Below are 62,951 nucleotides of genomic sequence, written 5' to 3' on the forward strand. Positions count from 1 at the left end.
GTAATTTAAAAAATGTATAACTGATATTGTGTAACAGGAAGAAAAGGTCTAAAAGAGCAGGGGAATTGGGAGGGGTAGGGGAAGGGAAAAAGGAGAAATGAAAAAATATGAGAAGAGGAAAAAAAGTGGAAACAAGGTCTTTGCAAATAGGGAAGGGTGGAGGGGGTGAAGGGAGGGCAAGGGAAGGGGGAAAAAAATAAGAACCAAGAGACTCATGTAATGGTACAAGATCCCAATGATGAATATAACTGTATTGTATACTGAAAATGTACCAATAAACTTAATGGGGGGGGAGAACGCAATGGCCATAGAACAATTTTTTTGAAAATGATGCTGGAACAACTGGACATCCATGTGCAAAATGTTAACCTCATCACATCCTACAGAAAAATTAACTCAGTGGATCATAGACCTACACAATATAAAACTATAGCATGGCTAGAATACAGCATAGCAGTGAATTTATATGAACTTCCATTTAGCAATTAATTTTTCAATATAATAATAAAATTATAATCCATAAAAGAAAAAATGATCAATTTGATTTTATCAAAACTTAAATCTTTGTCTTGGCAAACATTCAGTTAAGAAAATGAGAGGGGAAAAGGATACAGAATGGGAAAAATAGTAAATGACATATTTGATTTAAAAAGTCAAGGATATGAAAACATTTTAAATTAATCAATAATTAAAAGAAAATTAAGATTTTAAAAAATCAACAATTAAAAGAGACAACCTATTCTAAAAAATGGGCAAAAGGCTTGGACAGATCTGTCACCAAAGAAGATACCAATGGAAAAAAATTTTTAAAAAGATACTCTAAGCTAGGAGTGGTGGTACATGCCTGTAATCCCAGCTGCTCAGGAGTCTGACACAGAAGGAACACAAGTTGAAGTGCAGCCTGAACAACTTAGTGAGACCCTGACTCAAAATAAAAAAGGATCAGGATACAATTCAGTGGAGGAGCACTTGGCTAGTGCATACAATTCCCTGGGTTCAAATCACCAAGTACTACAAAAGTAAATAAATAAGAATAAAATAAAAACACACCCAACATCATTACCAGGAAAACACAAATGAAAACCAAAATGTACTATGTACATATCAGGATGGCTAAAGTAAAAAATTCTAATGGTATGAAATTCTGGTGAGGATGTAAAGTAACAGACTCTCATTCACTGCTACTGAGCATGAAAAATACAATGTTGGAAGACAATCTGGTGATTTCTTATGAAGTTACATATATTCTGTACTTATCGCTTAACCCAAGAAACCCCACCCCAGGGTATTTACCCAAAAAAGTTGAAAAGCTATGTTCATACAAAAACCCATAACAGAATGTCTATGACAACTTATATTGCTTTATTCTCAAATTGAATCAACCAAAACATCCTTCAGTGTGCTAATGGCAGTGAATCAGTGTGCTAATGACAGTGAATGAGCTATTACTCAGCAATAAAGAGGAATGTGCTATTGATTCTGTCTTAGTCACCTTCTTCATTGCTGGGACAAAATACCCAACACCTGCAATTTAAAGGATGAGAGGTTTATTCGGACTTACAGTTTCAGAAGTTTCAGTCCATGTTTGGCAGGCTTGATCACAGAACCAATATGCAGGAAAGGCTTGGTTAGAGGAAAACTGCTCATGTAATGGAGGCCAGGAAACAGAGAGAGAAGGGAGGATCTGGGGAGGGAGTTATATCCTAAGTAACACCCCCAGTGATCCACTTCTTCTGACCAGACCCAGCCTCCCAACAGCAAGTCAATTATATTGCCCTCACAATTCACTCACCTTTAGCCTCACCTATGAGTACATGAGGACTTTGCGGGACAGCACGGATGGATCTTGTCTTGGTCAGCTTTCTCATCACTGGAACACAATGCCTAACAACCACAACTTAAAAGAAAAGAGGGAGGAGGGGTTTAATTTGGCTCAGGGCTTCAGGGGATTCAGTCCATGGTTGGCTGGCTCCAAGGCTGGCAGTGGCTGAGCAAAGCCGCCTAGTTCACGTGGTCTAGAAATTACAGCAGGGGAATAGCACAAGAGAGAAAGGAGCAAAGAAAGGACCAGAAAAAGCCCTAAGACCATATCTCCATGACCCACCCAGACATACCTAGAAATGTGCTTTAATAATCCCCTATGTAGCTCCCAAGCCAATGAATTTGACAATCCAGCTTCACTGTTACAGATCTTAAACACATTCCATCAGTGAAAGAAGCCAGACCCCAAAGGTTATATACTATATGTTTATATCTTCATGTTATTCTGCAGCAGGGACATCTATCAAGATAGAAAGTAGGCCATTGGAAAGGAGAGGTTTTCTAAAAAGAGTCTAGATAGGGTAATTATTCTTAGGATGATGAAATGATTTATGTGGTACTTGGATGGTAGGCACACGGCTCTATGTGTTTATCAAACTGCATAGAACTGTGAATTACAAAGATCAAATTTTACTGTATGCTCATTAAAAAATTAACTAGATGCTAATTTTTCCTGCATCTCAGCAGGGAACCAGAAAAAAAATTTTGTTTTGGTGAGCAGCAACTTTCAAGAAGTGTTCATGAGTAGAAAAAACAAACAGTACTAAATGTAGTATTATGCCTTCCACAAAGTTCTTGCACAATTTCTTCACTTGTGTCCACTGCAGTGAATTCTGTGTTAATGTCAGCTCCTGGAAAGCAAGGCCTGTGTCTGTCTCCCTCTGTAGGCCTGTGGGCTGCAGTACAGTGCTTCTCAGTCGTGTGCAGTCCTCCCTTATAAGCAGAAAAACTTCTCATGGATTTCAAAGCTTATATCCCTTGTCACCTTGTTTTAAAAATGTATTTGAACATGAAAATATTACAAAACCATAACAAAATTATAAATCTATAAAGCTCAGTGTCATGATGTTGAATTAGTGGAACCCAATCATCATTCATGTGACTGTTCCTGAGATGGGCAGGTGATTACTGTCGGCACTCAGCATTCCTGATATCATTCTCTGGCCTATCGACTACCCCAAAGTCATTTTTACAGCATATCTTGATGTCATATAGAATGCCATAAAGAAATAAGGACTCCTGTAAGTACTACAAAACTCAGTCATACTTCTATTCCATCTGCACCTAACCTGTGGTAAGCAAAATTTAAGGGAAATTTGGTCCTTGTCCTCTGAGGTGCCTATGCAGGCATTGCAATGAGGCAGATGGAGACAGTCTTGGAGGTGAGGAGAAGGCCCTGTGTGTGACTGAGGGAAGGCTCTGCTATCTTTGTCCTGACTCTTTGACTGCTTTAGAGAATTGTGAAAAGAGGAAGGTGCAAACACCCTCCTCAGGTGGAATTTCAAAATTTTGCTACACTACGCTGATCTGTTTTGAACTGTTTGGAACTCACTACAGTTGGGGCAATTGTTTTTGACTGAGCTTTCAAGACTTAAAAGAAAAACAGCAACAGCAACAAAAAAACTTAGTGAGCAGTACAATAGGTAATTCAAATAGAGATTATTTGAAAAAGAAAAAAAAAGCTTGATACCTAATTTTGTGATTTGGAGAAATTCAAGCCTGAACAACGGATAGTCCAATGTCAATGCCGAAGTAGTCCAAACCTTTGCAAGATTGCATATGAAAATAAAACATGCCTCTCAGCTAATACAACAGTGCAGCCAGCCTTTGCTGAAGTGTATGAGAGAACAAGATGAGACCTGGGAGGAGGCTAAAAATATTAAAAGATAGGTAAAAAGGAAACAAGGAAATCATAACTAAAAATTGTACTTTTAAGAAGATGGCAACTTCCAGGACCCGGCCGAAGTTCCCTGAGGTGATCCATACCGGCATTCCCTTGGTTCAAGTTAGCCTCCCTCCCTAGCAGACCCCAAATTCCTCAGGAATACTGAAAGTACATAAATTCGCTTAACTGAAAAAGTGAAGAGCAGGAACCTGATCCTGAGATAAAAGAGCAGGTTGAAAATCGAAAAAATGCTTAACTTTCCTATTTGAGATTTGTTTTTGTTTTTGGTACTGGGGATCAAACGGGACCTTGCGCTTGCAAGGCCACAGAACCACTGAGCTAAATCCCACTCCTTTAAGTTACCTATTTGAAAAAAGAAAAAAAGAAGAACTGTGCCCATACCTGTAAAATGGGGTCGCACCCTTCTGGGGGGTGGGCTGCCTTTTCCCAAGTCTTCACTCCCTTTAGAGAACATAAATGTTCCCTGTTCCAGGAAATGATCCATGTCATTCCTCTGAGTGCTCACACTCCACTCTTGAGTGCCTCCTAAAACCTCTGTCTAACAACGGCTTCCCTAACTCTTTCTGACCTCCATGGGAGGCAGCAAACCTGCAAACTTTCTCTACATAGGGTTGGGTTAGGTTTCTTATCTCAGCCCTAGGGCCTCCTCAGACCCTGCCCAGTGACTGGAGGAGAGGCTGACAAGGGTATTTTCCCCCTAGTGCTGAGTGCTGCTGCCTCCTGGGCTGCCGTACAGACAAGGAGCTCAAAAATGTCCCCAAGGCTTCAGTGCCCCACAGGGGCTTCTGGCTCCAGCCCTGAGCAATGGACACTGGAGAGCCAATGCCTGGCAGCTCTGTAGCCCTCGGCCCATCACCAGCCTCTCTGCTGCCATCTCCTCCTCAGTAATGTAAGAATGATGGTGATGAGTTTCAAATGAAGAGAAGCAGCGGGAGGAATCAGAAAATACTGCCCCCAAATATGATGGTTCTTTCAAACTGAGGATGCTTGCCCAAGGAGGATGCAGACAGAGGCTTTCTCTGAGCTCCACTCATCTTCCCGAAACAACCTCCAGAGGGAACTCAGTTGCCACAAATTCCCTCCCAGGAATCTTATCAACCAGGACAGATTAGCTGGCATAGCTGGAAAGTGGGCTGGAGGTTGACACCACACCCAGGCAGACGCCCAGACCGACGCCCAGACAGTCTGCCACCTACTCTTCTAGGGCTGCTCCAGACGACTTTTATTCCTTGAGAGACTGTATCTGCCTAACAAGCAGCCCTTAGTCACCACCCACTCCCTCCCCGCACCTTCTATCTCTCCTGCCTCCACAAGCCCCAGGCCCCTGCTTCTTTCTGTATCTCAGGATACAAACTTCAGTCATCTGATGGGTCTTGGGTTTAGTTTTGTGGGACTTTATAGCCCAGCCAGAGAAGCTAGAAGGATGGAAAGAAGCCATTTTTTTGTTCCCCTATACAGGTAACCTGAGGAGAGAAATGATTCACATGTGGGACATGATCTGTGGTGTGAAAAGTTCTGATTGTCACATTTAACCCTGTAGGTTATAGTCACCTATTTCCTATTTTTGCTTTAAACTCAACTGGTCTGTGAGTTCTTGGAAGGCAGGGACCATAACTTAGTCATCTCTGCATCCACAGTCCTGAGCCCATAACATTCATTTGATGTATTTTGAACAAAGAGAGGGAATAAAATTGGAAAATTGTTCAGGAGGGAGCCAAGTGAAGAAGACAACCAAACACAGGAACAAGAATGAGTAATTTGCTCTTTGGAGTGGAGGATAGTCATATCTGAGTGCCACCTTAGAGTCAACCTCTGTACCCAACACTTTTTCATCTCAATGCATTTAACAAATTATTCCTCACTGTTCCTCGGGTGGACTCCTGGAAGCAATTCTGTAACTACGGGTTGTTTTCATTGCTACAAAACAGACCTGAGTGCTAAAAAGCAAACTATTTTTTAAAACATCTTATCTTGAGGTGCTGGATATACTTTCGATCTGGGTGTTGAATATATGTTATGTATCTGTAATCTTACCACGTGCATACTTTGTATACCTCTATATGACATTTTAAAAAATCCTTCCCCCATCAGTAGGGGTTCCGTCAAAAATCCTTCCCTCATCAGTAGGGGTTCCATCTGACACGTTTACAATTTCACCACTGCCACCCTGACAGTCCCTTCCTCAGTACCTCCAATCCTACTGCTCCCAAAGGCCACCCATGTCTACTTGGCATATAATCACAAGAATCTCCTGTTACTCACTTTGAAAAGACAAAGTCCTCCAGGCTTCAAAATACTGAAGCTTTTTGTCAAAGAGCACCCAAAATTAATATTCTCATAATCTATCCACCAGAGGGAGCCAACAAAGCAAGAATAATAGGAACATACTGACCTTAGCCAGACTCAAATCAAGATTTCCAGACACCAAAAAAAAAGTAGGTGATTAAAAGCTAATGTTTTCGTATTGCTGTTTATGTCTCTCTTCAAATCTATTAATATTTTTTCATGTATTTAGGTGCTCCAATCTTGAGTGAGTGTATATATGTATTTGCATGTTTTATGTTTTCTTAATAAATCGACTCATTTACCATTATCCAATGAATTTGACTCAGAGCAGAAAAAACTTTTAAAGTTCCTTTTGCCGGATAGAAGTAGATGAAGTTGCTGACTTACAAACAAGTTCATTCTCAGAGAACGTTTGTAAGTCAGATTCATTGCTAAGTCTGACAAAGTGAGTCTTATACAATACACCTGGGAAAGTTTGCAATTTGAATGTTTGTAATTTGGAGACTTACTGTATACCTAGGTCTGCTGTTTTTTGGTTTCTATTTGCATAAAATATCTACTTCCATCCATTGACTTCCCATGTCTGAGTGTCCTTAAAGCTTTTGCAATCTATTTTTTTTTTTTTTTTTTTTGGTACCAGGGATCAAACTTGGGTCCTTGTGCTTGTGCAGCAGGCGGTGAAACCACTGTGCTAAATCTCCGGCCCCTTAAAGCTTTTGTATCTTGAAGGTAGCAGCACTTTGTTTTGTTTTGTTTTGTTTTATTTTGCACTCAGCCTTTGTGTGTCTTAGAATTGAAGGATTTAATAAATTTACATTCCCGTTAATTATGGATATGTGTGGGTTTATTATGGTCATTCTCTTAATTGTGTTATTTATTTATTTTATTTTTTGCTGATTTATAGTTCCTTTGTTTCTGTATTGGTCGTTTGCTGTGTTTGTGATTTGTTTGTTTTTCTTTTTAAAAAAATTTTATTGGGCCGGGCATTTAGCTCAGTGGTTCCACCACCTGCCTCGAAAGCGCAAGGGCCTGAGTTTGATCCCTGGTACCAAAAAACAAAGTTGATTGGTACATTTTAGATATGTGTAATGATGACATCCAACATAGGGAATTTGTACCTGTACACGATATAGCTTTCTTCTTTTTTCCCCATTCCTTTCCCCTCCCTTCCTCCCCTCTTCCTCTCATTTTTTTTTTTTTTTTTTTTTTTTTTTTTTTTTTTTTTGTGGTACCAGGGATCAAACTCTGGTTCTTGCAGTTGTGAGGCAGGCGGGGGAAACCACTGAACTAAATCCCCGGCCCTTCCCCTTCTTATTTACAAAAGCTTTTGTTTCCATTCTTTCTTTCTATTCTTTTTTTCTTGTCCCTTTTTTTCCTTTTCTGCTCCCTGTCCCTTGTTCCTCTTCTCACTTGAACACTTTCTTCCCATTTCCCTATATCTATTACACATTTATTTACAGTTTTGGTTTCTCATGCCAGAGAAACAATGCAATGTTTAAACACATGTGTCTGATGGATTTCACTTAAGAGTATGGTTTCAAGATACATCCTTTTATCTAGAAATGTCTCAAGCTCATCCTTCTTTTTTTTTTTAATATAAAACTATTTATTGACCACTGCTCACCATTATTTACAATAAAGTAAACAATATACAGTAGGATAACATTTTGACTACTACAAAGTTATTTTTCTGGCTTCTGATGAAACAGTAACCCAAATACTGAAGATTGAGCCTACATGTAAGGAACAAGTTGGGGTCAAGAAAAACATGCAGGTCAATAATTTAGATTATAAGTTTGTTTACTCATTCATTCTAGCAGGTCCTAAATTGTGACCACCTCTAGCCACTCAGTAGGTTTCCATGAGCCAAGTCTTAGACATTCACGAATCCTGACTTTGTGTACAGATTTCAACTTGTTGTAAGGGAATGGGTCATGAGTAGCCTTTAATGTTACCTTAACAAGTCTTCCTTAGCTAATTCAAACAAACCAGGTTGACTAGTTACCTTATTCGGGTGGGGAAGTTGTTGGTAGTGATACAATTTTTCAGGAATTTTGCAAGCAAACTGCTATATTTTTGTAACAAAACACACAGATAATGGACTCTGGTATGGCTGCTTTGAAAATACCTACTTTAAGCTGACCAATTAACCACAGAATCATCTATTTAACTTGAAAAAGTTAGGACTTCAGGAAAACTTTCAATTTAACTGTGATTTATTTCTTAGGTTGCTCAGAATGATATCATCTCAAACATGAGCTTATCACCCAGTTTTTGTTTTGGTAAATGTTTAACAACAAAACAAAAACCATTTACATAAGTATTTTATTTATACACACACAAACAAAAAACTCAGAATGGTCCTTAAGCACGTGAACTAAAAATGAGTCCTGTTTTTGAGTTTGACTATGGATAATTTTCCCAATATTTAGAAAAGCAGAGGAAATATATCAGGCTATTAAATTCTGTTTTCTGATAAAGGAAGCAACTACAGAAAGCTTTTTATTTGTTCAAAGTAACCAGTGCTATTGATGCAAAACAAAACCCAACAACTTCCCCAAATACTTTCAAAACCAACATATTAAACTTGATTTTCATTAGAATGCTGTTTTTTTCACACTAGTGAATCAAACACCAAGACCCATTATATATATATATATATATATATATATATATATATATATATATATAAATATATAAATATATATATAAATGATGTAAGTTACTGAGCTTCATCTTCTGGACAGGAATGCCAAGTTGGTCTCTCTTCATAAAAAGCAATTACAATCTGAGGACATTTCATATTTGCCTCTTTTGCCAACACCAAGTCAGCCTCATCTGAATCTTTCCATTTCATGAGAAACATCAATTCGCCACTACTGTCTGTGGCACCAATTATTCGTTCAGGATCAAGACCTCTAGCAAATCCTCTAGGTTTGTCAGCAGCATCTCTTCTTTTCTTTGATTTGCTATCATCGGATTCACTGTCAGATAAAGGTTTTCTTTTTGTACCGTCTTTTTCTTTACCAGCTTTTTGAGAATTAAGAAATGCTTCGATTAATTCTGGACAATCTAAATTTTCTTCAGGTTCCCATGTATTGTCAGCATCTGTAAATACCTTCCACTTCAGAAAACACTCCACCTTCCCATTCACTACACGACAGTCCAGTACTTTTTCTACCACAAATTCTTCAGGCTCTGCTTCCTCAACTTTTTTACTTTTTCCATTTTGTTTCTTTCCCATTTTTTGCAATGTAGTTTTATTGGAGGCCATTTTTTATTGCAGACTTGCAGAGCTATTATTCACCGCCCGGGATGCTCGCGTCGTGGGTCCACAGCGTCTCGGCCTGCGTGCCTGCAGCCGCACTCACATCCGAGGAAAGGGGGCGGGGCGCAGCGCGGGCTGGGGGTGGGGGGTGGGGGTGACACCGCCCACGCCAGGCGGCCGCGAGGGGCGGGGCGCGGCCCAAGCTCATCCTTCTTTATTGCACAGTATCATCCCATTGTATAAAAAAAACCCACATCTTTTTTTATCCACTCATCAGTTGATGGGCATGTGGGCTGTTCCCAAGATTTAGCTATTACGAACTGTTCTGCTATAAACATGTGTGCATATATCACTGTGGTGTGATGCTTTTAATTCTTTAAGGAAGATACCAGGAAGGGGGCTAGGTGGCTAAATGGAACCTCTAGTTTTATTTTGGGGGGGAATCTCCACACTGATTTCCATAGTGGTTGTACCAGTCTGCACTCCCACCAACAGTGGATAAGGGTTCCTTTTTCCCCACAGCTCCACCAGCATTTCTTATTGGTTGATTTCTTGATAACAGCCATTTTTTCTGGAGTGAGATGGAATCTCAGTATTGTTTTAATTTGCATCTCTTGAATGAGCAGTGATGTTGAGCATTTTTCCATATATTTATTTACCATTTCTACTTGTTCATCTGAGAAGTGTCTATTCATTTTAGGTGATCTTTTTTGGATTGGGTCTTTAATTTAGGGGGGTCTGATTTTTTTAAGTTCTTTATATATTCTAGATATTAGTCCTTTGAGGAACAGCTGGCAAAATTTTTTTTTAATCACAGTGTGGGTTGTCTCTTCATGCTGTTGGTGGTTTCTTTTGCACAGCAAAAGCTTTTTAATAATATGAGATCTTGGTTGTTGATTCTTTGTCATATTTCCTGTGCAATCAGGGTTTTGTTCATAAAGTTTTTGCCTACACCAATGTCTTCAAGAGTTCTACCTACTCTATCTTCCAGTAGATTTAGTGTTTCTATTTTAATATTAAGATGTTTGATCCAATTAGATTTTAGTTTAGTGATGGTGAAAGATACAGGTCTAGTTTTAATCTTTGGCATGTGGAAAGGCAGTTTTTCTGCACCATTTATTAAAGAGGTTATCATTCTTCCAGTGAAAGTGTATGACTCCTTTGTCAAAGATAGGGTGGCTGAGTGTGTTTGGAGTTGTTTCTGGATTGTCTAATCTGTTCCATTGATCCTTTGGTCTGCTTTTTTGGCCAGTACCATGCTGTTTTTAATCACAGTAGCTTTGTAGTATAATTTCAAGTCAGGGTTTGTGATGCCCCTGCCTTGCCTTAATTGCCCAGAAATGCTTTTGCTACTCTAGGTATCTTCTGGTTCCAAGCAAATTTTAGGATTGTTCCTCTAATTCTTTGAAATGTGCTATTGGTATTTTATTTTACTTTTGGTACTGGGGATCGAACTCAGGACCTTGTGCTTGCAAGACAGGTGCTGTGCCACTGAGCTAAATCCCTGGCCAGCTATTGGTATTTTGATTGGGATTGCATTATATCTGTATAACAGTTGTGGAAGTATGGCTGTTTTCACTATATTGGTTCTTCCTACCCAAGAACAAGGGATATCTTTCCATTTTCTGTTATCCTCTTTGATCTCCTTTTTCAGAGTACTGTAGTTTTCAATATAAAGGTCTTTCACTTCCTTTGTTAGATTGATACTTATGTATTTCACTTTTCTGGATGTATTGTGAAAGGTGTGATTTCCACAATTTCTCTCTCAGTGAGTTTGTTATTTGTGTAAGGAATGGTATTGATTTTTAAGTGTTGACCTTCTATCCAGCTATGTTACTGGTTATTAAATCTAGAAATCTTTTGGTGGCGTTTTTGGGGTCTTCTATGTAGAGTATCATGTCATGTGCAAACAATGACAGTTTAAGTTCTTCCTTTCCTTTCTTTATTCCTTTTATTTCTCTTGTCTAATTGCTCTGGCTAATGTTTCCAGAAGTATATTGAATAAGAGTGGTGTGACATGCCGGGGATTTAGCTCAGTGGTTCTGCTGCCTGCCTTGCAGGCACAAGGACCCGAGTTTGATCCCCGGTACCACAAAAAAGAAAAGAAAAGAAAAGAAAAAAGAGTGGTGACAGTGGACATCCTTGTCTTGTTCCTGATTTTAGAGTGAAAGTTTTCAGTTTTTGTCCATTTAGTATGATGTTGGCTGTTGGTTTGTCATAGATGGCTTTTATCAGATTGAGATAAAGACTATCTATTCCAGTTTTCTGTAGGGTGTTGGACTTTGTCAAATGCTTTTTCTGCATCTATTGAGATGATCATATGGTGTTTCTTCTTGGCTGTGTTTTATATGGGCTATTACAGTTACCGATTTGTGCATGTTGAACCATCCCTGCATCTTTGGGATGAATCCTGCTTGGTCATGTTGTCTAATTTTCTTGATGATTTGGAGCATTCTGTTTGCCTGTATCTTATTAAGGATTTTTGTGTCTATGGTCATTCGGGAGATTGGCCGGTAGTTCTCTTTTTGTTGGTTGAATCCTTCTCTGGTTTTGGAATTAAGGTAATGCTTGCTTCCAGGAATGACTTGGAAGCATTGCTTCCTTCTCAATTTCATTGAAGAGTTTCAGAAGTAGCGGCATTAGGTCTTCTCTACATTTCTTGAAGAATTCAGCAGTGAATCTTTCAGGACCTGGACTTTTCTTTGTGGGTAGATTTTAGTATATGTGCTGCCGAAGTGAGCACTGTTGGTAGATTTTAAATTATATCTTCAGTTTCATTGGCTGATATTGGATTATTTAAAATTTTTATATCATCTTGGCAATTCATACAAATCTAGGATTATGTCCATTTTTTCTGAATTTTCCATCTTATTAGAGTACAGGTTCTCGAAGTAGGTACTGATGATCCTCTGGATTTCTGTGGGATTTGTTGTGATTTCAGCCTTTTCATTTCTAGTTGCATGGATTTGAGTCTTTTTTCCTTTTCTTTTATAAGGTTGGCTAAGGGTTTGTGTATTTTGTTTTATCCTTCAAAGAACCAACTCTTTGATTCATGGATGCTTTGTATTTTTTTAGTCACAATTTCAGTAATTTCTGCTCTGATATTTATAATTTCCTACCTTTGGGTTTGGATTGCTTTTCTCGGACCTTGGGGAGCATCATTAGCTCATTTATTTGAGTTCACTCGGTTTTCCTGATGTGGCAATTCACCTCTATACACTTCCCTCTTCAGACTGCTTTCATTATGTTCCATAGGTTCCAATATGTCATACTATCATCATTGTTCGATTATAGTAACTACTTTCTTCATTAATTTCATCTGTGACCCTTTGAGCACTCAAGATCATTATTTAGTTTCCATATGTGTGCATAATTTCTGTTGTCTTTTGCCATTGCTTTCTAGTTTCATTATGATCTGCTAATATAGATGGGATAATTTTGATTCTTTTGCATTTATTTCTGCATGCTTTATGGGCTAGTATGTGGGCTGTTTTGGAGAAAGTCTCATGTGCTGCTGAGAAGAATGTGCATTTTGTTGGTTTTGGAAGGAATACCCTGTAGACATCTATTAAGTCTATTTGTTCGAAGGTTTGATTCAACTCTTTGACTTTTTTGTTGATTTTTTTTTTGGTCTAGTTGATCTATCCATTCGGGACAGTGGGGTATTGAGGACCCCCATTACAACTACATTGGTGTTTATCTGACTTTTCTTGTCAATTAGTTTGTTTTATGAGGTTGGGTGTGTCAGTGTTTGGTATATATACTGTATGTTTATAATCATTATCTCTTCCTGTTGAATTGTTCCTTTAGCCAATATGTAGAGAAAGTGGATTTCAAACCAAAACTAACAGTAGAGGAGCATTTAGGTACAGAAACAGTCAAGAGTTTGGGTGCAGCTACGTCCTCTGAGAAAAGTGAGAGCTGGACCGCTCAGAGAAGCTGAATTGCCTATGGAACCAGCTTCTTATTAACCGGGGCTTTCTATAAAGTCTGTTGACCCAGACCACCTGTAGAGTTACAAAAGCCAGAGAAGCTCCAGGCAGCACCTGAAGAATGGAAACAGGCATCCTGACCCTATGTGTGAGGGAGATGACAGCCCCAGGTGGGCCAGGGTATTTTGAATCAAATGCCTGGGTGCCAGTTGGGCGGGCATGCGGACAGAACTCTGGTCGTGATTGGCTGCTGGTAACCAGGTGATGCAAGATGCATTCTAGTTGGCAAGTGCTGGCCTAGTCAGTTGGTCGGAGGTGGCCGAAGGAGAAAGAAGTCTGGCTTGATCTCTGGCAGTGGCTTTGGCTCTTAGCATTTGTGGGATCTCTGACCCCTTTAAATAAGCCAGATCACTGTCCTTAAAGACCAGTCAGCTTGGGGGGCTGGGGGGGGGGGGTTGTGAGGGTAAGGCCAGCCTGCTGGCCAGAGGGCGGGTGGAAGAACCGCAGAAGAGTCTGCTCTGCATTGCTGAGCTGCTCAAGTGGGACTGAGCCAAGGTGCAGTGGTGCCCCATGGGGAACATTGTGACCTGTTGTGTGTGCTCCAGTGCCAGCCCCGAGCTGGGCCAGCGCACGGGGCCAGTGGAGCCAGACTGCGAGTCTGAGATTTCCGTGGGAACCAGGCATGGCCACCTCCCGTGCCACATCAGTGACCAGGAGAAGCCCCGAGGTAAGGAGGTGGTGGTGGGGACACTGTTTGGCTTAGGCGAAGCTCTCACTTTCCGAACCCTCAGGGCCCCGGGGGGCTTCTGGCTCCTCTGTTCCAGGAACTGGCTTTCTCAGGCCTGGTTTCGGGTGACTGTGCCTCGCTTTCCCACACTTACTCCTCCCTGTCTGTGAGGCCAGTGTCTTTCCCTGTCTACCCTAACATCCAGTTCGTGGCCCCTTTGGTTCCCAAATCCCATTCTGGACCCTTCATGTTAAGAGCTCTATTATACCTTGTCCTGTGGGACTTTATCAAGACTTGTTTGATATATTCATTCGCGCCCTTTCCTCAGAATTCCAATATGCCAGTATTGGAGCCTCCCTGTGTGTGTGTGTGTGTGTGTGTGTGTGTGTGTGTGTGTGTGTGTGTGTTTTAAGCTGGTTCCTCTTATGTTGATACTTAATTTTCCTGGACTTCATTGAAAATTTGTCATTATAAAGGTGCCGATAGCTAAATGGCCCTTGCTGTAAACAATTTTTAATCATTTAATTAATTTGAAATTCAAATGGTAATATATTGATGCTTTTGTAGGAAGTGGTCCCAAATCCCTTCAGAAACTTCAGTCAGCCATGAAAGTCTCTGTCACTTTGTCGACATAACTTTATTTTTCCACATAACTAAGATTTTCTCATCTTCTAATAGATATGCCAAAAACGTGAATTTTTGTTGGAGTCTTTTACATAAGAATAGTTTTAGTGAACCTGTGGAAGGAATACCATGAAGAGCAATGAGTAGGCCTCAGTCAGTTTCTAGTGACCTGCATTGAAGTACATTAAAGTGGGTGATTCAAGCTCAGGTTAAACCCAGAAGCCTCATATTATGCGTATGCAAGATTCTAAGCATATTACCGGGAGGGGACAAAAGAAGGACTCTTAGGCCGTGTATGAAACAGTGAGTTAGATGGTAGTCACTACTAGTCATTCTCTTTTAATGTGTTGGCATGCATTTTGATTTTGTCAGGGTGAGGGCTGTGTGATTTGAGCATTGAACTCCCTTTTTAAAAAGTAGAATAATTTTTAACATGTTTAGGTTAAGGAAATATTGCTTAACTGTTATTATATCTGAATCTTGGCACAGTTTGTCACAAGATTGGTTAAGTAGCGTGAAGTCACTGAATAGGGTCATACCTGCCCGTGTGATGACTTTTATTACCTCAGGTAATAGCACGAAAGTTACAAAAGTTTCGTTTTCACTAAGTGAATGATTCTCCCAGCTTAGTTCCAAGAATCAAAAGTACATGGAAATGGAGAAAAAGTAAAAGAAAAAAAAATCAGTTTACATCCAGGAAGAGTTTGTAGATCAGGAGATTGCATCTCTAAGCAGTCTTAAGTCTGCCTTGCTGAACAGCCACCAAACAAAATAGCTAACAAAACGCGGTCTCTTATTGAGTGCAGCTAGGATTAACCATGCGATCGGTTGTCTGCAGAATGTTTGCTGTTTGAAAATACTCGTTTCACTGAACTGGTATCTGACAGTGTATCCGTGATGCCAGGACAGCGCTTGCTCTCGACACTGATCCTGCAGTGTGGCAGTGTCAGCACAGAAGGGCGTGCTTGTATTTCTGTGGGGTGAGTAGGACAGGGGAGGAGGGCATATTCGATTCATCTAAAATGTGCTTTAGATCGTTCAGGTGTAAGTTTAGAAAAATAAACCTAGGACATAGCCTATTTCATTCCATAGGTGTAGAGAGATTCTACATTTGGACAGTTCCCCAGGAGAATTCTTACATGCTTGCCTGTGTTTCTTTCCTATTCATAACTAAAAACTTTCTCAACACTACTAAACGATTAAAGGTGTCGTGTAGCTACTTTGGAGGCCATCTACTTGCCTACTGAAGTAAATCAGCACATCCTTTTCTTTTCCTCTGTAGATGGAGCTCTGGAATCAAACCCTGCTGACCATCTAAGGGCAAGCACAATTTTCCTGAACAAATTTCATGCAAACGGTAAGACACTACTTCTCCCCATCAAGGATAGGACTGAAAACCATTGCTGTTTTTTGTGCTACGTTAGACAGTATTTAGAAGAACTCATACGTTGGCTTCCATTTCTCAGCTTTCCGTATATTCACTTTACTTTTACTATGTGATTATACATTTTCTTTTAAATGTCACTGATTGAGAGCATGTGGCTTTATGTTAACGCATTTTGGCACTTTATCAGTACAGTAGACCACATGATTAAGATGCAGTCATGGATTTGTACTTATTTTTTCACACTTTTTGAGCTTTTCTCTAACTCCACAGAGGAGATTTTAAAGAGAAATGATAGGACTTAGTTAAACTTAGATTAGCATATCAACAAATTAAAAAATCATGTGTTCTATGCATATATATGGGAGGGAAGAGAGGGAGAGATATTGAATCATCTCCTCAACCTCATTCCCCACAGTGCTCTTACCCAGTGAGCCTGCCTCACAGCACATTTATGATTTATGGTGTTCTCAGAATTTTCAGCTATTCAAAACTTTTTCACCCTCATTTGAGAATTGGTGCAAACATGCTCCTCTGCTATTTCCTAGAAGGATAGCCGATGTGTGGAATGAGTGTAAATTTCTCGTGTCCTATTTGCTTTAGGAATCAGATGTATGAACTTGTCTGCACCTTGACTTCTTTATCTTTTTTTTTTTTTTTTTTGGTACCAGGGATTGAACTCAGATCCTTGTGCTTGCGCAGCAGGCGGCGAAACCACTGAGCTAAATCCCTGGCCCACGACTTCTTTTTCTTAATGTTTGGTCAGTTCTTTTTCTGTTAAAAAACATATGTGACCAAAATTTTAGTTGATTTCAATGGTAAGAATTTAAGGAAGGTAGGTTCGATACTGCTTGGAGAGATGCAGCACAATGAAAAATGTTTTTTACCTGCATTTGCGTTGGTGTGCAATTTTCCTTCCTGAGCAGGTCATTTCTGGTTAGCATTGCTGTGTTTCTCCATTTCTTCGAGGGCCTAGGGCCTCTCCGGGGGGAGCATAGGAAGCCCGAGGGGCTGCCCTGGGCTCCCCTCTTCAGGGGAAGGAACGTGCCTGCAGCGGTGTTCAGAGGTTAGAGGGGAACGCAGAGGGCACTGTGGCCCCTGTTGCTCTTGGAGCATTTATCCTGTTAGAGCAAAATGAATTTGTGTGTGTGCCATTGACACTCTGCTCAGCTAGATCAGCACACTCATTTCAAGTCCAGGATTTAAGGTGGATTACTTTACAGTTGTTTAAAGACCCACTCATTTTTTAGCAACATATTTTCAGTGCAGTATCCTTGTAGACTCCCAGTCGGTGTTTCAGGATACTTCGGGAATTGTAGTGCAGCGAGAGTTCAGTGCTTAGCCAGAAACTGGTTCTTAGAGCTGTCTGCTGTTAGATGCTTGTAATTAAGCTGTATGGTAATGTACAATTATAAAGTACTATTTATTTACTCAAGAAAGTCTGTACAGTGGTTGAGATTTGCAATAAGTTAACGTGTTTTTTTTTTTAATTAGCTAAGTTTCTCATCTGGTCCAGCTTGTTTTATAGTTTTCTTTCATATAAGGAGAGTCTGTCATCTTTTAGGTTAAAAAAAAGGTATAACTAAGTTTTTGGTTTTTACTTTATGGAATTCATCTTGGCAGATGATTTATTTTTAAAAATAAAATAGATTTTTATTTCATTCTGTATGTTTGTAATCCATTGGATAATTAGTGGCCACTTCTATATACTTTTCTAAGACATTTGTATCAGAATGGATCAGTTTTTTTCTTTTTTTTTATTCTTAGCACGAGATCAGAGGAAAAGCAACTATATCAACCAAGTAAGTAAATAATTGGAAAGATAAGAAACTAAGAGTGAATCAAAATATTTCTGCCTTCATTTCTAAAAAATATAAAGAGGAGCCAGTCTGTTACCATGGACTTCTTTTTCTGCATTTTGTAAATCTCTTACATTTTCCTACAATGTTTTAAGTCTACTCAGGAAAGGCTTTGACTTAGTAATTTCCATTTTTGATGGGTTTTGATGTATAAGTTAATTACAGGAATGTGGATATAGAGTTAAAGATGCACTTGAAATATTTTGCCTTTATTTAGTCCCTTAAAAAAACAGTAGTAATCTATTTATTTTGGTACTGGGGATCAATCTGAGGACCTTGTGCTTGCCAGGCAGATGCGGCCCCACTGAGCTACATCCCTGGCATGAGTAAACTATTGAATACATCAGTTTTTAGCACTATTTATTATTTTTCTGTCATTAACAGTTGAATGTTTGGCTTCCTCTTTCCACCATGACCTTATTCTCCCCTCTTTCCTTGCAATGTACCAGATTGTATTAAATTAAATAACAAATTGGTATTTACATTGTGACTATTGTTCACTGCTGAGTTATGCAATAATAGTCCCACTGCGCTGCCTCTTTGTACACCTTTAATTCTTTCTCTTAAATATTTCTGAGGCCTGAGCAGTTCTGTACTTCTCCTGCATGATCCCCTTCCCCTAAGCAATGTTAGTTCACAAAGTCAAGTACAGTAAGAAACCCCAGCTGGTCTTTCTATTTTTTTTTTTAATTCTTTTATTGGTATACTTTAGGTATACAGTTCGTTTACATTTATCATTGGGCGTTTGTACCTGTACATGATATATCTTGGTTCTTATTTTTTTCCCATTACCTGTGGGCCCTTCACCTCCTCCACCCTTTCCCTATTTACATAGATTTCATTTCCTTTTTTTTTTTCTTTTCTCATAGTTTTTCCTTTCCCTCTTTTCCTTTCCCCTTCCCCTCTCTTCATTCGTTTGTCTTTGGACCTTTTTTCCTATTTCAAATTATCAATTATTCATTTTAATCATTTTAACCCTTGTTTACACTATCAGTTTCTCACACTAGAGAAACTATTCGGTATTTACACGTGTGTCCTATTTATTTCACTTAAGAGTATGGCCTGGATATGCATCCACTTAGCTATAAATGACTCTAGTTTTTCGTTCTTTGTGGCTGAATAGTACTCCATTTTATTTTAAAAAACCACATTTTTTAATCCAGTTTCCAGTTGATGGGCACTTGGGCTGCTTCCAAGCTTTAGCCATTACAAACTGTGCTGCTATGAATATGGGTGCACAGATATCACTGTGGTATGATTCTTTTAATTCTTTTGGGAAGATACCCAGCAGGGGAAGAGCTGGGTCAAATGGACCTCTAGTCCTAGTTCTCTGAGGTGTCTCCATACTGACTTCCCCAGTGGTTGCACCCGTCTGCACTCCCACCAACAATGAAGAAGGGTTCCTTTCTCCCCACAACTCCGCCAGCATTTGTTATTTGTTGATTTGATAGCCTCCATTCTTTCTAGGGTGAGGTGGAATCTCAGTGTTGTTTTCATCTGCATCTCTCGAATGGCGAGTGATGTTGAACATGTTTTCATGTATTTGTTTGCTGCTTTTACTTCCTTGTCTGAGAAATGTCTGTTCATTTCAGATGCCCATATTTGAATTGGGTCTTTGAATTGAGGGGGTTGTCTGTTAGCTCTGTTGGTGGTTTCTTTTACAGTGCAGAAGCTTTTTAATAAGATGAGATCCCAGTTGTTGATTCTTTCTGCTAGTTCCCGTGCTGCTGAGGTTTTGTTCATGAAGTCTTTTCCTATGCCAGTGTCTTCAAAAGTTCCACCTAACTTTTATCTTCCAGCAAGTTTAGTGTTTCTGTCTTAATATTTAGATCTTTAATCCATTTTGATCTTAGTTTAGTGCATGGTGATAGGTATGGGTCTAGTTTTAATCTTTGGCAGGTTGAAGTCCAGTTTTTCCAACACCATTTATTAAATAGGCTATCTTTCCTCCGATGATGGTGGTTGGCTCCTTTGTCAAAGATGATGTGGCTGAGCATGTCTGGAGCTGTTTCTGCATCTTCTAATCTATTGCACTGATCCTCGGGTCTGTTCCTTTGTCAGTACCATGCTGATTTTATCACAGTAGCTTTGTAGTGTAGTTTCAAGTTGGCGATTGTGATACCCCCAGCCATGTCTCTGTTGCCTACAATTGCTTTAGCTATTCTAGGTCTCTTCTGGTTCTAAATGAATTTTTGGATTGTTTTCTCTAGTTCTATGAAGTATATTGTTGGAATTTCAATTGGCATTGCATTGACTCTATATAGCAGTTTTGGAAGTATGGCCATTTTCACTATATTGGTCCTTCCTACCCAGGAGCAAGGGATGTCTTTCCATTTTCTTGTATCCTCTTCGATCTCTTTTTTCAGAGTGCTGTAGTTTTCAGTGTAGAGGTCTTTTGCATCCTTTGTTAGATTGATTCCTAGATATTTCACTTTTTTGGATGCTATTGTAAAAGGAATTGGTTCCCTAATTTGTGTCTCAGTGAGTCTGTTATTTGTGTACAAGAAGGCTATTGTTTTTTGAGGGTTGACCTTGTATCCACCTACTCTACTGAATCTGTCAATTAAGTCTAGAAGTCTTCTGGTGGAGTTTTTTGGATCTTCTATGTAGAGTATCATGTTGTCAGCAAATAATGACAGTTTTAACTTCTTCCTTTCCTATCTTTATTCTTTTTCTTTCTTTCTCTTGTCTAATTGCGGTGGCTAATGTTTCCAGAACTATATTGAACAGGAGTGGTGATAGTGGGCATCCTTATCTTGTTCCTGATTTTAGCATGAAAGTTTTCAGTTTTTGACCATTTAGTAGGATGTTGGCTCTTGGTTTTTCATAGATAGCCTTAATCAGGTTAAGATAAATACCTTGTATTCCAGTTTACTGTAGGGTGTTTATCATGAATGGGTGCTGGATTTTGTCGAATGCTTTCTCTGCATCTATTGAGAAAATCATATGGTTTATGTCTTTGAGTCTGTTAATATAGTGTATTTCATTTATTGATTTACGTATGTTGAAGCGGACCTGCATCCCTGGCATAAATCCAACTTGGCCAGGGTGTGTATGATCTTCTTGATGCCCCTCTGTATTCTGTTTGCCAGTATCTTGTTGAGGATTTTCGCATCTGTGTTCATTAGGGAGATTGGCCTGTAGTTCTCTTTTTGGGTTGGGTCTTTCCCTGTTTTTGGAATCAAAGTAACACTTGTTTCCAGGAATGAATTTGGAAGTATTGCTTGCCTTTCAATTTCCTTGATGAATTTAAAGAGTAATGGCATTAATTCTTCTTTAAATGTCTTGTAAAATTCAGCAGTGAAGCCATCCGGACCTAGGCTTTTCGTTATTGGTAAATATTTTATTACATTTTCAATTTCCCTCATTGTAATTGGAGTGTTTAGAATTTCTTTATCTTCTTCATTTAACTTTGGCAGTTCGTATGTATCTAGGAATCTGCCCATTTCTTCTGTGTTTTCCATTTTATTGGAGTAGAGGTTCTTGAAGTAGGTGTTGATGATCCTGTGAACTCCTGTTGGATCTGCTGTGACTTCAGCTTTTTCATCCTTAATTGCATATATTTGTGCCTTTTCTTTTCTTTTTTGATAAGGTTGCCTAAAGGTTTATCAGTTTTATTTATTCTTTCAAAAAACCAACTCTTTGATTCATTGATTTTTTTTGTATTGTTCTCTTAGTCTCCATTGCGTTGATGATTTCTGCCCTGATCTTTATAATTTCCTCTCTTGTATGAGCTTTGGATTCATTGTGCTCTTCTTTTTCTAGGAGCTTGAGGTTCTGCATTAGGTTATTTATCTGAGTTTTCTCTGTTTTCCTAATGTGGCCATTCACCGCTATGAATTTCCCACGTAGAACTGCTTTCATTGTGTCCCATAGATTCCTGTATGTTGTACTGGCATTTTCATTTACTTGTAGAAACTGTTTGATTTCTTCTTTACTTCTGTGACCCATTGGTTGTTCAAGAGGGTGTTATTCAGTTACCATGTGTGTGTTGGGGTTTTGCGGTTTCTTATGTTATTGATCTTCAATTTTTTGGCACTGTGGTCTGATAATATACAGGGGTTAACTTCAATTCTTTTACATTTACTTAGACATGTCCTATGAGCTAGCATGTGGTCTATTCTGGAGAATGACCCGTGTGCAGCTGAAAAGAATGTGTATTCCGATTTTATGGGGTGGAACACTGTAAACCTCTATTAAGTCCATTTGTTCAATAGCTTGGTCCAGTTCTCGAATTTCCTTGTTAACTTTTTGTCTAGACGATCTGTCTATTTGTGATAGTGGGGTATTGAGGGCCCCCACTACAATTGTGTTAGTGCTTATTTGGTTTTTCATGTCTATTAACATTTGTTTTGTATAGTTGGGGGCATTCGTATTTGGTGCATATATATTTAGGATTGTCATCTCTTCCTCTCGGATTGTTCCCTTCACAAGGATGTAGTGACCATCTTTGTCTCTCTTAATTAGTTTTGGTTTGAAATCTAGTTTGTCTGCAAATAAGATTGCTACCCCTGCTTTCTTCTGGGTTCCGGTGGCATGGAGAACTGTTTTCCATCCTTTTACTTTCAGTCTATGAGTTTCTTTTTTGAGTTAGGTATGTTTCTTGTATACAGCATATTGCTGCATTTTCCTTTTTAATCCATTCTGCCAGTCTATTTCTTTTGATTGGTGAATTGAGGCCATCAACATTGAGGTTTATAAGGGATAGATTTTTTTTTTTTTTTTTGGTACTGGGAATCGAACTCGGGTCCTTGAGCTTGCACAGCAGGCGGCGAAACCACTGAGCTAAATCCCCGGCCCAATAATTGATAGATATTGATTTATCCTTGTCATGATGTTTTACTTTTGTTGACTCTTTTATTTCTTATTTTTCCCCTTTTCACTTTAGTTTCTTACCTTGCCTGTTGGCTTCCCTCTGTTGGGCCTCATGGAGTTGTGGCCTTCATTGCTTTTTTTCTAGGATATTGTTTAGAATTGCTTGTAGTGCTGGTTTGGTGGTCATGAAATTTCTCAGGTGTTCTTTGTCGTTTGAGAATCTAACTTCCCCGTCAATTTTGAAAGATAATTTTGCAGGATACAACAGTCTAGGTTGGAAGTTACTTTCTTTTAGGGTTTGAAATACTCCACTCCAGGCTCTCCTTGATTTGAGGGTTTGTGTCGAAAAGTCTGCTGTGATTCTGATGGGCTTTCCTCTGTAGGTGACTTGTTTCTTTTCTCTTAACTGCTTGTAGGAGTTTGTTTTTCTGTTGGGTTTCTGGGATCTTGACTATTATATGTCTAGATGTAGATTTTTTTTGATCATGGCTAGTTGTAGTTCTATATGCCTCACTTATCTATATGTCCAACTCTTTACCTCTGTCTGGGAAGTTTCCCACTATTACTTCTGTGAAGTTTTTTTATGTCAATTGTGCTTTCTCCTGTTTTTTGATGGACTCCTATCAGTCTTATGTTATTCTTCTTTGCATCATCTAGTAGTTGTTGGATTGATTTCTCATGGTCCCTTACTATTTTTTAAAAAATCTCTATTTTCATGGTCTCTAATCATGATCTTCTCTTCTATATCTGATATTCTATCTTCAGATTCCCTTAATCTGCTGTGGGTACTTTCAGTAGAGTTTTTGATCTCCTGAATATATGATTGAATCTGTTTCATGGATTGCAGCTCTTTCTTCTGTTGGGCGACCATGGTTTCCATTTCTCTCTTATGCTGGGTATTCATGGCTTCCAGCATGTTTCTGAGCTCATCTATTTTTTGTTATCTGTTTCTGTTCTAGATCCTCTAATCATGTCTTTCACTCTGCCCACCATCTCTGTAGATATCTGGGAGATTATTTCCGCTTTGAAGTTTTCCTAGAGCCTCATTCATCTGTTTTGTTACTTCCTGTGCTATCAGTTCAGGGTATCCAGGTGGTTGGTTATGGGACTTTTCCATCTCATTTCCCCCAGGATTTACCCTTGGTGGGGTGGAAGTCTGAGTTTGTGTCTTGCTTAAATGTCTTCTCATTTTTGTTTTTGGTACTGTCCTTGGTTTAACTCCTGGGTTGATAGTTTGAAGTTGCTTATTGTAGGTATCTTTGTTGCCTGTAATCAGAACCCTTATGGAATGATTGCTTCTCAGAGGTGTCTTCCAGATACAGCTGGTCTTTTAAGTTTTGAGTCTCTAATGACTGTAAGGCTATCTCATTTTCCTTGTATTAGGAAGGTTCATTGACTAGATCAGTCACAACACGTTAGCCCAAGTGATGCAGTCAGCAACACCATTGCATCAAGTACATCTTCAAAAATGACATTTTGTTGTAGTTATTAATCTATCACCTTTAGCTGTGAGAATTAAATCAAGATCGAGGACCAACCCAGCATATAGTGAATAAACTCTTCAATATAACAACTTTACCCTTTGTGATGGGGAGTTCGAAGGGGTTTGAGAGGGAGGGACAGATGGGAAGAAGGATAGGGGAAGGTTAGCAGTGTGGCCAGAGGACACAGGTGAGAAGGAAAAAGAGAATACTAGGAAAATAAAGAAGAACTCCGAATGAGGACCAAAACAGGGACAAAAAGGGAAGATGAACAATGTGGGAGAGCACGAGAGTGAGTGGAAGACAGAAAGGAAAGAGAAAACAAGAAGAAAATAAAAGAAAAAAAAGGAGAGAAAAACAAATATTTGCAAAGAGTAGGAAAAAAATTAAAGATAAGAGGAGCAAAAAAAAAAGAGAAAAAAATAAACTAATAATACTAATTTTGGGAATAAAAAAATAAAATGAATATGAAGGGCCTCTTTCAGGGTATGTCTCTGCTGTCACAATAGACAGTGTGGGTAGCAGTATGCAGATAGAAGTCAATGAGTCTCAGCGAGCTAGTCGCAGACCCGTGAGATTCAGGCAGATTTCTGGCTGCAAGTCCCAAGTTGAGCTCCCTGTCCTCCTGCAGGGTTGAACTCTGCAGAGTTGTATTGCAGGTTCCAGCTGCCCTTCCCCTGAAGATAGTCCCTGTCCTGATGGGAGGTGAAGATGACTCCAACTTACCCAGTTCAGTGGTCTGGTGGTCCAGTGTCCTCTGCGTCTTTGTAGTGTGGAACCAGTTGACGGTGCATGGAAGAGGCCGGGCAAGGGGGCGGCGGGGGGGGATCCAGTGGATTGCTGACTTGCTATGGCGTCCTGGTCTTTCTGTTTTCAGTCTTCCTTTTTTTGTGGCGAGGGAGGAATTAATTTCCTATTTTCAATTGGGCAGTGTTCTTAGCAGCCACCCCCATGTTAGAACATTTCTCGCATGCTTATCAAGATATTTTCCATGTCTTAAAACACAGCTGTTTCATTTTCTCCCTGAGGCTGCCCTCGTTAAGTCTTTCCTACCTTAGTAAGGCTGGCTTTCCCTTAGGCCTGCTGTCTCGATCTTTCTCTGGGATGTCTCCGTGAAGTCATCTGGTTCTTGTATAACTGCTGTCCTCACTGTCCTGGATTCTTTTGTTTCCTCTGTCTTGCTGCACTCCCCTGTGTTACTGGAACACATTTTGCTGGAGAAGGAGGCCATACCGATGTGGGGGTTTTTTTGGTACAGGGGATCGAACTCGGGACCTTGCACTTGCGAAGCAGGCGGCAGAACTACTGAGCTAAATCCTCGGCCATATCGATAATTTGAAAGATCTAACCAGGAAGGAAACCCCTCCTACTTAATGGAACATACACTTGTAGGTTGAAGCTAATTTTCACAATGGTCTTCTTATTCCTAGTGTTGGTCTTAACTCTGTTGCCATCCTGTTATACGCATGATAAATAACTAGTTCTAGCCAGCTCCCGGAAGCTTTTGGTATCTTCTCTATCTCTGGGATGCTGAAAGAACACAATAAGTTTTGTTACTGACTTTTCATCTTATTGGGATGGCCATTAAGGTTTGCACTCTGCCTCCTTCTCTTTTAATTCTTGGTATTTTCTCCAATTTTTTCTTATAGTTTGGTTATCCAGATAGTGTGCCTGTCAGACTAGTATTTCTTCGCTAATGTCAAATTTCCATCCCCTTTCCATTTTCTGGTGTTTCCTTTGGCACTGATTATGTACTAGAGACTCCTTGAGTTTGTGCTTTGATTGAACCTTGTATTGAAATGTTTTAAAGTTTTCATTTGCTGCTGAATTTTGAGAACTCCCACAAATTCCTTTGTCCCTGTTGCTCTTGCTGAAGGCTTCCCTGAAGTGTGTGGCTGTCCCGGCATTCTCTGGTTGGAAATACTCTATGTGCACAAGACTTTTTGTTAACTAATGGGCCTCACTGCAAGAATTTGGCAGCAAAGCTAGCTCTTCATTGTTGGACCCTAGTATATTATCTGGGACCGGGTCGCTGGGGCAGTCTGATTTCTTCAGAGAAGAAGCTCCCGGCCTTCTACCTGGGGAGTACAGTCAAGGCAGCCTGGTTTCCAGAAATTGTTTGGTGTACAGTTTTCCCCTGTTATTTTCCAGTTTTAGTCTTGATACACTTGGCATCTGCAGGGCTGTCAGATTTAGTATCTCTAGAATATAACATCTGCATTCTGCAGTGATGGGAACAGGTTTGCATGTTTATTTCTTACGGTTCTTCTTGGCCTCTGTTTCGCATTTTACTCCAAGGTGCTGTGTGCTTCTGAGTTGGGAACCTGCTGTGGGTTCTGCCGGACAAACTGGCTGGCTGTTTCTGACCCAATCACTTTCCATAGGCACCAGAATTGTGCCCCAACTGAATGAAGGTAGATGGGGTCAAATGTGCAGGACATGGAGGAAGAAAACGGCAGTGTAGGCAGGAGCAGGATGGATGAGACCGGAATGTGTCCTGATGTGTATCACATGGCTTAGAGCATAAAATTAATAAAACCTTGAGTGGCTGAGGCTTTCCATGGGAGTAATGTAATGGGAGTAATGTCTACCTAAAAATGAACTGAATGTTCAAGTCCCAAGGTTGTTTCTGTCATCTGTGTTAGATGTGAGGGAATCTTAAAGATTCTGCACTCTTGGTAAGGGGACAGGCGCAGAGACCCCCATGGCCCTGGCGTGTTCGTAACTGAGCAGCCCTGGCACAGAGTCCTTTGACTCTGACACATTTGTTTCATCACACTAACACACTCATGTAAGTTAACTAATCAATCAAGTACTAGGCTTTTGTTTGCTGATATTGTGCCAGTATTAATTTAAGGCATTGCATTTTCTTCTGGTTACTGAATAGTAGAAAGAGAAAATCTCTAAAATCTTACTTTACACTTGTTATAATATTTATAAAGGGATTCACACTAAATGCTTGTCAGGTTTGATGATAGGTACCATACCAAGGGCAGCACTGTATAACCCATTCCTCGAGCATCCCTGGAAGTCAAGGGCCTCTGCAGAGCCATACGCATGATACTACTCTCAAACAGTTTGTACAGTGTAAGAAACATCTTAGTGGTTTGTCATTTGACATTTTAAGCAAGGGAAAACTCCCACCTTTTATGGTTTTAACTTACTGTGACATTCTCTTCTACTTTCCTTTCCCTTCAGGAATCTCCAGGGCAGCTTATTGGGATGTATAGCTCCTGCTCAAGGATATTTCTAGATGACAGCACACTCAGCCTGCCTAGTTGTATAAACATGATGGAGTGGTGAGTACAGGAGGTTGCAGAGGCCCAAGTGATGGACTCCCACTGATAAATCATCCCAGCAGTGCTGGGTAATTTCAGCCATGTGATTATCCTCCTCTATGCTCAGTTTAAGACACTGGGGGCAACTATATATATATATATATATATATATATATATATATATATATATATATATATGATTTGAAGAGGCTAAATGTGAATTTTCAGTTTTTGTTTTAGTCTCAGACTGCATGGTAGAAGGGAACACCAGTTAGCAAATAAAGAATCCTGGGAAAAATGTACTTCTTTATTTCATGCTTTTATGTTAAACTTAAAGAGAAGAGGTGCTTTCTATTGGATGTTTCTAGAAGAAACAATTAGTTCTGTGTGAGTTACAGGCCTAAAACAGTGTCTAATACTTTAGAAATGAGTCTCGGAAGAAGGGACAGCCTTTCTTCTGTCGGTGCCGCAGTATATCAGCATTTGAATGCTCTCCATCGTATGTGAGCAGCTCACCAGTATCATAAACTCAGCACCATAACAAATGAAAGATACAAAGTTTAGAAAGCAGGATGCTTCATTGGAAAGGGAGAAAAAGGAGAAGATAGATAGCTGCCCTGACAAGAATCAGGGCAGGGGGCTCCGGAAAGATGGAGGACCTGTGGCCTTTGTTCTTGGCTGCTTTTATTGGGTGCCAAGGACTCTTTGCCTACCTGGAACTTGCCATAACCCAACTGGTTCCCTGGGCGGTCTTGGCATTAGACTGAGCCCCCTTGCCTCCGTCATTGTCATTTCTTGCGGGGAGGGGTCCATGTAACTTCTGTCTATTTGTCCTTGAACAGTGTCTTATCTCCAGGGTGGCAGGTGACTGGCTGGGAGGTGCATATTCATGGTTAGTTTAGAGTTAGTAAGGGGAGGTGTGGGTCTCTGTTGTAGTAGTTATATAGTGGCCCTAGAGTGGATACGAGTGTGTGTGTGTGTGTCTGTGTGTTAGTTCACCCCTGTATACACTGAATAGAGCTTTCCCCAGAGTTAGCCAGCCCCCCTCCACCTTCTGCTTCCCCTGCATTCTATTGGAAGCAGAGAGGGACGGCTGGCCTTGGCTTTGTGCACTTGGCTTTCTCTGTCCTCTGCTTGTCAGCTCTTCTCTGGTTTTGGGTGCAAGTTCCAAGGCCATTTGGTGCCTTTCTTTTGAAGTGTTTTTTCTTTTCTCTACCCTTGAGCTTGAGACTGTTCTCAGGGGAATTTTCCCAGTAAAGTTTTAACTCCTTCTAGTTAGGATTAGCCAGAAAACCTAATGAGCCCCCTATTTTATTCTTTCCCTGCCTACAGACCCCTTCCCCCTACACTGATGGGTCACAATCAGAGATATGCAATGAGAAGACCCTGACAGGAATCTTTCAACCTTATTAAAAGCCAGGTGCAGAACTTCCCCACCGAGTTGGGGTTCTCCAGGGAACATTATCCATGTCCCTTGGGGTTATGAGTTTTGGTTTTCAGAATGTAGCTTATATTTCTTTAGAATGTTAATGCCCTTATCCTTCATTTCACTTTTTCAGTCAAAAAATGTAAATAACATAAGAATTTAATTTTGTTTCTCATGTGTCAGCTTTTCTTTTTAGCTGATCATCAGCACAGTGGTGCCTTGGTTCACAAACTTAATTCTTTGCACAGTTCTGGTCAAAAACCGAATTGGATGAAAGCTAATCAAATTCTTTTTTCCTTTTTTTTTTTGGCACGGGGGATCGAACTCGGGACCTCGTGCTTACAAGGCAGGCGCCGGAACCACTGAGCTAAATTCCCAGCCCCAGCTAATCAAATTCAATGGTTAGGTCTAATGTTGACCTGACCTTATGGGGAAATTTGATTCAGTTCTCATTCAATTTACTTTACACCAGAATTGTAGAAAGAATTAAGTCTGTGTACTGAGGTACCACTGTAATTTCTACTTGTATTAAAAACTACAAGTTCACATACCTGGTGTATTTTTCTCTCACATTTACAATAGTAATTGAGATCAAATTGTGTTTCAGCAAAACCTCAGCACTATGCCTAAGTTTTGAAATTTGGCATCTATCAAGTAATTACTGAATGTTTATATTCAGCCAGCACCCCAAATTCATGACTGAAAAGCTGCTCTGCTTTGATAGGGTTGCCAGTTTCTTTTGCATTAAAACCCTTGTAAAGGTTCAATGTATAATTCAGCCTAGAGTTTTAAAGAGCAACGTTCCTCAATTCACACTTGTTTTTCTCCCCATCTTAGTCTAATGTTTAGAATTTTGCTTTGAAGTACAGTAAGTTTTAGTTGGCTTTCATTGTGTTTTGTTAAATCATTGTGTGCACTACTTTTCAAATAAATATTTAATAATAGGACAAGTAGGCATTTAGGAAAATTTTAAAAAATGTTTATCATGGGGTAATAGTTCCTTGTTCTCATGAATACACTTGTTTTTTTTGGTACCGAGGATCAAGCTTGGGACCTTGCGTATTTAAAGAAGGTGGAGGAACTACTGAGCTAAATCCCCAACCCAATAGCTCATTGTTCTCAATAAAATGGGTAAACCTTATTAGAATCAGTTACACAACTATTTCAAAATACGTGTCTGCAAACACATGCATTTTCCCCACCTGCACCTTCCCATCGATCTATGGGCACTTGGAAGCTCTAGGAAATCAGGGATGAAGGCAAGGTGTAATAATACACACAAAAGCATTCCCGGTGATTCTGACCCAAACTCTTAAGTCATTGGCAAACTTCATTGCATGTTGGAATCACCCAGGGTAACATTAAAGTACTCTTTGGTCCAAATTGTACCCTGTGGCACTTAATCAGAGTGTCTTGAAGTAAAATTCAGGACAGCTTTTTTCTTTGCTTGTGCAGCAGGCAGAGAAACCACTGAGCTAAATCTCTGGCCCTATTGGTACATTTTAAATATACAATACATTTACATTTATCATTGGATGCTTGTACCTGTACACGCTGTATCGTGATTCTTATTTTTTCCCCATTCCCCTGCCCTCCCTTGACCCCCTCCACCCTTCCCTATTTACAAAGACTTTGTTTCTACTTCTTCCTTTTCTCCTAATTTTTCCTTTCCCTTCTTTCCTTTCCCCTTCCCCTCCCACTTCCTCTACTCCTTTGTACCTTTTCTTCCTATTTCAAATAATCAGTTATTCATGTCAAGCATTTTAATCCTTATTTACACTTTCAGTTTCTCACACTAGAGAAACTATTTTGTTTTTTGGGTACTGGGCCTCGAACTTGGGTCCTTGTGCTTGTGAGGTAGGTGATGAAACCACTGACCTAAATCCCCGGCCCGAAACTATTTGGTATTTACACGTGTGTCCTATTTATTTCACTTAAGAGTATGTCCTCAATATGCATCCATTTAGCTAAAAATGTCTCTAGTTTCTCATTCTTTATGACTGAGTAGTACTCCATTTTAAAACCACACTGTCTTTATCCAGTTTCCAGTTAATGGGCACTTGGGCTGTTTCCAACCTTGCACTATTACAAACTGTGCTGCTGTAAACATGGGTGCACATATATCGCTGTGGTATGATTCTTTTAATTCTTTGGGGAAGATACCCAGCACCCAGCAGGGGAATAGCTGGGTCAAATGGGACCTCTAGTCCTAGTTCTTTGAGGTATCGCCATACTGATTTCCACAGTGGTTGCACCAGTCTGCACTCCCACCAACAATGGAGAAGAGTTCCTTTCTCCCCACACCCCTGCCACATTTATTATTGGTTGATTTCTTGATAGCAGCCATTCTTTCTGGGGTGAGGTGGAATCTCAGCATTGTTTTCATCTCCATCTCTCAAATGACCAGCGATGTTGATTATTTTTTCATATGTTTATTTGCTGCTTTTACTTCTTTGTCTGAGAAATGTCTGTTCATTTCAGATGCCCATTTTTGAATTGGATCTTTGAATTTGAGGGGGTCTTATTTTTTTCAATTCTTTATGTATTCTAGATGGTAGTCTTTTGTCTGAGGTACTGCTGCTAAAACATTTTCCCACATTGTAGGTTGTCTGTTAGCTCTGTTGGTGGTTTCTCTTGCAGTGCAGAAACTTTTAATAAGATGAGATCCCAGTTATTGATTCTTTGTGCTAGGTCCCATGCTGCTGAGGTTTTGTTCATAAAGTCTTTTCCTATGCCAATGTCCAGAGTTGTATCTCATTTATCTTCCAGCAAGTTTAGTGTTTCTATTTTAATATTTAGATCTTTCATCCACTTCGATCCTAGTTTAGTGCATGGTGATAGATACGGATCTAGTTTTAATCTTTGGCAGGTTGAACTCCAGTTTTTCCAACACCATTTATTAAAGAGGCTATCTTTCCTCCAATGAGGGTGTTTGGCTCCTTTGTCAAAGATGAGATGGCTGAGTGTGTCTGGAGCTGTTTCTGCATCTTCTAATCTGTTGCATTGATCCTTGGGTCTGTTTCTTTGCCAGTACCATGCTGTTTTTATCACAGTAGCTTTGCAGTGTAGTTTCAAGTTGGGGATTGTGATAACCCCTGCCATGTCTCTGTTGCCCAGAATTGCTTTTGCTTTTCTAGGTCTCTTCTGGTTCTAAATGAATTTTTGGATTGTTTTCTCTAGTTCTGTGAAATACATTGTTGGACTTTCAATCAGCATTCCATTAAATCTATATAGCAGTTTTGGAAGTATGGCCATTTTCACTATATTGGTTCTTCCTACCCAGGAGCAAGGAATGTCTTTCCATTTTCTTGTATCCTCTTTGATCTTGTTTTTCAGAGTGTTGTAGTTTTCAGTGTAGAGCTCTTTTGCATCCTTTGTTAGATTGATTCCTAGATATTTCATTTTTTTGGATGCTATTATAAAAGGAATTGGTTCCGTAATTTTTCTCTCAGTGAGTCTGTTATTCGTGTATAAGAAGGCCATTGATTTTTGACTGTTGACCTTGTATCCAGCTACTCTACTGAGTCTGGCAATTAAGTCCAGAAGTCTTTTGGCAGAGGTTTTTGAGTCTTCTATGTAGAGTATCATGTTGTCAGCAAATAATGACAGTTTTAACTTCTTCCTTTCCTATCTTTATTCCTTTTCTTTCTTTCTCTTGTCTAATTGCTGTGGCTAATGTTTCCAGAACTATATTGAACAGGAGTGGTGATAGTGGACATCCTTGTCTTGTTCCTGATTTTAGTGTGAAAGTTTTCAGCTTTTGACCATTTAGTATGATGTTGGCTGTTGGTTTTTCACAGATAGCCTTAATCAGGTTGAGATAAATACCTTGTATTCCAGTTTTCTGTAGGGTGTTTATCATGAATGGGTGTTGGATTTTGACGATTGCCTTTTCTACATCTATTGAGATGATCATATGTTTTTTGTCTTTGATTCTGTTAATACAGTGTATTACATTTATTGATTTATGTATATTGAAGCATCCCTGCATCCCTGGGATAAATCCAACCTGGCCAGGGTGTGTATGATCTTCTTGATGCCCCTCTGTATTCTGTTTGCCAGTATCTTGTTGAGGATTTTTGCATTTGTGTTCATTAGGGAGATTGGCCTGTAGTTCTCTTCTTGGGTTGGGTCTTTCCCTGTTTTTGGAATCAAAGTAACACTTGCTTCCAGGAATGAATTTGGAAGCCTTGCTTGCCTTTCAATTTCCTTGATGAGCCTTAAAGAGTAATGGTGATAGTTCTTCTTTAAATGTCTTGTAGAATTCAGCAGTGAATCCATCAGGACCTGGGCTTTTCTTTGTTGGTAAAATTTTTATTACATTTTCAGTTTCACTCATTGTAATTGGGATGTTAGATTTCTATGTTGTCTTCATTTAACTTTGGCAATTCGTATGTATCTAGGGATCTGTCCATTTCTTCTGTGTTTTCCATTTTATTGGAGTAGAGGTTCTCGAAGTAGGTATTGATGATCCTCTGGCTTTCTGCTGGATCTGTTGTGAGTTCACCTTTTTCATTCTTTTTTTTACTGGGAAAAATTGTATTTTGGAAGAACTCACTACATAAAGTGGCAGAATTCCAAAATCAAATTACATGAAAATATACATCACAATTTCTTTGTACAATAGGTGAGGAAAAATCTGCAGTGTAGAAGAATAGAGACAAAGAAATATGAAGGACTAAGAAGGGTATGAGGGCAAATAGCATTTTTAATAGCAAACCCAGAAGTACAAAGCCAGTAGCTATGCATGCTTTATTTATCCAGCCTTAATATCGGGCAATTGTGGGCAAAAATAAAACTAAACAAGAATTTGGTACTGTTTGGGGCAAATTTCAATAAGCTGAATTAAAAGCCAACAGTTTTCTTTTTTCAGTTCTTGGGGTTAATGACTGGGATCAAGAGCACTCAATGGCCAGAAAATGTTATTGCTACATCCAATCCAAGGGCGCAACTAGAATACCAAAAGGACAAAAGCACCTAGTGATGACCACTCCTCTGGCGTCATCATTAAAAATCAAGTAACTGCTTATTAACTGTTTCAGTATTTGAACTAAATGACTTAACTTTCTGGCAGGCAGAAGAGACAAAAGCAAAAGGGAGTGTGTCAAAACAAAGAAGATAGAAAAGTTTAGTAAGTGAAAGGAGTTTCATGAAGCCTTAATGGTTCAAAGGAAATTTAAATGGAAACTTTCAATCCTAATTGCTTTTCATCTCACATGCTTTAAGGAGTCTTTTAAAACTGATAAACAATGAATAGGGAAAGAGAACCTGCCAAAATCTTTTAGAATTTACCCGATTCTTATTCTACTACAAGAAAGCATTATTTGGTATAAGGTATGTATGTGGCTGTACATGAACAGTACATATATTATCCGGATCATGTTGTGCTATGTACAGTTCTTTCTGAAGTTTAAAACAGTCCATTAGAGGGGCCGGGGATTTAGCTCAATGGTTCTGGTGCCTGCCTCACAAGCACAAGGTCCCGAGTTCGAGCCCTGGTACCAAGAAAAAAAACCCCAAAAAACAGTTCACTAGAATTCAAAATGCATAATCATCTGAAAGTTGGCACTTGTTAGGCTCTTGTCAGCATTGATGACTGGCATGTTTTATTGCAGCCCAGTTCCAGCCAGTGTTTGCCAACTTGTTACAACAGAAGTCCAGCAATAGGTGGGTAGAGTGCAGGAAAACAGTGCCATGTTTCTCAGTTGGAGACCCTGAAACAAGTGACATTTCTAGCTGCTGAATAAATGTCACTCCAAAGCAGTTTCTTGGCTTTTTCTTACACAGCAGGCAACTTTCCCTTTAAATTCTCCATTTCTGTCTTCCCTCCATTCCTTCATAGCATCCACATTAGCAGGTGAGTTGCCATTAGGGTCCACCAGCGTGGAAATGACACTAATCATGATGGTTTTCACAGTGTGGGTAGGGAGCCAGCGTTCCTCTGGTTTTTCATAACCATATTTATCCTCACCAGGTTCATGAAGAATAGAAATGCAAACATCCCCATTTTTATCAACATTGGGGTGCCAGATTTCTGTAATGAATTTCATTTTAGGAGGCTGGAGGGGATAGGGGATAATCTTTTGGGAAAGTGAGATGAGCCTTAAAAACACCACCTTCATAAAGTGTATCAGGAGGACCAATAATAAGGACTTCCCACCTGTAGAGATATTGTCATCTATTAAACCTGCTGAAAAGCCTTCCACTGGATTTTTGTTGAGTTCTGTGATCCCAGTACTTGAGAGCCTGAGGCAGGAGGATCCCTGCAATTTCAAGGCCAGCCTGAACAGCAGAGAGAGAAGAGAGGGAAGAGAGAGAGGGAGGGAGGGAGGGAGAGGGAGGGGGAGGGGGAGAGGAAGAGAGAAGGAGGGAGGACCTTTTTCATTCTTAATTGCATGGATTTGAGCCTTTTCTTTCCTTTTTCTGATAAGGTTGGTTAAAGGTTTATCGATTTTATTTCTTCTTTCTTAAAAACCAGCTCTGATTCATTGAGTTTTTTGTATCATTCTCTTAGTCTCCATTGCATTGATTTCTGCTCTGATCTTTATAATTTCCTGTCTTGTAAGAGCTTCAGGTTTGTTATGCTCTTCTTTTTATAGGAGCTTGAGGTTCTGCATTAGGTTCTTAATTGGAGTTCTCTCTTGTTTTCCTGATATGGCCATTGACTGTTACGAATTTCCTGCACAGAACTGCTTTCATTGTGTCCCATAGATTCCTTTATGTTGCATTGGCATTATCACTTATTTGTAGAAACTGTCTAATTTCTTCTTGTATTTCCTCTGTGACCCATTGGTTTTTTAGGAGGGTGTTATTCAATTTCCATGTGTTTGTGGGGGTTTTGCAGTTTCTTATGTTATTGATCTTCAATTTTATTGCACTCTGGTCTGATAATATACAGGGAGTAACTTCAATTCTTTTACATTTACTTAGACATGTCCTGTGAGGTAGCATGTGGTCTATTTTGAAGAATGACCCGTGTGCAGCTGAAAAGAATGTGTATTCTGATTTTGAGGGGTGGAACACTCTGTATACATCTATTAAGTCCATTTGTTCAGTAGATTGGTTCAGTTCTAGAATTTCGTTGTTCATTTTTTGTCTAGATGATCTGTCTATTTGTGATGGTGGAGTATTGAGGTCCCCCACTACAATTGTATTAGTGCTTATGTGGTCTTTCCTGTCCATTAATATTTGTTTTGCATAGTTGGGGGCATTCGTATTTGGTGCACATATATTTAGGATTGTCATCTCTTCCTCTTGGATTGTCCCTTCACAAAGATGTCGTGACCATCTTTGTCTCTCTTAATTAGCTTTGGTTTGAAATCTGCTGTGTCCCTAAATGAAGATTGCTACCCCTGTTTTTTTTCAGGTTCCCGTTGCATGGGGAACTGTTTTCCATCCTTTTGCTTTCAGTCTATGAATTTCTTTTTGAGTTAGGTATGTTTCTTGTATACAGCATATTGTTGGATTTTACTTCTTAATCCATTCTGCCAGTCTATTTCTTTTGATTGGTTAATTGAAGCCATTAACATTGATGGTTATAATTGATAGATATTGAGTCATCCATATCATGATGTTTTACTGTTGTTGGCTCTTTTATTTTTTATTTTTCCCCCTTTCACTTTAGTTTCTTGCCTTGCCTGGTGGCTTCCCTCTGTTGGGTCTCATGGAGTTGTGATCTTCATTGTCTTTTTCTAGGATATTGTTTAGAATTGTTTGGAGTGCTGGTTTGGTGTTCATGAAATTTCTCAGATGTTCTTTGTCGTTTAAGTATCTTAATTTCCCTGTCAATTTTGAAAGATAATTTTGCAGGATACAACAGTCTAGGTTGGAAGTTATTTCCTTTTAGGGCTTGAAATACTTCACTCCAGGCTCTCCTTGACTTGAGGGTTTGTGTTGAGAAATCTGCTGTGATTCTGAATGGCTTTCCTTTGTAGGTGATTTGTTTCTTTTCTCTAACTGCTGGTAGGATTTTGTTCTTCTGTTGGGTTTCTGGGATCTTGACTATTATATGTCTAGGTGCAGATTTTTTTTGATCATGGCTAGTTGGCGTTCTATATGCCTCACTTATCTGTATGTGCAATTATCTACCTCTGTCTGGGAAGTTTCCTACTGTTACTTCTGTGAACAGATTTTTCTGTCAGTTGTACTTTCTCCTGTTTTTCCGTGGACTCCCATCAGCCTTATGTTATTCTTCTTTGCATCATCTAGCAGCTGTTGGATTGATTTCTCGTGGTCCCTTACTATTTGGAAGAAATCTCGATTTTCATGTTCATTAACCTCAATCCTGTCTTCTATATCTGATATTCTGTCTTCACATTCCCTTAACTGCTGGGTGGACTTTCAATTGAGTTTTTGATCTCCTGGATATCTGTTTGAATCTGCTTCATGGATTCCATTTCTTTTATGCTGGGCGATCATGGTTCCGTTTCTTTCTTATGCTGGGCATTCATGGCTTCCAGCATGTTTCTGAGCTCATCTATTTTTTTTATCTGTTTCTGTTCTAGAGGCTCTAATCATGTCTTTCACTGGGCTCACCATCTCTGTAGTTATCTGGGAAATTATTTCTGTTCTGAATTTTTCTAAAGCCTCATTCATCTGTTTTGTTACTTCTGCGCTGTCAGTTCAGGGTGTCCAGGTGGTTGATTATCAGACTTTTCCACCTCGTTTCCCCCAGAATTTATCCTTGGTGGGGTGGAAGCCTGAGTTTGTGCCTTAGCTTAAATGTCTTCTCATTTTTGTTTTTGGTATTGTCCTGGGTTTAATTTCTGGGCTGATACTTCGAAATTGCTTATTGTAAGTATCTTTGTTGCTTGTAATTAGAACCCTTATGACATGATTGGTTCTCAGAGGTGTCTTCCAGATGTAGGTGGTCTTTAGATTTTGAGTCTCTAATGACTCTGAGGCTGTCTCATTTTCATTATAGTAGAAAGGACAACTGCTTAGATCAATCACAACGCCTTAGCCCAAGTGATACAATCAGCAATACCATAGCATCAAGTACAACTTAGAAAATGACAATTTGTGGCAGTTATTAATCTATCACCTTTAACTGTGTGAATTAAATCAAAATTGAGGACCAATCCAACATATGTTTTTAGTGAATAAATTCTTCAATATAGCAATTTTACCTTTCAGGAAGGGGACTTAGAAGTAGTTGAGGAGGGAGGGAGGGATAGGTAGAAGGATAGGGGAAGGTTAGCAGTGAGCCCAGAGGACACAGGCGAGAGAAGAAAAGAAAAATAAAGAAGAAATCTGAATTAGGGCCAGAACAGGAACAAAAAGGGAGTTGAAGAACAATGTGGGACAGCAAGAAAGTCAGTGTGAGAGAGAGAGAAGGGAAAGAGAAAAGAGAAAATAAGAGAAAAATAAAAATTTGAAAAGAGTACGAAAAAAGTTAAAAATAAGAGCAAAAAAATAATTTTGAAAGTAATGATAAACATGAAAATGAAGGGCCTCCTTGAGGGTATGTCTCTGCTGTCACAATCGACCACATGGGCAGCAGTGTGCAGATAGAAGTCAATGAGTCTGAGCAAGCCAGTCGCAGGCCTGTGGGATTCAGGGAGATTTCTGGCTGCAAGTCCCAAGTTGAGCTCCCTGTCCTCCTACAGGGTTGAACTCTGTAAGGTTCTACTGCAGGTTCCAGCTGCCCTTCCCCTGAAGATAGTCCAGGTCCCGATGGGAGGTGATGATCCCGTCAACTTAGCAGTATGGTGGTCTGGTGTCCCCTGTGGCTTTGTGGTGTGGCACAGCCAGGAGGCCAGAGGCTCCCGAGGCACTGAGTGGGTTGCCGCTGTGGGCGTGGCAAGTGTCGAGGGGTCCTCACCTTCTGGCTGGTCACAGGTGGGCATGGTGCGGGTTGGATGGCGCAGGGCTCCTGGCTGCCAGGTCCCTCTCTCTCCGGAAGGCTCCCGGGTGGTTTTAATGATTCCAGTGTGCAGGGAAGTTCAGGAACCACAGCTTAACAGAGTCTCATACAGGAGAACTGCTGCTGACCCCTCGCCGGCTGTAACAGGCTTATGGATGAAACTTCAAAGTTAGGTTCAGTGTGATGTCAGTCCGTGATTAAACTCGATTTGGAGATAAAACTGAAACACTACAGAAATGTTCGTCCTTGATGCATATAATGTGAGACTGTTTAAATTTTAAAACACTGTCCGGACTTCTTTTAAAATTCACATTTGCCTCCCCTTGATGATGTTAAGCTTCATTTTAGATGGTGAGGGCAAGTGGAAGCATGTAACACACCTCACAGGACCCCTGTGTTCCCTAATATACCATATCTGTGTGTAACTTAGACATACAGCAATGTGTTATCTGAAGAGTTGTGTCTGTTTGTTAATATTTCACTTAAAACTAATTTGGAAATACTTGCCATGAATATTATACTATATAGACATATGCTGCATTATTATCACTGATTATTTCGGGATGGCCAAAGGTGTCATCAGTTTGGTGGGCACTAACATTTACTAGGAAGTTTTCTTGTCTTGGAGAAGTGATTGTTTTTAATTTGGTATACAGCACTTTATTATTTACTTTTAGAGAAATAATGAAAAAATGATGGGCAGGTAAACAATGAAGTAAGTTAACTGAAACAAATGCATGGCCTTCCCACTTAAAAAACAAAAAAGAAAACTATTGTGGGCTGGGGATTCGGCTCAGTGATTCTGCCGCCTGCCTTGCAAGCGCAAGGTCCTGAGTTCAATCCCCGGTACCAAAACAAAACAAAACTATTGTGTGGTTTAAGTTTAAGCATGTGGGCGGATATGTAGCCCTTTCCCAGGGGTGAGGTTTTAGGGTTAGAAACCCAAATGACAGGGAAATATGCAATAATGTATAAACAAGAGAAAGGTGTTTCGACAGCACATGTTTCCTTAAAGCCAAAACATTAAAACGGGAAAGTGCCCATATGGTACTGTGCTGAAACTGGAGAACTTGAAGGCGGTGCCAGGTCTCCTCTCGAAAATTTGTCTTCAGTGTCAACAAATGATAAACTCAATCATTAACAATTTTTTTTCCTTCCACAGTGTGACCTTAGCAGTATATTATCACATAAAGAACAGGTGAGCTCTTAAAAATCTGTCTTACTATGCCAGTTAATTTGCACTATGCCAAGTGTAGTATTAGGTCACGACTGCAGGCATCATAAGCTGTAGTGTGTTTTTCGTAACATATGGAAGCAAATCATTTTAGGTTTTTTGTTGCTGGGATTAGAACTGTTGAAAAAAAAGATCCCAGAGAATATTTAGTTCTGTGGATTTTATTGATATTTACTCTTTTAAAAATTAAAATTGAGAGTTAAAAGTGTATATGTTTGTGTGTGCATACGTGTGGGGGGGAGGCGGTGTTAACACAGGGCTTCTTGGTCTTGGACCTGTAGATATTTTGAGCTAGGTGATCCTTTGTTGTGGGGGACTGTCCTACACAGGGCAGGGTGCTTAGCCAGGGTAACTGCCCTCTGCCTGGTGGATGCCAGGAACTTTCTGGTAAACAAAAATGTCTACTGTTGGGCAAGATTCCTGCTGAATATGAACCACTTTGTTAACATAAATACCAAAAAACCTGTCCTCTGTAACTCTTAACATTTTTTGTTCCTTTTTTCATTGGTTGAAAGATACATCTCTCTTTACCCTTAAGTGTAAATCTTCATTTGACTGAGTAGAACACAATTAGGTTCTCATACTTCATGGTTCATTTGCAGTTACTTTTGAAGAAACAATAAGAAGACAACTTAATATCATGGAGATACACAGTTGGACATACATGTGTTTTTTCAAACTTTCAGATAATTGTGAATAGTCTTTTACTTTCCATTAAACACCGTAACCATTAGTTTCTTGAATTAGGTTCAGCGAGATTTTACATGGTGTCTGTGAAATTGTTACATTAATACTCACGGCTGCATCTTGCACAAAGAATAGTTGTTTTACCAGTACATGATTTATACATTGGTCAGCTTGGAAAATATCGGTTCAGATTTCTTTATAACATCCAAAACACTTTTATATCATCACCAGTCTTAGCATAGTTTCACTTCAAAATGGTGTTCTATGATAAGCAGCCTGTTCAGTTCACAGCTAAATCACAAGTGCTTTTCCTGAACACAGATATACTTCAGTATGCAGAAATACTTTATGTGAACTTTTCACGTATTCATAGTATTAAAAAGAAGGGCCAAGCTTTATTAACATTAGTCTTCTCTGCTTCACCAAGGACCTTAAGAGAAGCAGGCTTTTAAACAAAACTCTGAGTGATAATGATAAGCAGAATGACTGCTGATGCAGCTTGGTGCCGCAGTCTTAAAGCATGCTGAGAAATCAGAAGTTTTACTTCCTTTTGCTTTTATACAAGTGTTCCAGGTGTCCAACGGTGAAAAAGCAAGTAATGTCTTCCTGCATTTGTAAGGACAGTTTGATCTCCAAGCCTCCTGAAACAGATCCTGGGGAATCTGCAGAGGTCACAGACCACAGCAAACCACTGGTTCATGGGAGTGTATTAGTTGAATGAAAACACTGGTCTCTTATAAAAAGACAGCTACATTTTTAAACTCACCTAACAGAGACAAGAAATATAGTGAAAACATAGAGCCCTGAAGGAGGAAAAGCCTGGGAAGTCTGAATCTCATTCACATTTGTTACATTTCTAGACTTGAGTCCCTACCACTGCTGGTTTACTAGCATTGCCCATTGGGGAGAGTCATTACTTACAGGCACCTTTAGCTGGTCATCTTAGAAAAGTCTTCACAGTCCTTGATGCCCTGAATACAAAGAAGTCTAAAGGGCAAAATCCAGGAGAAGAATTTGTAAAACTAGGGTGTTGAAGGTTAGGGCTCTTTCTCCATCCTCCTCTACTCCTAGCAAGGATTTGACTAAGATATAAATGAATGCACTTAGATGTACTTTCTTCTTTTATAGAGATGCAAATAGATCCCTGGATATTTTGGATGAGAGAAGGCATCCATTCACAGTAAGTGTCACCTTTTTTTAAACTATAATTTTTGACTTCATGGAGTTGTGTTTCTTTCATGCTATTTTCCTTTGACATGAATTGCCAGAAGTCAGTCACACTCTTCTATTTGAATTTAAATCACATCCTATTCCACCTCATGTTGTATTGCATCTTTCTCAGAAAGGAGGGTTTTTCAGGGCTGTGATAGAGTGAGAAGTGACTTGCAGCTCTGTTATCGATCTAAGGTAAAAATGTACTACCCGAATAACAGAAAATGTAGCTTTTCAAAAAATAATGTTTAGTAGCATCCAACAAATACAAACATTAGTTAATAAATCTCATAACATGTGAAATCTCTAAGGAGAGAATTAGGTTAAAAATGACATAAAAATGTTAAAAGTCACTTCCTCAGGCATATTAGTCACATGACTGCTGACTGTTCTATGTGACTGCATCCCTAGAGGCTGTGGTTGCAGGACACTAATTACATCATTTTAGACTTTATTAAGAAAGAATACAGCATATAATCAAAAAGACTTTCAGGCTAAAGATGAATTTGTGGAGGCAAAAGTAGCAAGGGGTATTGATTTTCTGAGCCTGTGGCCTTGTGTGTGGCTCACCAGTGCAGCACGTCCCGAGAGATGGGTTGACAGCGACTCCACCTTGTGCAGCCCTCACGGAGAGTGAAGTGGTGGTGGCACACAAGGTGGTCACTCATGGGGCCACTGTGGTCTTCACTCAGCACAGTGTCATTATGCATAGTAAAAGGTTCCAGTGTTTCTAGTTGAAGGTGAAAAGACATACAACGCAACTGAAATTACTTACGGAACACAGGGGCGAGAGGTGAAGACTGCTGTCTTAAGAGTACTTAAAAGCTTTCTTCAGGGGATTCTCACATTGCGTCATTTCTCCTTTCAGAGAGAGGAGCGTCCAGAGGAATACTTTGAGCATGATCCTGAACCCAGCTGTATTTACAACTTTCTTACCTTTATTTTTTATTGTGGATCATTACCAACTGAATGCACAATAATAAGTCTGGTAAGATGTTACTTATTTATCAAGGATGCCTAGAAACTGGTCTTGTACACAGAGCAAGGTCTTTTTTTTCAAATTAAACTCCTGAAATTATCATGAGAACTTTATTAAGAGAAGCCTATCAGAGGAAAGCAAATAAGCATACTTGGGTCCCACAATCATTATCATTTAAAATGATGTCTTCACTTTTCTTACCACAAATCAGTTAAAGGCAGTTGGAGAGTTTTGCCCCATACCTCAGTGCACATGGTCACTTAACACCGTGAGCCCTTACACGTGCTGTGGGGTGGGAAGGAGAGCAGGAACAGGGCCCCGTGAGCCACAGAGACTGGTTCTGTGCGGGTCAAGCCAGGTCCCAGGCTGTGTCCCCAGACACTTCACTGCCTTCAGCTCTCTGTTCCCTGGTTATGGGCGTCAGTCCATCCCTGCTGAGTGCTGCTGTCTTCTCGCGATGCTGCCCAGGATGGCAGTCCAGCAGTTCTTAGAAAAGCTTTGTTAGCCTGAGGAGCTGAGGAGCTTTGTGTTACCCATACAGAATTCTGAAGGTGAGATTTTATCATTTATAATAAATAATTTATAAGATTTATAAAGCCTTTCCTTTTTGTTTTGATACAAAGAGTTCAAATAGCATATCCAGTCTGCCCTGTCATGTCTGTGAGCTCTACATCTACAGTTTCTACCATTTAGGGAAAATTTATGGGTTTTTTTGTCCTTTTGTGCACGACAGTATAGTATAACTTCCTTTACCTGCCATTTACATTGAAGTTTGTGTTGTACGTAGCCTAGAAATGCTTTACAGTCTGGGAGGGGGTGCATAGATTATGTGTAAATCGTAAGCCATTTTATGTGAGGGACTTGAGCATCTGCAGACTTTTCTATCGCTCAGATTGAAGTAACAGCAAATCACAGCTCCCTCTACAGTCTTTACTCAGCGGGTAGCTCACCCATTTCTTTGTGGAATAGATGTTTGATGTACGTAAAGAGTATGTGAGGTTGTCTCACCAACTGCGTGGAAGTTTAGGAGTCCCAGGGATAGACTGGCAGCTCTGTTCTTCCTGTCATGAAGCCAGCAGGATGGACTGAGGTTCTGACTATGTAGGAGGGAGAATGGGTTTTCATGAGGAGTGGGGATGGGAAAACAGAGGCAGCAAGAAGGACTGTCCTGTTTACACATGGGTTCTTTAGAAAGGCCCTGAGTTTGAGGAAACTACAGCTTGAAGTCCTGCACCTGCCATGGTGCTCTGCTCAGCTGTCACTGGGAGGCGGTCCTGTCCACCAGATAGTGCCCCAAAAGGGTTCATACTGTGAAAGGAAGATAAAAATGTGCTCTCTCTGAGTCGGGCATTACATTTGACCATGACCTGTCTAAAACCATTCTGAAACTACCGGCTGGGAATGCTACAGTGCATGTTGGAGAAGCTCAGCATTTATTGAACAGCTTTACACCAGGCCTGTCTCTGTGGCCTCCATGAGTGTGATAACAGTGCCACGCTGCTGGACGACCTTGGCTGAGCTGTCCAGTCATCCTGTCACCAAAGTTAGACAGGAAATACATGAGCAGCAGAGGTGTCTGATTTCCATCTGTGAACAGAATCTCTATAGCACCCAGAAGTAGGAGGGACTTCCCCTCTGTTCAGACACAGAAGGAACCAGTCATTCACAGTGGTCTTTTTTATTTTTTTTGGTACCAGGGATTGAACTCGGAACTCTGTGCTTGCGAGGCAGGCGGCAGCACCACTGAGCTAAATCCCTGGCCACAGTAATCTGTCTTCGCACAGCACTTACACAGAGCTGAAATCGCAGAGCAGTGTTCTCCTCTTTGCAGGTCTACTTAGAAAGGCTTGTGTCATACGCTGAGATAGACGTCTGTCCTGCTAACTGGAGAAGGATCCTGCTGGGAGCCATTCTTCTTGCCGCCAAGGTTTGGCAGTGCAAGGTTGGGTGGAACATACACTTCTGCACGGTCCTCGGGGATATTTCGCTCAAGGACATGTGAGTGTATAAGGCTTCAGTGGGCTATCTAGCCATTTTCCAGTTTACTTGCTCCTATAAGGTTTGCAATTTAAGAAATATTTTTAAATATCACTCGATGCAGAAAATGGAAATAGGCACAAAATGATTACTTTCTGTCCAGCTACAGTATAAATATTCATATTTTCCATCATTAATTGCTAGGTTTTCGTAGAGTATTATTTAAATGATATGCTTGGTAAGTAGAAAGTTTTCTGGTGATTTTGCCAGACATCTTACAGGCTTACCCCCGGAATAGCATAGAACAGGGCATTCTTCATGGCTTTTTAAAAGTTGCTGGGCCCAGTCCCTTCTGTAAGGGCTGTTGTGCCTGGCTTTTGTTTGGCCTCTGTTAAGGTCGTAGGGCCAGTGAACTGTTGAGTACAGCTTCCGCCTGAGCCACACATTGTCAGGTTTTGATCTGAACACGTGTCCTTGGACTCACCGGGGCGTACACCAGGAAAGGTCCCAGATCGCCATGCTCCCCCTGGCTAGGAGAGGGGCTGCGTGTAGCAGTCGGTCTGATGGGCTCTCGCTTTCTGTGTATTGAGTGTGCGCAGGCAGCTGCATGGCCCCGCGGCAGAGGACTGCTCAGAGGTGAGACTGCGAGTCCAGTGCTCTGCCAGAGGTCCTGTGCCACAGTGGTTTTACTCCAGCCAGAACCGTTCTGTCTTCCCAAGTTTAGAATAAATTGTCACGGTCACAGTTTGTCACCTGAGTAATAAGAAGGTGCCCTTTGACAGGGCCTCATCTGCTGCCACAGGGAGGCGTTTGCCTTTCCCACACAGTTTGGCTTTTTCTTTCTTTCTGATGAGTGCTTGTCGCCTGAAGAGTTTTCCCTTCAGAGGGAGGAGTGGTGGTTCTTTGGTTGGTGCCTCACTACCTCTCTAAGTCCTTCCTCTCAGGAGCCCCTTGAAGATGCCTGCAAGTTCTTCAGAGCTACGAAACAGCACACGTCACTGCTTTTTTGCTCACTGTAGTGGGGCCTCGTGAGTACGTGTGGAGTGTGAGTCACACAGGTGCGTTGATGGACTCTGAAGAACAGGCCGAGAGCCCACAGCAGGCGGGCATGGGCAGGGCATAACCTTTCCCCTCCACCCAAACACAGAAGTGTTGGGGTCCAGAAGGCATCCAGATACAGAAAATAGCTGTGCCTTGTTGGAACATGAGTGTTTTCTTCCAGTTGGGTAGCCTTCCTAGGTCTCAAAACAGAATTTACAGCAGTCCTAGAAGCTCAAAATGACATTTTTTAACATGGCCCACTTGACTAAAATCGTCCTGTATTTGTTTTACTGTTTTTCCTCCCCAGAAATGAGTTGGAAAGGCATTACTTGCTCCTGCTCAAATATAATGTTAATGTGTCTGGCGGTGTGTATGCCAAATACTACTTTGATCTTCGCTCTTTAGCATTTGAAAGCAACATGGATTTGGGGGTTGAGCTTCTCACCAGAAAAAGAGCCCAGGAACTAGAGGTAAGGCTGTGCTTGGATTCAGTGGGGTGTCTGTGAGCACAAGGGCAACGTCTTGACTGTATCGTATTAAGCGGTGACTAGGGAAAGGGAAAGTGTTCCCATTAACACATCTAAGAGCTCACTAACCCTTCGTGTCCTATTTCTCACTTCTTTATGGTGCAGGTAGAGATTCACGTTACCCTTTTTTTTTTTTCACTAAATTCACCGGTACATTTTAGGAACACAACACCGTTACATTCATCATTGGGAACTTGTACCTGTACATGATGTATCTTGGTTCTTATTTTTTCTCCATTCCCCTGCCCTCCCTTCACCCCCTCCACCCTTCCCTATTTACAAAGACTTTGTTCCCATTTTTTCCTTTTCTCATATTTTTTTCCTTTCCCCTTCCCCTCCCACTTCCCCTACCCCTTTAGATCTTTTCTTCCTATTTCACATTATCAATTAAACATTTTGATTCTTAGTTACACTTTCAGTTTCTCACATCAGAGAAACTATTCAGTATTTACGTGTGTCCTATTTATTTCACTTAAGAGTATAGCCTCAGTGTGCACCCATTTAGGCATAAATGTCTCTAGTTTCTCATTCTTTATGGCTGAGTAGTACTCCATTTTATACAAAAACCACATCTTCTGCATCCAGTCTCTGGTTGATGGGCACTTGGACTGTTTCCAAGCTTTAGCTATTACTATGCCGCTATAAACATGGGTGCACATATATCACTGTGGTATGATTCTTTTAATTCTTTTGGGAAGATCCCTGGCAGGGGAAGAGCTGGGTCAAATGGGACCTCTAGTCCTAGTTCTTTGAGGTGTCTCCATACTGACTTCCACAGTGCTTGCACCAGTCTGCACTCCCACCAGCAATGGAGAAGGGTTCTTTTCTCCCCACAACCCTGGCAGCGTTTGTTATTGGTTGATTTCTTGATAGCAGCCATTCTTTCTGGGGTGAGGTGGAATCTCAGCATTGTTTTCATCTGCATCTCTCGAATGACCAGTGATGTTGATCATTTTTTCATGTGTTTATTTGCTATTTCTACTTCTTTGTCTGAGAAATGTCTGTTCATTTCAGATGCCCATTTTTGATTTGGGCCTTTGAATTTGGGGGCTCTGATTTTTTTAAGTTCTTTATTCTAGATAGTAGTCCTTTGTCTGAGGAACAGCTGATAAAAATTTTTTCCCACCTCTTAGCTCTGTTGGTGGTTTCTCTTGCAATGCAGAAGCTTTTTAAAAAGATGAGATCCCAGTTGTTGATTCTTTTTGCTAGTTCCCGTGCTACTGAGGTTTTGTTGATAAAGTCTTTTCCTATGCCAGTGTCTTCAAGAGTACCTAACTTGTCTTCTGGCAAGTTTAGTATTTCTTTCTTAATATTTAGATCTTTAATCCACTTGGATTTTAGTTCAGTGCATGGTGAAAGATAGGGATCTAGTTTTAATCTTTGGCAAGTTGAAATCCAGTTTTTCCAGCACCATTTATAAAAGAGGCTATCTTTCCTCCAGTGAGGATAATTGGGTCCTTTGTCAAAGATGAGGTGGCTGAGTGTGTCTGGCATTGTTTCTGCATCTTCTCATCTAATCCACTGATCCTTGGGTCTGTTTCTTTGCCAGTACCATGCTGTTTTTATCACTGGCTTTGTGTAGTACAGTTTCAAGTTGGGGATTGTGATACCTGCTGGCATGTCTCTCTATTGCCTAGTATTGCTTTTGCTATTCTAGGTTTCTTCTGGTTCTGAATGAATTTTTGGATCATTTTCTCTGGTTTGGTGAAATATAATGTTGGAATTTCAGTCAGGATTGCATTGAATCTGTATAGCAGCTTTGGAAGTATGGCCATTTTCACTATATTGGTTCTTCCTACCCAGAAGCAAGGGATGTCTTTCCATTTTCTTACATTCTCTTCCATCTCTTTTTTCAGAGTGCTGTAGTTCTCAACGTAGCGTGCTTTTGCATCCTTCATTAGACTTATTCCAAGATATTTCATTTTTTTGGATGCTATTGTAAAAGGAATTGTTCCCCTAATTTTTCTCTCAGTGAGTCTACTATTGGTGTATAAGAAGGCTATTGATTTTTGAGTGTTGACCTTGTATCCAGCTACTCTACTGAGTCTGGCAATTAAGTCTAGAAGTCTTTTGGCAGAGTTTTTTGGGTCTTCTATGTAGAGTATCATGTTGTCAGCAAATAACAACACTTTAACATCTTCCTTTCCTGTCTTTATTCCTTTTCTTTCTTTCTCTTGTCTAATTGCTGTGGCTAATGTTTCCAGAACTATATTGAACAGGAGTGGTGATAGTGGACATGCTTGTCTTGTTCCTGATTTTAGCATGAAGGTTTTCACTTTTTGACCATAGTATGATGTTAGCTGTTGGTTTTTCATAGATAGCCTTGATCAGATTGAGATAAAGAACATCTATTCCAATTTTCTGTAGGGTTTTTCTTTTAATCATGAATGGGTGTTGAATTTTGTCAAATGATCTTTTTCCGCATCTATTGAGATGATTATATGTTTTTTGTCCTTGGCTGTGTTAATAATACTGGATTACATTTATTTTTCCCCATTATGTTTATTGATACATTTTAGGTGTAAAATACAGTTTCATACACCACTGGGATCTTGTACTATGACGTGAATATCTTGGTTCTTATTTTTTTCCCCTTCCCCTGCCCTCCCTTCATCCCCTCCAACCCTCCCTATTTGCAAAGACTTTGTTTCCATTTTGTTCCTTTTCTCATATTTTTTCTTTTCCCTTCTTTCCTTTCCCCTACCCCTCCCACTTCCCCTGCTCCTTTAGACCTTCACTTCCTATTACACAATATCAATTATATATTTTTAAAATTACAGTAACAAGATCTAGGAGACATTACCACAGATTTTACAGAATTTAAAAGGATATAGGAAGCATATTACAAAAATCTGTTCTGAAATAAATTTGACAACTTCTAAGAAGTACCTTGGAAGACATATTAATGAAACTAACTCTGGAGGAAATATAAAATTTGAATAGCACCTATTAAACAAAGTGTATTCCCGGCTGGAAAACCTACCTATATGACAACAACGGGCTCATATACATTTTAACTGATAAATTATATCAAACATTTAAAGCAGAAAAAAAAGGAACACTTCTCCCCTCATTTTAGGAAATCAACATTGTGCTAATCCTAAAACTGGATAAAGGTAATAGAAGAAAGAAGTATGAACATAGATAGAAATTTGTTTAACAAAACAAACTATTAGAAGCCAGATCTGGCAGTCTGTAGAAAGTGGTTTTAGTATAGGGATGGCAGTGTTGGTTTAGCATTGGAAGATCCACCCTCAAAAGTCATCATTTTAACAGAGGAAAGGAAAAAGCCATATGATCCTGTCACTAGTTGGTGAAAAAGAATTGGACTACATTCTAGAGCTGTTCATGGTAAAAGCTATCAGGAGACTAGAAGTAGAACAGAACCTTCTCAACAGATTAAAGACACATACTCCATACTTCCAGCAAAAACACCTTATATGAATGGAGAAGATACAATGCTTTCTCCTGAAGGTGGGGAACAAGGGCAGATGTGCCTACTCTTTATCTGGCCCTTAAACTTTGAAACATAGGCCTAAACCAAAATAGTCTGGCAATAAAATGACACAATTAGGGTAGGATTGGCAAGGTAGAAGCAAAATCTTTATATGTAGATGAAATGATCACCTACAGAGAAAATACTAAGAAATCTCTAGGAGCCCCTAAAACTTGTACTTGAATTTAGCAGGATTAGAAAACACAAGGTATACATAAAAATTCTGGCCTATGTATACTTGCTATAAATGAAGAATTGGATATTGAAATTTAAAAGTTCTGTAGGAGTACAAAGGACCTAGAAAAGTAAAAACAACAAAAACAGTGTTGGAAGACATTTGTTACCTGATTTTAAGACTTCCTCTAAAGCTACAGGAATCAAGGCAGTGTTGGTGTAAGGAATGACATATAGATCATTGGAATACAACAGACAATCTAGAAATAGAACAATGCATACGTGGTCCACTGAGTTTTGAAAGATTGTTTAACATTAACATTTTGCAGAATATAAACTCAATTCAAGAGCCGAGGAAAGACAGTGCTTTCAGCAAATGGCACTAGAACACCTGGTATCCGTATATAAAAAATTAACCTCAACCCTTTGTTTCCATACATAAAAACAACTTGAAAAAGGATCTGTGAACCTAAATATGAAATACTAAATGTATAAAACTTTAAGAAGAAAGTATAAGGGAAAATGTTTATGAATTTAGGGTAGGCAAGAACTTCCTAGGATACAGAAAACATGATGTATAAGAGAAAAAAATTAACAAATGAGATTCCATCCAAATTTAGAACTTAAAATGACATCGTTAAAATGAAAAGTAGTCCTTAAACAGACCATATTTACAATGCATATAACCTATGACCAGAATATATAAAGAACTCTTACAGCTCATTAATAGACAAGCCAATTAAAAAGTAGACACAAGAAGATGTTAAATAGCCAGTACAGCACAAGGAAAGATGTCCAATGCTAGAATCAGAAAAATACTAATCAGTAGAATAACAAGATTGAATTATACACTCATTAGGGAGATGAAGTTAAAAGTTTTAAAAGCCTTGTCATGACTTTTTCTTTTTGTTGGATTTTCCCCCTTTGCCTTTAATTTGTCACACCCAATGGATTCATTTTGCTGGGCCACCTGGGGTTGTGATCCTCATTGCCTTTTCCTAGGATATTGTCTAAAATTTTTTGGAGTGTTGGTTTGGTATTCATGAAGTTCCTGAGGCTCTCTTTATCATGAAAATATCTTATTTCTCCATCAGTTTTGAAAGATAGCTTTGCAGGGTACATCAATCTGGGTTGGAGGCTGTTTTCCTTTAGGGCTTGCAATACATCACTCCAAGCTCTTCTTGCCTTGAGGGTTTGCATGGAGAAGTCTGCTGTGATTCTGATGGGCTTTCCTTTGTATGTGATTTGTTTCTTTTCTCTCACTGCTTGTAGAAGTTTGTTCTTCTGTTGGGTTTCTGGAATCCGAACAATTATATGCCTATGTGTAGATTGTTTTGATCGAGGCTAGTTGGGAGTCCTATATGCCTCAATTATCTGTATGTCAAGTTCTTTTCCCCTTCTTGAGAAGTTTTCTGCCATCACTTCTGGGAACAGTTTTTTTTATGTCATCTGCACTCTCTCCTGTTTCTTCATTGACTCCAATCAGTCTTATGTTATTCTTCTTTGCATCGTCTAGCAGCAGCTGCTGGGTTGCTTTCTCGTGGTCCCTTACAATTTTAAAGTGATTTTTCTTTTCCTGGTCACTAATTGCAATCTTATCTTCTATATCTGAAATTCTGTCCTCACATGGGCTCATTCTGCTGTGTAGACTTTCAATGGCGTTTTTAATTTCCTGGAAAACTGCATCTGTTTTATGGATTCCACTTGTTTCCTGTGTTGGGATTCCATCATGTTCCTCAGATCCTCTATTCATTTATCTGTGTCCTCTCTAGATTTATTAATCATGTGTTGCACTATGGGCACAGTCTTTGCTGTTAGGTGAGAAATTATTTCTGATTTCATTTTTTCAGGCCGTCTTCTGTTGCCAGTTCAGGGAATCCAGGTGCTTGAATATCAGATTGTTCCATCTCTTTTCTCTTTTGGGTTGCTGTAGGTGATCTGGAAGTCTGCTTTTGAGGCTTGTTTACATGTCTTCTCATTTCCACAGTGGGGGGTGGGGTGCTGCTAGCACCCGCACAGCTCACCCTCCTTTGCACTAGGATCGGTGGAATGACGGTGGGGGGAGTCTCTTCCTGGACGCTGGGATTGGCTCACCTCCTCTGCCCTAGGAGTGGTGGAATGGTGTTGGGCAACCTCCTCTTGGGCACTGGGATTGGCTCACCTCTTCTGCCACAGGAGCAGTGGAATGGCGGCAGGGCAGCCTCCTCCTGGGCACTGGGATTTGCTCACCTCCTCTGCCCTAGGAGCAGTGGAATACATTGACTCATCCTTGTCATCGTGTATTACATGTATTGATTTACATATGTTGAATCATCCTCGCCTCCCTGGGGTAAATCCATCTTGGTCATGGTGTATGGAGATCCATGTTACTCCCAAAAAGTAGATCTTACCTCCTTTCTGACCATAATTCAGAATATCTTAATCAGAATTAATCTGTTCATAATGGCTTTCCTTTTGAACCTCTACCTTTCTCCATAGCCATATATGATTAACTCCTTGTGGTTGTTTCCCTTATGTCTACAAATACAGCTCACTTAACTATTTGTGCCTGTCTTTTACTCAGTTTGCAGATTCATGTCAGAGTTTAGCTATCATAGTTCAAACCCATGAGTTCATTAGAGAGAGCCTTAGTGACTAATATGAGAATCCTGTCCTTAGGATGTGGTGTGTGTGTGTGTGTGTGTGTGTGTGTGTGTGTTTCAAATACTGGAGGTTGGAAGTGCATAGGTTTTAAATGGAAGTGGTAGCTCCCATGGGGCAAAATAATAAACATGGCTTATGACTTTAGGTGAGCTTACGCCAAAATACTTCAGACCTGAAATGGATGCGTAGATTCACATCGCACTTTCTGTGTGCCTTGGTAGCACAGTAAGTCCCCAACTTACAAATGTTCACTTCACCAACTTTCACAGATATGACCAGATCTCGCATTTGGGTTTCTTTTTAATGCTTTACATTGTATATTTGTGTCAAAAGTGTGTAAGACTCACTTTGTCAGGCTTACGGATGAATCTGAGTTATGAATGTTCTTCTGGAACAGAACTGGTTTGTAACTTGGGACTTACTGCATTTTGGAACATGTTCATGTAAAGGAGCAGCTTTTGATGCTTCAGTCCTTAGGCCTGTCCTGCCCTACAGTAGAGTTGAGACTTCCATCTGTGGAAGTTGCTTAGAGTTAGTAATAACTAAGGAAGATCGGGTAGAGTTGGAGTAGCTGAGCCAGTGTTTACCGATTGTTTTGCACAGGTGTAGGTTTATCATTTTAACGAACACTTGCACAGGTAACATGTTGCTGTTAGGAGCCTAGCATATCACAAAACCTTTGATGTCTTTGGAAAGTCCATTGGTAAAGAGTGTAACTGAACAAACTTCCCCTTTCCTGGCAATGGAATCATCACCCTTAAGGATGTTAGTGAACTGGCAGGAAGTAGCATCCTCATGACCTGGTGTGCAGGCCTCAGACAGGCAAAGCAGCAGTGACCACGAAGTGGCTGAGGAGTCTGCAGCATGACTGAACATGAGTCATAGTACTTTTCTCTTGAAGGTTGCAGCCTTTTAACAAATCTTCCTGTGTTCTGTTTGATTGACTTTCCTAGGCCATATCAGGAATGGTTAAAGACAAAGACTTGCGCAGAGCTGCTATGAAAAGATTCCATTCCAGTGATGTCAGTTTCTTTGGCATCGGACTGTCTAATGCCGTCCTCTCTTAGAAGGGAGAAATGGGGGCTGTGACATCATGGACCCCTCATTTACAAAGCTGGAGAAGTACCATCCCTCTTGCAACAACAACAACAACAACAACAACAACAACAACAACAACAACAGCTAAGTTAGTATTTTCACCAAACGGAAAGGCCTTGAATTCCATCGAGAGCCTCCTGAGTGGTGTCAGCTGGACTGCATGGGAAGGAGAGAGGCCCTGTCAAAGCAGCAGTGCACTTCTGTCCTCACTTATGTGAGCAGTCACCCGTTCTGCAGAGCAGAAGTTCCTGGCTCACACTGGCTTTTGCTTACTCCACCGGCCAGTGCCTTTGAGCTCTGTGAGACTTTTGAATTGAGAGCTTAAATTGAAACTAAGTTAAAATTTTAATTATTTTTAAAAATTAGATTTAAAACACTACCCATATAATTGTATGTTTTTCTACTTGCCCTTCCCCGTGTTGCTGCATATGCCTTTAGGGTTGATGTAGTATTACTGTTGAAATGTGGGGATCTTTTTTATTGCACAGGGCTGGGAATAAAACCCAGGGTCTTAGCCACATCCTCTTAGCAGGGTCTCCCCCACCCAGCCCCAAACACGGGAGTGTTCACGCTCATGACACCACTTAGGAGTAGACTGTAGCATTGTCAGGTGTTGAAGGTTCTTCCTCCCATGATATCATGAGTTGCTAGTCATTATTATTTATCAGCTTGAACCAAAAAGCTGCTGGATGACACTTGCCACTCATGTTCTTTGCAAGCGCTGTTTGGTAGCACTGTGACATGTTTGTGGTCTTAAAGAGAAGGCATCAGTTGATGCTATTGACTGTCTATTTCCATGAAGTCCATGCTGCATCTTGTGAACTATTAATGGTGATTCTCATTTTCTGATGATTATCCTGCTGTTAAGTAAACATACTAGAAGATATTTTCATAATCCAAACCGACATAGAGGTCCAGTGATCGCCCGCCGATAGTGACGTGCAGGGCGTCCCAAAAGTTTCAGTGCAGTTTTAAGCTGTAGACTGCTATGCCTGTGCCTTCCAGCGACTGCAGCAGGTATGCAAGCCACAAACTTTTACCAGACAGCGTTTGACAGTTTCAGTTTTGCAAATTTGGAATATTAAGATTTTATTCTTAATTTTTTTTCTGGTCTCTCTTAAAGGGAATAGAAAGAGGAACTGGAACAAAAAAGCTTAATATTTTACCTTTACAAAATTAAAACTTTTAGATGATACTTTATAACATTGTAGATTCTGTACTTCTACTGGTATCAAAGCTTAAAATTACACTAAGATTTTTTGGGATACTTCCTATTGCCAAAGAATTTTCCTCACATTTTTAAATAGTTCTTTGAGAACTATCTGCTTTGGTCACCTAGATTTCTTTTTTCTAGATTTAGTGAAGGAAGATTTTTAGGAGCAGTGTTAATTCACATGTAATAAAAAGGAATTGGACCCCAGTAGCAGCAAATGATATAAAAGTTTCTTTTAAAGTTTAGCCTACATTTCAGGGTGCCCCATTTCAAGTCCTCCTATTTAAGAGAGTACTTACCTGAACCTTAGGAATGTTACTGAAGACTTTAAAGGGCAGAGATTTAGTAATTTGAGGAGACTTACAATGTCATCTAAATTTGAAATATTAAAAAAATCAGTGCTCTTTCCATATGAAATCTATGTCTCTTCCTTTTGAAATGTAATCCTAGGAATCTTGCCTGTAACAAAGCTCTTGTGGGCTAGGAATACTTTCTCCCAGTGTAGCAGTGTCTCACACAATGTTGTGTGCTGTAGTTCCCATCATTTTTACAAAGAGCCATAAGTGATACCCAGTGGCATAAGAAATAACCACAATCTACCACCTCTAAAGAAAATTACTTATGGACTTTCAAGCTTGAAGATTTGAGTATTAATTGCAATTTTATGTTGAAAACAATGCTACAACGTAAAGTGGTTTTTCATCCCCATGTTTATATTTTTAAAATAAACTTTTGATTAAAATACAGCTGGTGTGTTAACATGTTTCTTTTCACGTAACATGACATCACTCCAGAATTTAAATGTTTTGTGTCATTTTTAGTGGTTTTTAAGTATTCTCAAGCTGACTCCATTAAAGTTGACATAATCCAGGGCTTCTGGTTAGGTGTAGTAATTAATAATCAACATTTTTTGCTTAGCCTCTTTTTCCACCTGAACATATTGTAGATAGTGTGTCTAAAGGAGGAAAGCGCATGAGAAGATAAACTCAGGTAACATATACCAAAGAGAAATCAGTGACCGGACTAGTATAGCATTAGAACATCAGGTGTTTGAAGTTTGTAGCAGTAATGGTAAAGAAATGAAGGTACTGGAACTGAAGTTGCTATACAGTGGTCACCTAAAAGAAGCCACACAATTTGACATTGACACACTAGTCTCAAGGATATATTTCATTAGCAGTAGATCAAATATCTGCCAGGTTTCTTTAATATGGAAGCCTAGGCACTCAGCTTCAGAAGTTCTTCATCTAGACAGCATTGATGTGTGTTCATTCACTTGTAATCTTTCAGTATCTACAGTTAAATCTAAATGACTGATCCCTTTGCTTTGGTTACACTGCTGGTTAATGTAAACAGCCTGATTTAATTTATAAAGAAAAACATGTAGAATGAGTATGATTTTCACCCTATGTCCGTTTCTCAGAAAAGTTCATGAATAATCAAACCTTAATTTTAAAAAACTTGGCAGGGGTCCATTGGCCACAAATCTAACTTCAAGAACAAGTTGGAAGAATAAATAGAATCACTAAAAATTGCTCTTCCCTCTTGGTCTTGCCTCTAGAAGGTCATACAGTCCTTTTGGAGAACGGGAGACTGGGCCACATTACCAGTTGTCTGGCATATTGTGAGGCCGGAAACCAAGCTGCCGGTAGGGCAGTTCATCTCAGGTTTCTACACATCGGAAAGGTACTACTGAGTCCCGACGGAACTGAGTCCTTCATCCCCTGCTGCTGTACTGGGGATTGAACCCAGAGCCTTTGCTCTACATTTCCAGTCTTTTGTTTTGTTTCTTTCCTTTTGAGACAGGTTCTCACTAAGCTAAGTTGTTCATTGGGGGCTCCAAACTGATCCTCCTCCCTCATGAGTCCTGGTTTAAAACAGGTGAACTCTTGCTTAGTTTCCTACATCTTCTTTTTTGCTTACAAAAGAAGCAAAAGCCTGTTATTCAGACAGTTCAATGTTCATTCTGTGCTGAAGTAGGCAGTAGTTTTGGAAACTAGTTTGGCAGTGGCACGCAGCTTAGCTTAACTATCTTCCACCACCCAGCCCGCCTCTTTAGCCGTGTTGTAACTATGGCTGACTTCCCTCACCCAGAGGTGCCTTCTTGCATATGATACTACTTGCTAAGTCTGGATACTGGGCACAGAAATATCCCAGGTAAGTGCTAGTTGCTGTCCTGAATCTGTAGGTTGCATCCAGAATCTATTAACGTGTCAAGCATTAGATTAATGAAAGTCTTAACTGCAGGGCCTCGAAGGCCTGGAATTTTGTCACCAAATACTAATAACCTAGCAGCCCTTCAGTAGGGCCTGTTCCCCTAGAACAATACAATCCACTTGGCTTCTGACGCAACTTTCACTGAAGTATCTTAAATGAGAGTGTCAAGAAAACTACTTCCTGTGAGGTAAATGTTAAGACTACTTGTGGTGTAGGATGGAAGGAGGACAACCTGGAAAGTGAAAGTACAAAAATTAAAAAGATTGAATTCTGAATCTACTGGGAAAAATGTTAACACTGTGAAAAGGGACAGGTGAGGTTAGTTGATTATTAGGAACTTCTGCAGCGCCAAGCACCGTGAATGTGAGGAGGGGAATTCGGTGATAGTCCCAGAACCGGTAAGAAAGTAGTGTCTTCTTCAGAAGCCTTCCAAGCAGACCCAAAGGAGTCACCTTTAGGAAAAAGTATTGCTGCAGCTTCACCCTTGTCAAATTCCACAGCTCTTTACCTATATCCCTAAGATGGTGACTCGTGCTCAGTGTGACAAGTGACCCCCCTAACGGTGTGCGCTTCCACCTCCCCTCCCAATCGTGATTTGCTGAAGTCCTTGGGCCTTTCCACAGCAGGACCATCCCAGTTCACCCTGTGACCTCCATCTACTGCCCACCGTGACAGCGGTTGATGTTGGTTTCTGTGACCCACTTCCAAAGCATTAGAATCAGCTTCAAGGAATTGACAGTTTTTGTTTCACAGAGCTGTAGATTGAACCCAGGACCTTCAATTTCAGATTACTTTTTTCCTTTAAAGGCAAGGTCTCACTAAGGAACTTGCAGTCCCCCTGTCTCAGTGCCTCAGAGTGCTGGGGTCACGAGAATGCACCCCTATGCTCAGTGGAAATGCAGGGCTTATACGGTGCACAGGCTCTCTGACCCCTAGTCATCTGCTTTGCTCACCTGTTTGAACCCTCCTGTGTTCCCTAAATTAGCTATGCACAACTTAACTACATTTATCAATTCTCCTGACACTCACAATCCTATGGATGTATCTTCAGCCTAGATTGGGAATTAGGCAGCATGCCTCCCCTCCAAAATCTAGTACTTAATCAAGTATTCGATGTCTCCTTTCAAGGTAACACCATGTCTTTTAATGGGGGTTCCATTCCTAAAATCTCTACCCACCATCTCCACCAATTGATCCCCTTTCTGCTTTAAAGTTGCTTTCATCTCCTTGACATGGGGATGGGGCAAATCCAACTTTATTCAGCTCTATAAATGCTCCAGTTTTTCTCAAGATGTCCCCAAGGCACATGGCTCACATCAACTGAAAGTGCTTGGGAAAAGAAGCTTCTTGAAATGCAGTGGTTGGGATCTCCAAACAGATAATATCGATGGAGAATCCCACAGAGTCTGGATTGAACCGTGATGTACCACACTGACTCCTTAGTTGGAACAAATGCACCGTGATAGTGTAGGATTTTAACAGTATGGGCACACAAGAACTGTGTGGGATCCTGACAACTTTTTTAAAACTTTGGAGTAATTTTAGATTTACAAAAAATGTTTCCAAAATTAAGAGTTTATCATCAAGACAAAAATACTAGTGAGGATGTTAAGGAGAGGGGAGGAACCTCTACATTGGTGGGAATATAAAGTAGTACAACCATTGTGAAATCAATATGGAGATTCCACAGCAGTCTAAAAATAGAAGTCCCATCCTGAGTATATTCTCAAGGTACAATACAATAATGATGCGTGCATACAATAGTGATACATGCATACCCTTGTAGCAGCACAGCTCACAGTATCTAACACCCAGAAACAGCCTAGATACCCTCAACAGGCAAATGGATAATGGAAATGTGATTGAGATGGATGGATGGATAGATTAGATAGAGATAGAGATGCTATTCGGCCGTAAAGAAGGAAATTGGCATTTGCAGGAGAATGGATGGGATTGGAGACCATAACGTTAAATGAAATGTCAGACACAGATAGTTACATATTACATTACCTGAGCAAGCCAATACATAAGTAAAGGAGTTAAAGGTCACAAAAATGAAGACCTGTTGGAAATGGGGGAGGGAATCTGGAAGGACAAGGGGGACAGTGGGAAGGGATCAAACACGAAGACATGCGCTATTCATGTACCAACCACCAAAAAGAATGTAACTGTGCTGGACTGCGAACACCCGATTGAAAAGGCTTTATTAAAGTACACAACAAGCTTCGTGGGCTCCAGAGCTACGGAAGTTCAGTGTCGGGGCTGAAGCTCAGGAACCCCAATTTTCAGAGGAACCACAAGTGACTCTCACGCACTCTGAAATGTAAAGACCTCGTCTCCGCTCCCTTTCCACTCTGCGTCGGACGGCCGCCCTTCCTTTACAGTCCTTAATCTTGCCTTCGCCTGCTTTAATCCTTCAAGTCTTCAGCAGGGATTACGAGACCCCTTTCTCTGGGTCCTGCCCTGCTCTGTGTCACTGGTAGGGGCCTGAACAGGAGTCCCAGATCCTCACTGTGCTCAGGGGACTCTCATAATAAAAATAAGCAGGGTGTGGGGGTGCACGTCTTAACCCCAGCACTCTGGGAAGCTGAGGCAAGAGGGTCACATGTTAGTCCTAATCTTTACCAGGTCTCCAGGGCAGATTGCAGCTCTAGTCAAGCCTTCCTGTCCAGAGCTCCAGCTTCCTGGGATCCCATCTCTGCTCCATCTCTGCCAGCAATGGGGAATCAACTGGGCAGGGCGTCAGCAAGTGGGGAGGGAAGGTGCAGGGAGCCCTGCTGCTGTTCTGCAGGCTGGGGTGTAGCCCTCCCCACACGATGCTGCCCCCATTTGCATCGGGCCAGGGCCAGGGACAGCCCTTCCCCCAAACCCCCACAGGGCCATAAACTAGCCTGGAAAGTTCCTATCCCAGCCTAGCTCTTCCATTGCTGACTGCCAACCCCAACCAACAGGAGCTGCCAATCAGTGAGTGGGTTCTGGGCCAGCAGCAGCTCCAAGTCCTGCTCCCGCTTCTGCCCACAGCCCTTACTGGCCTCTGCCCACCACCTGCATCTCATCTCCTGGATGTGGAGTCCCTGAGGTTCTTCAGGCATTTGAGCTACTTCCGGGCCTCTGGAGAGGAGCCCCTGCACCTGCCTCACGGGCTGCTTGACTTGTCCGTGGCCTGGGGCCCTCAAGCCAGATTCCTAGCCTCACACAGCAACACAATGAAGATCTATGAGAGCTAAAGGACCGCTTCACCAATGTCACTGAGATGTCCTCGCTGGAGCTGCAGAACGGGGCTTTGGCCGGGAAGTTCAGCCAGCCCCAGACATCTGTGCCACCAGGAGCTGCACCTCGATGCACCTTGCCTCCACCCTTCTCCATGCAGCAGCTCATAAGACTTTCATGTGACAGCTGCTCTGCCCATACCTGAAGGAGAGGACTATCTTTATAAGTATATCCTTGTCTCTGAAGATCTGGGATCACAGAGAAGAGCCTGAACACGGAGGCCTGGGTGGAGACCCCATCTATCACCAGAAGATCACACCCCCGCTTGCTCTATTGCATTTCTCCTTCACTATGCATTTCTTTAAACCTAGCCTAAAAACTCACAGATTGCCCAGGCATGGTGGCGCACACCTATAATCCCAGCTCTTCAGAGGCTGTGGTAGGAAAGCCACAAGTCCAAACCAACCGGGGCAGTTTGGTAAGACCTTGTCTCAAAATGAAATATAAAGCACCGGGAATGTGGCTCAGTGCTGGAGAGCTAGGGGTTCAATGCCTAGTACGGTAAAACAACCACTGCAGCAACAAGAAAAACTTCACAATCTTCATTACCTTACAAAGGCTGCATGCCAGGTAAATGAATAGCTGTTAAATAATCTGTGTGCTTTTTCTTCATGCATCTGTGAGAAGGACCTCAGCCACAAACCTAGGATGGGTGAAAAAGATATTTTCCTTCCCTACAGTTGATAACTCTCACTAGTTTTGAAAAGAATGGATAACGTTGCACTTACGTGGTACTTTCCTTCTCCTACCTCTTAAATTATATCTTACATTTTAGAAGTACCTTTTGAGAAAACAAGGCCATTCTGATGTTTTACTTTCCTGTGGTTAAGCAACAGAACATGTCATAATTTGAGGCAAATACCTGAGTACTAGAGGGAATCATTCCATCTCATGGGTCTGAAACAATTATGTAAAGTCATTGAGGCATCTTCTTCTAGAAAACATGGAGAATCATGGGGTGGTCAATTAGTAAAAATTAAGCATATTGGGAGTTGGTGGGAGGAACAGGAAGTTATTGTTAGTGAGTATAGGGCTTCTTTTTGGGATCATGAGAATGTGCTAAAATTAGATGATAGTGATGGTTCTACAGCTTTGTGAAAACACTAAGAGGTATTGAATTACGTATTTTAAATTAGTGTCTTGTATAGTATATTAATAGTATTTCAATAAAGCTATTTTAAAAAAGTATCCATAGAATTAAAGCTGATGCCAAAGAAGGGGCTGTATAGTCTATATCCTTGTATGCTGCTGGTGACCATTTAAAATGGTGTAGTACTGTATTCTTATAAAGCAGGGTGGTGAAGAACCACGAAAATGTTCTTGGATGGTGTAATGTAGCATAGGGAATGCATGCTCAGTAATGACCCAAAATATGGAAAAATCACATAACTTGCCATGTATTTATTTATTTCCCTCCTCTTCCTGCCTTCCCTTCTTTCTGCATAGACATGAAGGTATTTATTTGTAGTGTGGAGAAATTAGACGTGAGCTCCCTGAGTGGTAGGGGAGAATAAGTTTTGATTCATGAATTTGAGAGGCTATCATGAAGCTATATGATTAAGCTTTGCTGAAGTGAACATTTTTTATTTTTCCCCCCATTAAGTTTATTGGTACATTTTAGGTATACAATACATTTACATGCATCATTGGGATCTTGTACCATTACATGAATATCTTGGTTCTTATTTTTTTCCCCTTCCCCTGCCCTCCCTTCATCCCCTCCAACCCTCCCTATTTGCAAAGACTTTGTTTCCATTTTGTTCCTTTTCTCATATTTTTTCTTTTCCCTTCTTTCCTTTCCCCTACCCCTCCCACTTCCCCTGCTCCTTTAGACCTTTATTACACAATATCAATTGTATATTTTTTAAATTACAATATCAAGATCTAGGAGATATTACCACAGATTTTACAGAATCTAAAAGGATACAGAAAGCATGTTATAAAAATCTGTTCTGAAATAAATTTGATAACTTCTAAGAAGTACCTTGGAAGACAAATTAATGAAACTAACTATGGAGGAAATATAAAATTTGAATAGCACCTATTAAAGAAAGTATATTCCTAGCTGGAAAACCTACCTATATGACAGCAGCAGACTCATATACATTTTAACTGATAAACTATTTCAAGCAATTAAAGCAGAAAACAGAAGGAACACTTCTCCCCTCATTTTAGGAAATCAACATTATGTTAATCCTAAAACTGAATAAAGATAATAGAAGAAAAAAGTATGAACATAGATAGAAATTTGTTTAACAAAACAAACTATTAGAAGCCAGATCTGGCAGTCTGTAGAAAGTGGTTTTAGTATAGGGATGGCAGTGTTGGTTCAGCATTGGAAGATCCACCCTCAAAAGTCATCATTTTAACAGAGGAAAGGAAAAAGCCACAGGATCCTGTCACTAGTTGGAGAAAAAGTATTGGACTACATTCTACAGCTGTCCATGGTAAAAGCTATCAGGAGACTAGAAGTAGAACAGAACCTTCTCAACAGATTAAAGACACATACTC

At 40.3% G+C, this 62,951-nt stretch overlaps 1 protein-coding gene and 2 pseudogenes across 1 annotated transcript; 1 reads left to right on the top strand and 2 right to left on the bottom strand.

Moving 5' to 3' along the window:
• Positions 1 to 8,704: 8,704 nt before the first annotated feature.
• LOC110349527 (chromobox protein homolog 3 pseudogene) lies at positions 8,705 to 9,395 on the bottom strand (annotated as a pseudogene).
• Positions 9,396 to 13,768: 4,373 nt separating this feature from the next.
• LOC147823432 (cyclin-Y-like protein 1) lies at positions 13,769 to 55,699 on the top strand. The gene is made up of 10 exons (XM_087193302.1): positions 13,769 to 13,940; positions 15,847 to 15,921; positions 17,716 to 17,750; positions 27,302 to 27,402; positions 39,835 to 39,870; positions 41,722 to 41,773; positions 42,674 to 42,793; positions 44,616 to 44,782; positions 46,110 to 46,272; positions 53,596 to 55,699. Exons 1-10 carry the CDS (start codon positions 13,784 to 13,786, stop codon positions 53,707 to 53,709), a joined length of 1,020 nt encoding a protein of 339 aa, XP_087049428.1. The 5' UTR covers positions 13,769 to 13,783; the 3' UTR covers positions 53,710 to 55,699.
• Positions 34,186 to 38,655, bottom strand: LOC147823433 (ubiquitin-conjugating enzyme E2 G1 pseudogene; annotated as a pseudogene).
• Positions 55,700 to 62,951: the final 7,252 nt, after the last annotated feature.

Source organism: Heterocephalus glaber, unplaced genomic scaffold, assembly GCF_053883595.1.
Source record: "Heterocephalus glaber isolate CG9 unplaced genomic scaffold, H.glaber_assembly_v1.0 deba00001586, whole genome shotgun sequence".
NCBI lineage: Eukaryota > Metazoa > Chordata > Mammalia > Rodentia > Bathyergidae > Heterocephalus > Heterocephalus glaber.

Excerpts from the sequence above, each read along its gene's own strand:
- LOC147823432 (XM_087193302.1), top strand. The coding sequence starts at position 13,784 with ATGGGGAACATTGTGACCTGTTGTGTGTGCTCCAGTGCCAGCCCCGAG. Across the intron at positions 17,751-27,301 it reads AAAGCAACTATATCAACCAA|GAATCTCCAGGGCAGCTTAT; the intron begins GTAAGTAAATAA and ends CTTTCCCTTCAG. Across the intron at positions 44,783-46,109 it reads GATATTTCGCTCAAGGACAT|AAATGAGTTGGAAAGGCATT; the intron begins GTGAGTGTATAA and ends TTTCCTCCCCAG.